Source organism: Leptodactylus fuscus, unplaced genomic scaffold (genome assembly GCF_031893055.1).
Source record: "Leptodactylus fuscus isolate aLepFus1 unplaced genomic scaffold, aLepFus1.hap2 HAP2_SCAFFOLD_298, whole genome shotgun sequence".
NCBI classification, from domain to species: domain Eukaryota; kingdom Metazoa; phylum Chordata; class Amphibia; order Anura; family Leptodactylidae; genus Leptodactylus; species Leptodactylus fuscus.
The window spans coordinates 71240-140333 of record NW_027440321.1 but is presented as its reverse complement, the minus strand read 5'-3'; the positions used below and the strand labels follow the sequence as shown (position 1 = coordinate 140333).

The following is a 69094-nucleotide window of genomic DNA, read 5'->3' as shown; positions in this document are numbered from 1 at the left end:
TGCTCCCTCCCCCACCATGATACCCCCCAACACCAACAACTGTCCCCTCCCCCACCTCGATTCCCCCTCGACACCAACAACTGCTCCCTCCCCCACCATGATACCCCCCAACACCAACAACTGTCCCCTCCCCCACCTCGATTCCCCCCCCGACACCAACAACTGCTCCCTCCCCCACCATGATACCCCCCAACACCAACAACTGTCCCCTCCCCCACCTCGATTCCCCCCCCGACACCAACAACTGCTCCCTCCCCCACCATGATACCCCCCAACACCAACAACTGTCCCCTCCCCCACCTCGATTCCCCCCCGACACCAACAACTGCTCCCTCCCCCACCACGATTCCCCCCAACACCAACAACTGTCCCCTCCCCCACCTCGATACCCCCCAACATGACCCCCGACACCAACAACTGTCCCCTCCCCCACCTCGATTCCCCCCCGACACCAACAACTGCTCCCTCCCCCACCATGATTCCCCCCAACACCAACAACTGTCCCCTCCCCCACCTCGATTCCCCCTCGACACCAACAACTGCTCCCTCCCCCACCATGATACCCCCCAACACCAACAACTGTCCCCTCCCCCACCTCGATTCCCCCCCCCGACACCAACAACTGCTCCCTCCCCCACCATGATACCCCCCAACACCAACAACTGTCCCCTCCCCCACCTCGATTCCCCCTCGACACCAACAACTGCTCCCTCCCCCACCATGATACCCCCAACACCAACAACTGCTCCCTCCCCCACCATGATTCCCCCAACACCAACAACTGTCCCCTCCCCCACCTCGATTCCCCCCCGACACCAACAACTGCTCCCTCCCCCTCCATGATACCCCCCAACACCAACAACTGTCCCCTCCCCCACCTCGATTCCCCCCCCCGACACCAACAACTGCTCCCTCCCCCCTCCATGATACCCCCCAACACCAACAACTGTCCCCTCCCCCACCTCGATTCCCCCCCGACACCAACAACTGTCCCCTCCCCCACCTCGATTCCCCCCCAACACCAACAACTGTCCCCTCCCCCACCTCGATTCCCCCCCAACACCAACAACTGTCCCCTCCCCCACCTCGATTCCCCCCCCGACACCAACAACTGCTCCCTCCCCCACCATGATACCCCCCAACACCAACAACTGTCCCCTCCCCCACCTCGATTCCCCCCCGACACCAACAACTGTCCCCTCCCCCACCTCGATTCCCCCCCAACACCAACAACTGTCCCCTCCCCCACCTCGATACCCCCCAACACCAACAACTGACCCCTCCCCCACCTCGATTCCCCCCCGACACCAACAACTGCTCCCTCCCCCACCATGATACCCCCCGACACCAACAACTGTCCCCTCCCCCACCTCGATTCCCCCCCCCCCGACACCAACAACTGCTCCCTCCCCCTCCATGATACCCCCCAACACCAACAACTGTCCCCTCCCCACCTCGATTCCCCCCCCCCCGACACCAACAACTGCTCCCTCCCCCTCCATGATACCCCCCAACACCAACAACTGTCCCCTCCCCCACCTCGATTCCCCCCCCGACACCAACAACTGCTCCCTCCCCCTCCATGATACCCCCCCAACACCAACAACTGTCCCCTCCCCCACCTCGATACCCCCCAACACCAACAACTGACCCCTCCCCCACCATGATACCCCCCAACACCAACAACTGTCCCCTCCCCCACCTCGATACCCCCCAACACCAACAACTGCTCCCTCCCCCACCATGATACCCCCCCGACACCAACAACTGCTCCCTCCCCCTCCATGATACCCCCCAACACCAACAACTGTCCCCTCCCCCACCTCGATACCCCCCCCGACACCAACAACTGCTCCCTCCCCCTCCATGATACCCCCCAACACCAACAACTGTCCCCTCCCCCACCTCGATACCCCCCAACACCAACAACTGCTCCCTCCCCCACCATGATACCCCCCCGACACCAACAACTGCTCCCTCCCCCTCCATGATACCCCCCAACACCAACAACTGTCCCCTCCCCCACCTCGATTCCCCCCCCGACACCAACAACTGCTCCCTCCCCCTCCATGATACCCCCCAACACCAACAACTGTCCCCTCCCCCACCTCGATACCCCCCAATACCAACAACTGACCCCTCCCCCACCATGATACCCCCCAACACCAACAACTGTCCCCTCCCCCACCTCGATACCCCCCAACACCAACAACTGCTCCCTCCCCCACCATGATACCCCCCCGACACCAACAACTGCTCCCTCCCCCTCCATGATACCCCCCAACACCAACAACTGTCCCCTCCCCCACCTCGATACCCCCCAACACCAACAACTGACCCCTCCCCCACCATGATACCCCCCAACACCAACAACTGTCCCCTCCCCCACCTCGATACCCCCCAACACCAACAACTGCTCCCTCCCCCACCATGATACCCCCCAACACCAACAACTGTCCCCTCCCCCACCTCGATACCCCCAACACCAACAACTGACCCCTCCCCCACCATGATACCCCCCAACACCAACAACTGTCCCCTCCCCCACCTCGATACCCCCCAACACCAACAACTGCTCCCTCCCCCACCATGATACCCCCCAACACCAACAACTGTCCCCTCCCCCACCTCGATACCCCCCAACACCAACAACTGCTCCCTCCCCCACCATGATACCCCCCAACACCAACAACTGCTCCCTCCCCCACCATGATATCCCCCAACACCAACAACTGTCCCCTCCCCCACCTCGATTCCCCCCCCGACACCAACAACTGCTCCCTCCCCCACCATGATACCCCCCAACACCAACAACTGTCCCCTCCCCCACCTCGATTCCCCCCCGACACCAACAACTGCTCCCTCCCCCACCATGATACCCCCCAACACCAACAACTGACCCCTCCCCCACCTCGATTCCCCCCTGACACCAACAACTGCTCCCTCCCCCACCATGATACCCCCCAACACCAACAACTGTCCCCTCCCCCACCTCGATTCCCCCTCGACACCAACAACTGCTCCCTCCCCCACCATGATACCCCCCAACACCAACAACTGTCCCCTCCCCCACCTCGATTCCCCCCCCGACACCAACAACTGCTCCCTCCCCCACCATGATACCCCCCAACACCAACAACTGTCCCCTCCCCCACCTCGATTCCCCCCCCGACACCAACAACTGCTCCCTCCCCCACCATGATACCCCCCAACACCAACAACTGTCCCCTCCCCCACCTCGATTCCCCCCCGACACCAACAACTGCTCCCTCCCCCACCACGATTCCCCCCAACACCAACAACTGTCCCCTCCCCCACCTCGATACCCCCCAACATGACCCCCAACACCAACAACTGTCCCCTCCCCCACCTCGATTCCCCCTCGACACCAACAACTGCTCCCTCCCCCACCATGATACCCCCCAACACCAACAACTGTCCCCTCCCCCACCTCGATTCCCCCCCCCGACACCAACAACTGCTCCCTCCCCCACCATGATACCCCCCAACACCAACAACTGTCCCCTCCCCCACCTCGATTCCCCCTCGACACCAACAACTGCTCCCTCCCCCACCATGATACCCCCAACACCAACAACTGCTCCCTCCCCCACCATGATTCCCCCCAACACCAACAACTGTCCCCTCCCCCACCTCGATTCCCCCCCGACACCAACAACTGCTCCCTCCCCCACCATGATTCCCCCCAACACCAACAACTGTCCCCTCCCCCACCTCGATTCCCCCCCGACACCAACAACTGCTCCCTCCCCCACCATGATACCCCCCAACACCAACAACTGACCCCTCCCCCACCTCGATTCCCCCCCGACACCAACAACTGCTCCCTCCCCCACTTTGATTCCCCCCCGACACCAACAACTGCTCCCTCCCCCACCTTGATTCCCCCCCAACACCAACAACTGTCCCCTCCCCCACCTCGATTCCCCCCCCCGACACCAACAACTGCTCCCTCCCCCACCATGATTCCCCCCAACACCAACAACTGTCCCCTCCCCCACCTCGATTCCCCCCCCCCGACACCAACAACTGACCCCTCCCCCACCATGATTCCCCCCAACACCAACAACTGTCCCCTCCCCCACCTCGATTCCCCCCCGACACCAACAACTGCTCCCTCCCCCACCATGATTCCCCCCAACACCAACAACTGTCCCCTCCCCCACCTCGATTCCCCCCCGACACCAACAACTGCTCCCTCCCCCACCATGATTCCCCCCAACACCAACAACTGACCCCTCCCCCACCTCGATACCCCCCAACATGACCCCCGACACCAACAACTGTCCCCTCCCCCACCTCGATTCCCCCCCGACACCAACAACTGCTCCCTCCCCCACCTTGATTCCCCCCCGACACCAACAACTGTCCCCTCCCCCACCTTGATTCCCCCCCGACACCAACAACTGTCCCCTCCCCCACCTTGATTCCCCCCCAACACCAACAACTGTCCCCTCCCCCACCTCGATTCCCCCCCCGACACCAACAACTGCTCCCTCCCCCACCATGATTCCCCCCAACACCAACAACTGTCCCCTCCCCCACCTCGATTCCCCCCAACACCAACAACTGACCCCTCCCCCACCATGATTCCCCCCAACACCAACAACTGCTCCCTCCCCCACCATGATTCCCCCCAACACCAACAACTGCTCCCTCCCCCACCATGATTCCCCCCAACACCAACAACTGTCCCCTCCCCCACCTCGATTCCCCCCCGACACCAACAACTGCTCCCTCCCCCACCATGATTCCCCCCAACACCAACAACTGTCCCCTCCCCCACCTCGATTCCCCCCCGACACCAACAACTGCTCCCTCCCCCACCATGATTCCCCCCAACACCAACAACTGTCCCCTCTCCCACCTCGATTCCCCCCCGACACCAACAACTGCTCCCTCCCCCACCATGATTCCCCCCAACACCAACAACTGTCCCCTCCCCCACCTCGATTCCCCCCCCCGACACCAACAACTGCTCCCTCCCCCACCATGATTCCCCCCAACACCAACAACTGACCCCTCCCCCACCTCGATTCCCCCCCGACACCAACAACTGCTCCCTCCCCCACCATGATTCCCCCCAACACCAACAACTGTCCCCTCCCCCACCTCGATTCCCCCCCCGACACCAACAACTGCTCCCTCCCCCACCATGATTCCCCCCAACACCAACAACTGTCCCCTCCCCCACCTCGATTCCCCCCCGACACCAACTGCTCCCTCCCCCACCATGATACCCCCCAACACCAACAACTGACCCCTCCCCCACCTCGATTCCCCCCGACACCAACAACTGCTCCCTCCCCCACCATGATTCCCCCCAACACCAACAACTGTCCCCTCCCCCACCTCGATACCCCCCAACATGACCCCCGACACCAACAACTGCTCCCTCCCCCACCATGATTCCCCCCAACACCAACAACTGTCCCCTCCTCCACCTCGATTCCCCCCCGACACCAACAACTGCTCCCTCCCCCACCATGATTCCCCCCAACACCAACAACTGTCCCCTCCCCCACCTCGATTCCCCCCCCGACACCAACAACTGCTCCCTCCCCCACCATGATACCCCCCAACACCAACAACTGACCCCTCCCCCACCTCGATTCCCCCTCGACACCAACAACTGCTCCCTCCCCCACCATGATACCCCCCAACACCAACAACTGTCCCCTCCCCCACCTCGATTCCCCCCCCGACACCAACAACTGCTCCCTCCCCCACCATGATACCCCCCGACACCAACAACTGTCCCCTCCCCCACCTCGATACCCCCCCCGACACCAACAACTGTCCCCTCCCCCACCTCGATTCCCCCCCGACACCAACAACTGCTCCCTCCCCCACCATGATTCCCCCCAACACCAACAACTGTCCCCTCCCCCACCTCGATACCCCCCAACATGACCCCCGACACCAACAACTGTCCCCTCCCCCACCTCGATTCCCCCCCGACACCAACAACTGCTCCCTCCCCCACCATGATTCCCCCCAACACCAACAACTGTCCCCTCCCCCACCTCGATTCCCCCCCAACACCAACAACTGCTCCCTCCCCCACCATGATACCCCCCAACACCAACAACTGACCCCTCCCCCACCTCGATACCCCCCAACATGACCCCCGACACCAACAACTGTCCCCTCCCCCATCTCGATTCCCCCCCGACACCAACAACTGCTCCCTCCCCCACCTTGATTCCCCCCCGACACCAACAACTGCTCCCTCCCCCACCATGATTCCCCCCAACACCAACAACTGACCCCTCCCCCACCTCGATTCCCCCCCGACACCAACAACTGCTCCCTCCCCCACCATGATTCCCCCCAACACCAACAACTGTCCCCTCCCCCACCTCGATTCCCCCCCCCGACACCAACAACTGCTCCCTCCCCCACCATGATTCCCCCCAACACCAACAACTGTCCCCTCCCCCACCTCGATTCCCCCCCGACACCAACAACTGACCCCTCCCCCACCATGATTCCCCCCAACACCAACAACTGCTCCCTCCCCCACCATGATTCCCCCCGACACCAACAACTGCTCCCTCCCCCACCATGATTCCCCCCAACACCAACAACTGTCCCCTCCCCCACCTCGATTCCCCCCCCGACACCAACAACTGCTCCCTCCCCCACCATGATACCCCCCAACACCAACAACTGACCCCTCCCCCACCTCGATTCCCCCTCGACACCAACAACTGCTCCCTCCCCCACCATGATACCCCCCAACACCAACAACTGTCCCCTCCCCCACCTCGATTCCCCCCCCGACACCAACAACTGCTCCCTCCCCCACCATGATACCCCCCGACACCAACAACTGTCCCCTCCCCCACCTCGATTCCCCCCCGACACCAACAACTGCTCCCTCCCCCACCATGATTCCCCCCAACACCAACAACTGTCCCCTCCCCCACCTCGATACCCCCCAACATGACCCCCGACACCAACAACTGTCCCCTCCCCCACCTCGATTCCCCCCCGACACCAACAACTGCTCCCTCCCCCACCATGATTCCCCCCAACACCAACAACTGTCCCCTCCCCCACCTCGATTCCCCCCCGACACCAACAACTGCTCCCTCCCCCACCATGATTCCCCCCAACACCAACAACTGTCCCCTCCCCCACCTCGATACCCCCCAACATGACCCCCGACACCAACAACTGTCCCCTCCCCCACCTCGATTCCCCCCCCCGACACCAACAACTGCTCCCTCCCCCACCATGATACCCCCCGACACCAACAACTGTCCCCTCCCCCACCTTGATTCCCCCCCGACACCAACAACTGCTCCCTCCCCCACCATGATTCCCCCCAACACCAACAACTGTCCCCTCCCCCACCTCGATACCCCCCAACATGACCCCCGACACCAACAACTGTCCCCTCCCCCACCTCGATTCCCCCCTGACACCAACAACTGCTCCCTCCCCCACCATGATACCCCCCAACACCAACAACTGTCCCCTCCCCCACCTCGATTCCCCCCAACACCAACAACTGACCCCTCCCCCACCATGATACCCCCCAACACCAACAACTGTCCCCTCCCCCACCTCGATTCCCCCCAACACCAACAACTGCTCCCTCCCCCACCATGATACCCCCCAACACCAACAACTGACCCCTCCCCCACCTCGATTCCCCCCAACACCAACAACTGTCCCCTCCCCCACCATGATACCCCCCAACACCAACAACTGTCCCCTCCCCCACCATGATACCCCCTAACACCAACAACTGTCCCCTCCCCCACCTCGCTTCCCCCCCCCCCCCGACACCAACAACTGCTCCCTCCCCCACCATGATACCCCCCAACACCAACAACTGTCCCCTCCCCCACCTCGATTCCCCCCAACACCAACAACTGTCTCCTCCCCCACCTCGATTCCCCCCCGACACCAACAACTGCTCCCTCCCCCACCATGATACCCCCCAACACCAACAACTGTCCCCTCCCCCACCTCGATTCCCCCCAACACCAACAACTGTCTCCTCCCCCACCTCGATTCCCCCCCGACACCAACAACTGCTCCCTCCCCCACCATGATACCCCCCGACACCAACAACTGTCCCCTCCCCCACCTCGATTCCCCCCCGACACCAACAACTGCTCCCTCCCCCACCTTGATTCCCCCCCGACACCAACAACTGCTCCCTCCCCCATCATGATTCCCCCTAACACCAACAACTGTCCCCTCCCCCACCTCGATACCCCCCAACATGACCCCCGACACCAACAACTGCTCCCTCCCCCACCATGATTCCCCCCAACACCAACAACTGTCCCCTCCCCCACCTCGATTCCCCCCCGACACCAACAACTGCTCCCTCCCCCACCATGATACCCCCTAACACCAACAACTGTCCCCTCCCCCACCTCGATTCCCCCCCGACACCAACAACTGCTCCCTCCCCCACCATGATTCCCCCCAACACCAACAACTGTCCCCTCCCCCACCTCGATACCCCCCAACATGACCCCCGACACCAACAACTGTCCCCTCCCCCACCTCGATTCCCCCCCCCGACACCAACAACTGCTCCCTCCCCCACCATGATACCCCCCGACACCAACAACTGTCCCCTCCCCCACCTTGATTCCCCCCCGACACCAACAACTGCTCCCTCCCCCACCATGATTCCCCCCAACACCAACAACTGTCCCCTCCCCCACCTCGATACCCCCCAACATGACCCCCGACACCAACAACTGTCCCCTCCCCCACCTCGATTCCCCCCTGACACCAACAACTGCTCCCTCCCCCACCATGATACCCCCCAACACCAACAACTGTCCCCTCCCCCACCTCGATTCCCCCCAACACCAACAACTGACCCCTCCCCCACCATGATACCCCCCAACACCAACAACTGTCCCCTCCCCCACCTCGATTCCCCCCTGACACCAACAACTGCTCCCTCCCCCACCATGATTCCCCCCAACACCAACAACTGTCCCCTCCCCCACCTCGATTCCCCCCAACACCAACAACTGTCCCCTCCCCCACCATGATACCCCCCAACACCAACAACTGTCCCCTCCCCCACTATGATACCCCCTAACACCAACAACTGTCCCCTCCCCCACCTCGCTTCCCCCCCCCCCGACACCAACAACTGCTCCCTCCCCCACCATGATACCCCCCAACACCAACAACTGTCCCCTCCCCCACCTCGATTCCCCCCAACACCAACAACTGTCTCCTCCCCATCCCAACATCCCCCAACATGATCCCCGACACCAACAACTATCCCCACTCCAATACCCCCCCGACACCAAAGACTATCCCCTCCACCACCCAGATACCCTGACACCAACTGCCCCTTCCCCACCCCAATATCCCAAAACACCAACAACTATACCCTCCCCACCCCGATACCCCAACCCCAGACACCAAAAACTGTCCCTTGCCCCACCAACTGTCCCCACCCAAAATGGATACTCGCCAACTTAATCAGTGATATTATACAGGAAGTGACATCATCAGTGCTCTCCAGATACCCCCCACTTCCTACTCTGGTGAATGGCGCCACCAGTCACTGTGGCTGCTGCTTCCTGTGACGTTGTCACTCACTTCCTCCTGCTCCTGCAGCTCTTCCTCTTCCTTTAAATCTCCTTTAACCAATCCTGAAGTGACAGGAAACTTCTGATCCTCCCACTGCGAAACGAGAATGGCGAAACAGTCACAACCACCACCAGGCAGGATAGATACAGGAGCAGTGACATCACCGATCTCCGGATATCAGTGATATTATACAGGAAGTGACATCATCAGATATCAGTGATATTATACAGGAGGTGACATCATCAGATATCAGTGATATTATACAGGCGGTGACATCATCAGATATCAGTGATATTATACAGGAAGTGACATCATCAGATATCAGTGATATTATACAGGAGGTGACATCATCAGATATCAGTGATATTATACAGGAAGTGACATCATCAGATATCAGTGATATTATACAGTAGTGACATCATCAGATATCAGTGATATTATACAGGAAGTGACATCATCAGATATCAGTGATATTATACAGGAAGTGACATCATCAGATATCAGTGATATTATACAGGAAGTGACATCATCAGATATCAGTGATATTATACAGGAGGTGACATCATCAGATATCAGTGATATTATACAGGAAGTGACCATCAGATATCAGTGATATTATACAGGAAGTGACATCATCAGATATCAGTGATATTATACAGGAAGTGACATCATCAGATATCAGTGATATTATACAGGAGGTGACATCAGATATTAGTGATATTATACAGGAGGTGACATCATCAGATATCAGTGATATTATACAGGAGGTGACATCATCAGATATCAGTGATATTATACAGGAAGTGACATCATCAGATATCAGTGATATTATACAGGAGGTGACATCATCAGATATCAGTGATATTATACAGGAGGTGACATCATCAGATAGCAGTGATATTATACAAGAAGTGACATCATCAGATATCAGTGATATTATACAGGAAGTGACATCATCAGATATCAGTGATATTACACAGGAAGTGACATCATCAGATATCAGTGATATTATACAGGAGGTGACATCATCAGATATCAGTGATATTATACAGGAGGTGACATCAGATATCAGTGATATTATACAGGAGGTGACCTCATCAGATATCAGTGATATTATACAGGAGGTGACATCATCAGATATCAGTGATATTATACAGGAGGTGACATCATCAGATATCAGTGATATTATACAGGAGGTGACATCATCGGATATCAGTAATATTATACAGGAGGTGACATCCTCAGATATCAGTGATATTATACAGGAAGTGACATCATCAGATATCAGTGATATTATACAGGAGGTGACATCATCAGATATCAGTGATATTATACAGGAGGTGACATCATCAGATATCAGTGATATTATACAGGAGGTGACATCATCGGATATCAGTAATATTATACAGGAGGTGACATCCTCAGATATCAGTGATATTATACAGGAGGTGACATAATCAGATATCAGTGATATTATACAGGAGGTGACATCATCAGATATCAGTGATATTATACAGGCGGTGACATCATCAGATATCAGTGATATTATACAGGAGGTGACCTCATCAGATATCAGTGATATTATACAGGAGGTGACATCATCAGATATCAGTGATATTATACAGGAGGTGACATCATCGGATATCAGTAATATTATACAGGAGGTGACATCCTCAGATATCAGTGATATTATACAGGAGGTGACATCAGATATCAGTGATATTATACAGAAAGTGACATCATCAGATATCAGTGATATTATACAGGAGGGGACATCATCAGATATCAGTGATATTATACAGGAAGTGACATCATCAGATATCAGTGATATTACACAGGAGGTGACATCATCAGATATCAGTGATATTATACAGGAAGTGACATCATCAGATATCAGTAATATTATACAGGAGGTGACATCATCAGATATCAGTGATATTATACAGGAGGTGACATCATCAGATATCAGTGATATTATACAGAAGTGACATCATCAGATATCAGTGATATTATACAGGAGGTGACATCATCAGATATCAGTGATATTATACAGAAGTGACATCATCAGATATCAGTGATATTATACAGGAGGTGACATCATCAGATATCAGTGATATTATACAGGAGGTGACATCAGATATCAGTGATATTATACAGGAGGTGACATCAGATATCAGTGATATTATACAGGAGGTGACATCATCAGATATCAGTGATATTATACAGGAAGTGACATCATCAGATATCAGTGATATTATACAGGAAGTGACATCATCAGATATCAGTGATATTATACAGGAGGTGACATCAGATATCAGTGATATTATACAGGAGGTGACATCAGATATCAGTGATATTATACAGGAGGTGACATCATCAGATATCAGTGATATTATACAGGACGTGACATCATCAGATATCAGTGATATTATACAGGAAGTGACATCATCAGATATCAGTGATATTATACAGGAGGTGACATCAGATATCAGTGATATTATACAGAAGTGACATCATCGGATATCAGTAATATTATACAGGAGGTGACATCCTCAGATATCAGTGATATTATACAGGAGGTGACATCAGATATCAGTGATATTATACAGGAGGGGACATCAGATATCAGTGATATTATACAGGAGGTGACATAATCAGATATCAGTGATATTATACAGGAGGTGACATCAGATATCAGTGATATTATACAGGAGGTGACATAATCAGATATCAGTGATATTATACAGGAGGTGACATCATCAGATATCAGTGATATTATACAGGAGGTGACATCATCAGATATCAGTGATATTATACAGGAGGTGACATCATCAGATATCAGTGATATTATACAGAAGTGACATCATCAGATATCAGTGATATTATACAGAAGTGACATCATCAGATATCAGTGATATTATACAGGAGGGGACATCATCGGATATCAGTAATATTATACAGGAGGTGACATCCTCAGATATCAGTGATATTATACAGGAGGTGACATCATCAGATATCAGTGATATTATACAGGAGGTGACATCATCAGATATCAGTGATATTATACAGGAGGTGACATCATCAGATATCAGTGATATTATACAGGAGGTGACATCATCAGATATCAGTGATATTATACAGGAGGTGACATCAGATATCAGTGATATTATACAGGCGGTGACATCAGATATCAGTGATATTATACAGGCGGTGACATCAGATATCAGTGATATTATACAGGCGGTGACATCAGATATCAGTGATATTATACAGGAGGTGACATCATCAGATATCAGTGATATTATACAGTAGTGACATCATCAGCACTCTCCAGGTATAAGTTCTATTATCTCGCAGGTATTGGCCGCACCTTCTCCATCTTTCCAGTTTTGCTGACTCCATATCTCCTGTAAAAATTTAGAATATAAGATGTTTGCACAAATTAGAAAAGATGATATAATAAGAGACATCATAATATGGAGCAGATAGCAATCAAGATACAAGTGTGCGGTATCAGATATTACACTGCAATCACCAACACGTGCGGTATCAGATATTACACTGCAATCATCACATATGTGCGGTATCAGATATTACACTGCAATCATCACATATGTGCGGTATCAGATATATACACTGCAATCAAGATACAAGTGTGCGGTATCAGATATCTACACTGCAATCATCACACATGTGCGGTATCAGATATTACACTGCAATCATCTCATATGTGCGGTATCAGATATTACACTGCAATCACCAACACGTGCGGTATCAGATATATACACTGCAATCATACATGTGCGGTATCAGATATTACTCTGCAATCATACATGTGCGGTATCAGATATTACACTGCAATCATCACATATGTGCGGTATCAGATATTACACTGCAATCATCACATATGTGCGGTATCAGATATATACACTGCAATCAAGATACAAGTGTGCGGTATCAGATATTACACTGCAATCATCTCATATGTGCGGTATCAGATATTACACTGCAATCATCTCATATGTGCAGTATCAGATATCTACACTGCAATCATCACATATGTGCGGTATCAGATATTACACTGCAATCACCAACACGTGCGGTATCAGATATATACACTGCAATCATCACATATGTGTATTTAAATGGCCGACATGCAGTGCTCAGGACTCACATCTGGTGGGGGGAGATTCTACAATACAATATAACATGTGAACCCCAAGAGAAAAGGTCATGACCTTTCAGATTGTTCTGCTAATGATAAAGATGCAGTACCTGCCATATTCCAAGAGGGTGGAGTGAACCCGCGACTCCTCGTCTGTCAGCTCTGCTGCATCATCCTGGCGCTTGTATCTCCTGCGGGGTTTGTAGATATCCTATGGAGGGGAGCGAGGTTAGAGTGAGGCCTGGTAAAGTAGTCACCTGCCCTTCTGCTCCTGGAAGAGGTCTCAGTAGTGCAGCCAGGAGGTCTCAGTAGTGCAGCCAGGAGGTCTCAGTAGTGCAGCCAGGAGGTCTCAGTAGTGCAGCCAGGAGGTCTCAGTAGTGCAGCCTCCATGGCATCAGATTTCACAAAATAAAACATTAAAGGATCAAAAGTAGATGAAATGTAAATGAAACGTACCGAGGTCTCCAGAAGGGTCTGCACAGCCTTTTCCCTCCGGCTCAAAAATTCATTGTCCTGTGAAGATAAAGAAGGACTTGTGACATGCTGGAGAGGACGCCCTGTACGGGCCCCACTGAGGGTGTACTGCTGGAGAGGACGCCCTGTACAGTGTTGGTCAAAAGTCTTGTCCCCCCTGCAGTCCTGTCAGATAATCCTCGGTGTCCCCAGATAATGATTACACAGCACAGACTCTTATATAGTATATAAGTGACACAGGGTATATACAGTATAAGTATCGCCCCCTGCAGCCCTGTCAGATAATCCTCGGTGTCCCCCAGATAATGATTACACAGCACAGACTCTGTATATAGTATATAAGTGACACAGGGTATATACAGTATAAGTATCGCCCCCTGCAGTCCTGTCAGATAATCCTCGCTGTCCTCCAGATAATGATTACACAGCACAGACTCTGTATATAGTATATAAGTGACACAGGGTATATACAGTATAAGTATCGCCCCCTGCAGTCCTGTCAGATAATCCTCGGTGTCCCCAGATAATGATTACACAGCACAGACTCTTATATAGTATATAAGTGACACAGGGTATATACAGTATAAGTATCGCCCCCTGCAGTCCTGTCAGATAATCCTCGCTGTCCCCAGATAATGATTACACAGCACAGACTCTTATATAGTATATAAGTGACACAGGGTATATACAGTATAAGTATCGCCCCCTGCAGTCCTGTCAGATAATCCTCGCTGTCCCCAGATAATGATTACACAGCACAGACTCTTATATAGTATATAAGTGACACAGGGTATATACAGTATAAGTATCGCCCCCTGCAGTCCTGTCAGATAATCCTCGCTGTCCCCCAGATAATGTTTACACAGCACAGACTCTTATATAGTATATAAGTGACACAGGGTATATACAGTATAAGTATCGCCCCCTGCAGTCCTGTCAGATAATCCTCGGTGTCCCCCATATAATGATTACACAGCACAGACTCTTATATAGTATATAAGTGACACAGGGTATATACAGTATAAGTATCGCCCCCTACAGTCCTGTCAGATAATCCTCGCTGTCCCCCAGATAATGATTACACAGCACAGACTCTTATATAGTATATAAGTGACACAGGGTATATACAGTATAAGTATCGCCCCCTGCAGTCCTGTCAGATAATCCCCGGTGTCTCCAGATAATGATTACACAGCACAGACTCTTATATAGTATATAAGTGACACAGGGTATATACAGTATAAGTATCGCCCCCTGCAGTCCTGTCAGATAATCCTCGCCGTCCCCCAGATAATGATTACACAGCACAGACTCTTATATAGTATATAAGTGACACAGGGTATATACAGTATAAGTATCGCCCCCTGCAGTCCTGTCAGATAATCCTCGCTGTCCCCCAGATAATGATTACACAGCACAGACTCTTATATAGTATATAAGTGACACAGGGTATATACAGTATAAGTATCGCCCCCTGCAGTCCTGTCAGATAATCCTCGCTGTCTCCCAGATAATGATTACACAGCACAAACTCTTTGGTAATATCTTCAGTTATTTTGCTTGCAATGAAAAAACACAAAAGAGAATGAAAAAAAAAGTCATATCATTGATCATTTTACACAAAAACTCCAGAACTGGTGCGGACAGAAGTATTGGCGCCCTCAGCCTAATACTTGGTAGCACAACCTTTAGACACAATAACTGCGCACAACCGCTTCCGCTAACCAGCAATGAGTTTCTTACAAGGCTCTGCTGGAATCTTAGACCCTTCTTCTTTGGCGCTCTGCTCCAGGTCCCTCCTGAGATGTGAAGGGGGCCTTCTCCAAACTGCCACCAAGAGATCTCTCCTCCCCCTCCCCCACAGGTGTTCTATGGGATTCAGGGCTGGACTCATTGCTGCCACTTTACAAGTTTCCAGGGCTTTCTCTCACCACCATTTTCTAGTGCTGACCTGAAGTGTGTTTTGGGTCCTTGTCCTGCTGGAAGACCCCTGACCTCTGAGGGAGACCCCGCTTTCTCACACTGGGCCCTACATGATGCTGCACAATGTGTTGGTCGTCTTCAGACTTCATAATGCCATGCACACGGTCAAGCAGTCCAGTGCCAGAGGCAGCAAAGCAACCCCAAACCATCAGGGCCCTCCGCCATGTCTGACTGTAGGGGGCGTCTTCTCTTTTTTCCTGTAATCTCTATGTTGAGGCCTTCTCCTACTTTTGTCTCCTCTGACCAGAGAACATTCTTCCAGAACGGTTTTGGCTTTCTCAGGTAAGTTTTGGCAAACTCCAGCCTGGCTTCTGTCTGTGGGTAAGAAGTGGGGTCTTTCTGGGTCTCCTACCATACAGTCCCTTCTCATTCAGACGCTGACGCTGGATAGTACAGGGTGACACTGTTGTACCCTCGGACTGCAGGGCAGCTTGGACTTGTTTGGATGTTAGTCGAGGTTCTTTATCCGCCATCCGCACAATCTTGCGGTGAAATCTCTGGTCAATGTTTCTTTTGCGTCCACATCTAGGGAGGTTAGCCACAGGGCCATGGGCTTTACACTTCTTACTGACACTGCGCACGGTAGACACAGGAACATTCAGGGCTTTGGAGATGGATTTGTAGCCTTGAGATTGCTCAGGCTTCCTCACAATTTTGCTTCTCAAGTCCTCAGACAGTTCTTTGGTCTTCTTTCTTTTCTCCATGCTCAATGTGGTCACACAAGGACACAGGACAGAGGTGGAGTCAACTTTAATCCATTTCACCTGGCTGCAAGTGTGATTTAGTTATTGCCACCACCTGTTAGGTGCCTCAGGTAAGTAACAGGTGCTGGTAATTACACAAATTACAGAAGCATCACATGATATTTCAAACAGTGCCAATACTTTTGTCCACCCCTTTTTATGTTTGCTGTGGAATTAGATCCAATTTGGCTTTTTGACAATTCTTTTTGTGGTTTTCCATTGAAGACAAATTAAATGAAGATAAAAATACCAAAGAATTTGTGATTGCAATCATTATCTGGAAGAACACGAGGATTATCTGACAGAACTGCAGGGGGGCCAATACTTTTGGCCAACACTGTACAGGCCCCCTGAGGGTGTACTGGTGGAGAAGACTCCCTGTATGGTTAGTGTAATATATATGATCTGTTGTATACGTTCCAGGGCAGCTCCGTCCCCCAGTACTCTTTCTATAGGGGGCACCATACACGTAGATTTTTAGTTGGTCCCAAAACACTAGAAAATTCTCCATCCCCAAAATCAGAAGTGGCACCATCCTCTGATCATGTGACCACCGCCCGGACCACCAGGACCCCTCCTCGACACTCACCTCAGGAAGGCTGTGATCTTTCTGGAACTGAGACACGGAATACGAGCGGATGTAATCCCCCATCTCCTGCCGCGTCTCGATGGCGCGTTTCACCAGCCACTGCCAGGAACATGATAAGAGTTAGCCAATACCCGAAGTCGTGACGGGCGGACGCCCGCACTCAGAGCATGCTCACAGCAGCCCCTGCTCCTCGAGTAAAGGCCCAATGACCCCAATACCGACCGCGCTGTTGTCGCCCCCTGCAGCTTGTTACCTGAATGACAGGGAAGATGTGGATGAAGTCCAGACCTTGGATCTGATGCGGCTCCAGACGGTGCGGACATTTCATTTTTGGTAAAACGGACACAATCTTCTCAGTTAACGCTCTGAAATGACAAAAGGTGGAGATTAAGGTACTGCGAAAACATGTAACAGCCGCTCTATCCATCGGCCGTCTGAGATCCTCAAGCAAATCCCTGTGATGTAGAACAAAAGGGGAAGCTCCTGCAGTTACCACCAAAGCAGCTGCAACAGTCACAGGATGGCACTGGCTGAAAGCTCAAAACTCAGAACTGGGTCCGCGTCTCGCCCAGGAACAGCCCAACTATAGGAACACAGGTAGACAGCAACCTCACCATTACCAGTGAGAGGAAGAGACAGACTGGCCGATGCAGGGACTCTCTGGGGTGTACTAGAGCAGGGGTGACAGACCGGCTGGTGCAGGGACTCTCTGGGGTGTACTAGAGCAGAGGTGACAGACCGGACAGTGCAGGGACTCTCTGGGGTGTCCTAGAGCAGAGGTGACAGACCGGACAGTGCAGGGACTCTCTGGAGTGTACTAGAGCAGGGGTGACAGACCGGCTGGTGCAGGGACTCTCTGGGGTGTACTAGAGCAGAGGTGACAGACCGGACAGTGCAGGGACTCTCTGGGGTGTACTAGAGCAGAGGTGACAGACCGGCTGGTGCAGGGACTCTCTGGGGTGTACTAGAGCAGTGGTGACAGACCGGACAGTGCAGGGACTCTCTGGGGTGTCCTAGAGCAGAGGTGACAGACCGGCTGGTGCAGGGACTCTCTGGGGTGTACTAGAGCAGTGGTGACAGACCGGACAGTGCAGGGACTCTCTGGGGTGTACTAGAGCAGAGGTGACAGACCGGCCAGTGCTGGGACTCTCTGGGGTGTACTAGAGCAGGGGTGACAGACCGGCTGGTGCAGGGACTCTCTGGGGTGTACTAGAGCAGAGGTGACAGACCGGACAGTGCAGGGACTCTCTGGGGTGTACTAGAGCAGAGGTGACAGACCGGCTGGTGCAGGGACTCTCTGGGGTGTACTAGAGCAGTGGTGACAGACCGGACAGTGCAGGGACTCTCTGGGGTGTCCTAGAGCAGAGGTGACAGACCGGCTGGTGCAGGGACTCTCTGGGGTGTACTAGAGCAGTGGTGACAGACCGGACAGTGCAGGGACTCTCTGGGGTGTACTAGAGCAGAGGTGACAGACCGGCCAGTGCTGGGACTCTCTGGGGTGTACTAGAGCAGGGGTGACAGACCGGCTGGTGCAGGGACTCTCTGGGGTGTACTAGAGCAGAGGTGACAGACCGGACAGTGCAGGGACTCTCTGGGGTGTACTAGAGCAGAGGTGACAGACCGGCCAGTGCTGGGACTCTCTGGGGTGTACTAGAGCAGAGGTGACAGACCGGACAGTGCAGGGACTCTCTGGGGTGTCCTAGAGCAGAGGTGACAGACCGGACAGTGCTGGGACTCTCTGGGGTGTACTAGAGCAGTGGTGACAGACAGGCTGGTGCAGGGACTCTCTGGGGTGTACTAGAGCAGAGGTGACAGACCGGCCAGTGCTGGGACTCTCTGGGGTGTACTAGAGCAGAGGTGACAGACCGGACAGTGCAGGGACTCTCTGGGGTGTACTAGAGCAGAGGTGACAGACCGGCCAGTGCAGGGACTCTCTGGGGTGTACTAGAGCAGAGGTGACAGACCGGACAGTGCAGGGACTCTCTGGGGTGTACTAGAGCAGAGGTGACAGACCGGCCAGTGCAGGGACTCTCTGGAGTGTACTAGAGCAGAGGTGACAGACCGGACAGTGCAGGGACTCTCTGGGGTGTACTAGAGCAGAGGTGACAGACCGGCCAGTGCAGGGACTCTCTGGAGTGTACTAGAGCAGAGGTGACAGACCGGCCGGTGCAGGGACTCTCTGGGGTGTCCTAGAGCAGAGGTGACAGACCGGCCAGTGCTGGGACTCTCTGGGGTGTCCTAGAGCAGAGGTGACAGACCGGCCGGTGCAGGGACTCTCTGGGGTGTCCTAGAGCAGAGGTGACAGACCGGACAGTGCAGGGACTCTCTGGGGTGTACTAGAGCAGAGGTGACAGACCGGACAGTGCTGGGACTCTCTGGGGTGTCCTAGAGCAGAGGTGACAGACTGGCCGGTGCAGGGACTCTCTGGGGTGTACTAGAGCAGAGGTGACAGACTGGCCGGTGCAGGGACTCTCTGGGGTGTACTAGAGCAGAGGTGACAGACTGGCCGGTGCAGGGACTCTCTGGGGTGTACTAGAGCAGAGGTGACAGACCGGCTGGTGCAGGGACTGTCTGGGGTGTACTAGAGCAGAGGTGACAGACCGGACAGTGCAGGGACTCTCTGGGGTGTACTAGAGCAGAGGTGACAGACCGGCCGGTGCAGGGACTCTCTGGGGTGTACTAGAGCAGAGGTGACAGACCGGCTGGTGCAGGGACTCTCTGGGGTGTACAGAGCAGAGGTGACAGACCGGCCTGATTCCAAAATAATCCCCCTCACAGCAAACTTTACAGCAGGTACAGCCCCACCCCCAGTGATATCATTGGATATACTCACATCTTCTGCCCAATGGTGGAGTTCTCCTGGAAGAGAAGATCCACGTCAATATCAAAGTTACATGTAGTGATGCACCAAGTCATCCCGCCGACTACCTGCAAGAGGGACACAGGAGAAAGGTCAAATTATTACAGGAGAAGGACAGAGGAGAGGACAAGGAGGAGGAGGAGGACAGAGGAGAGGACAAGGAGGAGGAGGACAGAGGAGAGGTCAAGGAGGAGGAGGACAGAGGAGAGGACAAGGAGGAGGAGGACAGAGGAGAGGTCAAGGAAGAGGAGGACAGAGGAGAGGACAAGGAGGAGGAGGACAGAGGAGAGGTCAAGGAGGAGGAGGACAGAGAAGAGGTCAAGGAGGAGGAGGACAGAGAAGAGGTCAAGGAGGAGGAGGACAGAGGAGAGGTCAAGGAGGAGGAGGACAGAGGAGAGGTCAAGGAGGAGGAGGACAGAGGAGAGGACAAGGAGGAGGAGGACAGAGGAGAGGTCAAGGAAGAGGAGGACAGAGGAGAGGACAAGGAGGAGGAGGACAGAGGAGAGGTCAAGGAGGAGGAGGAGGACAGAGAAGAGGTCAAGGAGGAGGAGGACAGAGGAGAGGACAAGGAGGAGGAGGACAGAGGAGAGGACAAGGAGGAGGAGGACAGAGGAGAGGACAAGGAGGAGGAGGACAGAGGAGAGGACAAGGAGGAGGAGGACAGAGGAGAGGTCAAGGAGGAGGAGGAGGACAGAGAAGAGGTCAAGGAGGAGGAGGACAGAGGAGAGGACAAGGAGGAGGAGGACAGAGGAGAGGACAAGGAGGAGGAGGACAGAGGAGAGGACAAGGAGGAGGAGGACAGAGGAGAGGACAAGGAGGAGGAGGACAGAGGAGAGGACAAGGAGGAGGAGGACAGAGGAGAGGACAAGGAGGAGGAGGACAGAGGAGAGGTCAAGGAGGAGGAGGACAGAGGAGAGGACAAGGAGGAGGACAGAGGAGAGGTCAAGGAAGAGGAGGACAGAGGAGAGGACAAGGAGGAGGAGGACAGAGGAGAGGACAAGGAAGAGGAGGACAGAGGAGAGGACAAGGAGGAGGAGGACAGAGGAGAGGTCAAGGAGGAGGAGGACAGAGGAGAGATCAAGGAGGAGGAGGAGGACAGAGGAGAGGTCAAGGAGGAGGAGGACAGAGGAGAGGACAAGGAGGAGGAGGACAGAGGAGAGGACAAGGAGGAGGAGGACAGAGGAGAGGACAAGGAGGAGGAGGACAGAGGAGAGGACAAGGAGGAGGAGGACAGAGGAGAGGTCAAGGAAGAGGAGGACAGAGGAGAGGTCAAGGAGGAGGAGGAGGACAGAGAAGAGGTCAAGGAGGAGGAGGACAGAGGAGAGGTCAAGGAGGAGGAGGACAGAGGAGAGGTCAAGGAGGAGGAGGACAGAGGAGAGGACAAGGAGGAGGAGGACAGAGGAGAGGACAAGGAGGAGGAGGACAGAGGAGAGGACAAGGAGGAGGAGGACAGAGGAGAGGACAAGGAGGAGGAGGACAGAGGAGAGGACAAGGAGGAGGAGGACAGAGGAGAGGTCAAGGAAGAGGAGGACAGAGGAGAGGTCAAGGAGGAGGAGGAGGACAGAGAAGAGGTCAAGGAGGAGGAGGACAGAGGAGAGGACAAGGAGGAGGAGGACAGAGGAGAGGACAAGGAGGAGGAGGACAGAGGAGAGGACAAGGAGGAGGAGGACAGAGGAGAGGACGAGGAGGAGGACAGAGGAGAGGTCGAGGAGGAGGACAGAGGAGAGGACAAGGAGGAGGAGGACAGAGGAGAGGTCAAGGAAGAGGAGGACAGAGGAGAGGACAAGGAGGAGGAGAACAGAGGAGAGATCAAGGAGGAGGAGGAGGACAGAGGAGAGATCAAGGAGGAGGAGGAGGACAGAGGAGAGGTCAAGGAGGAGGAGGAGGACAGAGAAGAGGTCAAGGAGGAGGAGGACAGAGGAGAGGACAAGGAGGAGGAGGACAGAGGAGAGGACAAGGAGGAGGAGGACAGAGGAGAGGACAAGGAGGAGGAGGACAGAGGAGAGGACAAGGAGGAGGAGGACAGAGGAGAGGTCAAGGAGGAGGAGGAGGACAGAGAAGAGGTCAAGGAGGAGGAGGACAGAGGAGAGGACAAGGAGGAGGACAGAGGAGAGGTCAAGGAGGAGGAGGACAGAGGAGAGGTCAAGGAGGAGGAGGACAGAGGAGAGGACAAGGAGGAGGAGGACAGAGGAGAGGACAAGGAGGAGGAGGACAGAGGAGAGGTCAAGGAGGAGGAGGAGGACAGAGGAGAGGTCAAGGAGGAGGAGGACAGAGGAGAGGACAAGGAGGAGGACAGAGGAGAGGTCAAGGAGGAGGAGGACAGAGGAGAGGTCAAGGAGGAGGAGGACAGAGGAGAGGACAAGGAGGAGGACAGAGGAGAGGTCAAGGAGGAGGAGGACAGAGGAGAGGTCAGGGAGGAGGAGGAGGACAGAGAAGAGGACAAGGAGGAGGAGGACAGAGGAGAGGTCAGGGAGGAGGAGGAGGACAGAGAAGAGGACAAGGAGGAGGACAGAGGAGAGGACAAGGAGGAGGAGGAGGACAGAGGAGAGGACAAGGAGGAGGAGGAGGACAGAGGAGAGGTCAGGGAGGAGGAGGAGGAGGACAGAGGAGAGGTCAAGGAGGAGGAGGACAGAGGAGAGGACAAGGAGGAGGAGGACAGAGGAGAGGTCAAGGAGGAGGAGGAGGACAGAGGAGAGGACAAGGAGGAGGAGGACAGAGGAGAGGACAAGGAGGAGGAGGACAGAGGAGAGGACAAGGAGGAGGAGGACAGAGGAGAGGTCAAGGAGGAGGAGGACAGAGGAGAGGACAAGGAGGAGGACAGAGGAGAGGTCAAGGAGGAGGAGGACAGAGGAGAGGTCAGGGAGGAGGAGGAGGACAGAGAAGAGGACAAGGAGGAGGAGGAGGACAGAGGAGAGGTCAAGGAGGAGGAGAAGGACAGAGGAGAGGTCAGGGAGGAGGAGGAGGACAGAGAAGAGGACAAGGAGGAGGAGGAGGACAGAGGAGAGGTCGAGGAGGAGGAGGACAGAGTAATGGCGCTTGGCTTTGGCAGTTAGCAGGTCATTGGTGACTTTTGTTAGGGCAGTGTCAGTGGAGTGCCGGGGTCTGAAGCCTGACTGAAGTCTGTCACAGAGCAGGTTGGAGGAGAGATAGGAGGAGAGTTCGGAGAGGACGTGCTGCTCAAGAAGTTTTGAGGCGAACGGGAGCAGTGAGATGGGACGATAGTTGGCTGGAGAGGACGGGTCCAGGGACGGTTTCTTAAGTATAGGAGTGACAGTGGTGTGTTTGAAGGCTGAGGGGAAGGATCCATTGGTTAGGGATAGGTTGAAGAGATGAGTTAGGGCTGGAGTAATGACTTCAGCGAGTTTGGGGATGAAATGTGATTGAATCGGGTCGAGCGCGCAGGAGGTGAGGTGGGATTTAGAGATTAGGGAGGAGAGTTTTTCGTCAGTGACGGTGGAGAAATAGGTCAGGGATGGGGAGCAGCGAGTAGTTGGGTAGAGGGGTTGTCGGGGGTAGAGCAGTTGGGTAGAGGGGTGAATATGAGGTCTAGTGTGCCCCCCTTATGTGGGGAGCAGAGGAGGACCATTAGGAGAGGCCAGAGGAGGCAGTGAGGGACAGGAGGTGGGGGGGTCTGTGTAAATGGGGATGTTGAAATCCCCCATGATGATGGCGGGGGTGTCTGTGGATAGGAAGTGTGTGAGCCAGGTGGTGAGGTGGTCGGTATATGATGGCCAGTTGGAGGCAGGGGTGACTCTAGCTTCATTACTGCCTGAGGTGGACTGCACAAAGACGCCCCACCCCCAAAAAATAAAAACTGAGGTTACATTCTACTAGTGTCACACAATCAAACCAACAAAAAGTGACTGGAGAGCCCAAAGTAGATAAAGGTACAAGATACCGGGAGGCTGGAGGCCAAGATACCGGGAGGCTGGAGGCCAAGATACCGGGAGGCTGGAGGCCAAGATACCGGGAGGCTGGAGGCCAAGATACCGGGAGGCTGGAGGCCGAGATACCGGGAGGCTGGAGGCCGAGATACCGGGAGGCTGGAGGACAAGATACTGGGAGGTTTATATGATCTGTACTTTGGGCTCTCCAGTTATTTTTTCTTGCTTTATTTGTATTGATGATATTTTTGGACCTTCATTGAGGGAATGACTATGTGCATTCATCTCCTGTATGTGCAATCATCTTCTGTATGTGCAATCATCTCCTGTATGTGGAATCATCTCCTGTATGTGCAATCATCTCCTGTATGTGCAATCATCTCCTGTATGTGCAATCATCTCCTGTATGTGGAATCATCTCCTGTATGTGCAATCATCTCCTGTATGTGCAATCATCTCCTGTATGTGCAATCATCTCCTGTATCTGCAATCATCTCCTGTATGTGCAATCATCTCCTGTATGTGCAATCATCTCCTGTATGTGCAATCATCTCCTGTATGTGCAATTATCTCCTGTATGTGGAATCATCTCCTGTATCTGCAATCATCTCCTGTATGTGCAATCATCTCCTGTATGTGCAATCATCTTCTGTATCTGCAATCATCTCCTGTATGTGCAATCATCTCCTGTATCTGCAATCATCTCCTGTATGTGCAATCATCTCCTGTATGTGCAATTATCTCCTGTATGTGGAATCATCTCCTGTATCTGCAATCATCTCCTGTATCTGCAATCATCTTCTGTATCTGCAATCATCTCCTGTATGTGCAATCATCTCCTGTATGTGCAATCATCTCCTGTATGTGCAATCATCTTCTGTATCTGCAATCATCTCCTGTATCTGCAATCATCTCCTGTATGTGCAATCATCTCCTGTATGTGCAATCATCTTCTGTATGTGCAATCATCTCCTGTATGTGCAATCATCTCCTGTATGTGCAATCATCTCCTGTATGTGCAATCAATCATCTTCTGTATGTGGAATCATCTCCTGTATGTGCAATCATCTTCTGTATCTGCAATCATCTCCTGTATGTGCAATCATCTCCTGTATGTGCAATCATCTTCTGTATGTGCAATCATCTCCTGTATGTGCAATCATCTCCTGTATGTGGAATCATCTCCTGTATGTGCAATCATCTCCTGTATGTGCAATCATCTCCTGTATGTGCAATCATCTCCTGTGTGTGCAATCATCTTCTGTATGTGCAATCAATCATCTCCTGTATGTGCAATCATCTCCTGTATGTGCAATCATCTTCTGTATGTGCAATCATCTTCTGTATGTGCAATCATCTCCTGTATGTGCAATCATCTTCTATATGTGCAATCATCTCCTGTATGTGCAATCAATCATCTTCTGTATGTGCAATCATCTCCTGTATGTGCAATCATCTTATGTATGTGGAATCATCTCCTGTATGTGCAATTATCTTCTGTATGTGCAATCATCTTCTGTATCTGCAATCATCTCCTGTATGTGCAATCATCTCCTGTATGTGCAATCATCTCCTGTATGTGCAATCATCTCCTGTATGTGCAATCATCTCCTGTATGTGCAATCATCTCCTGTATGTGCAATCATCTTCTGTATGTGCAATCATCTCCTGTATGTGCAATCATCTCCTGTATGTGCAATCAATCATCTTCTGTATGTGGAATCATCTCCTGTATGTGCAATCATCTTCTGTATCTGCAATCATCTCCTGTATGTGCAATCATCTCCTGTATGTGCAATCATCTTCTGTATGTGCAATCATCTCCTGTATGTGGAATCATCTCCTGTATGTGCAATCATCTCCTGTATGTGCAATCATCTCCTGTATGTGCAATCATCTCCTGTATGTGCAATCATCTTCTGTATGTGCAATCATCTCCTGTATGTGCAATCAATCATCTCCTGTATGTGCAATCATCTCCTGTATGTGCAATCATCTTCTGTATGTGCAATCATCTTCTGTATGTGCAATCATCTCCTGTATGTGCAATCATCTCCTGTATGTGCAATCATCTTCTATATGTGCAATCATCTCCTGTATGTGCAATCAATCATCTTCTGTATGTGCAATCATCTCCTGTATGTGCAATCATCTTATGTATGTGGAATCATCTCCTGTATGTGCAATTATCTTCTGTATGTGCAATCATCTTCTGTATCTGCAATCATCTCCTGTATGTGGAATCATCTCCTGTATGTGCAATTATCTTCTGTATGTGCAATCATCTCCTGTATGTGCAATCATCTCCTGTATGTGCAATCATCTCCTGTATGTGCAATCATCTCCTGTATGTGCAATCATCTCCTGTATGTGCAATCATCTTCTGTATGTGCAATCATCTTCTGTATGTGCAATCATCTTCTGTATGTGCAATCATCTTCTGTATGTGCAATCATCTCCTGTATGTGCAATCATCTCCTGTATGTGCAATCATCTCCTGTATGTGCAATCATCTTCTGTATGTGCAATCATCTTCTGTATGTGCAATCATCTCCTGTATGTGCAATCATCTCCTGTATGTGCAATCATCTCCTGTATGTGGAATCATCTTCTGGTCTCTCTTTGTACCGCGGGTGTTGTGTTCGTGTCACACAATGTCTCGCAGCAGACGCCGGAGGACCAGACTTCGTCCATCTTTGTCACTTCTATGGAAGAGAATGAGAGCCCTGAGCAGCCCCCCAATTCTCAGCACGCTCCCTCCCCCGAGGCTCCGATTATGATACTCCAGGGACCCCCATGTATAATGATAGTGGTATTTGTTGGGGTTCCTGGGCCCGCTCCCCCCTTCTGGGTCCTGGTAGGAGGGTGAGTAGATAGGAGCAGAGGGGTGAGGAGCGGGGGGATTGGGGTGAAGGAGTAATTGTCAGACAGGAGGGGCCTACACTTCCTCCAGGGTTATTGTTGGGGTGGGGGTGAGAAATGCAGACCCCCATAGGAGAGGGCAGCGGGGAAGGGGGTGTCTGAGAGGTCAGCCATGTGTCTGTGATACCAAGAAATGTAAATTCATTAGAAATGAAGAGGTGGTGGATGGAGAGAAGTCTACGGTGTGCGGAGCGGCGTTCCATACTGCACCGGAGAGGGCAGCAGCGGGTGAGAGGGGTGGAAGATTTAGGGGGTCTGTGCGCTGACACCCCTTGTGTGGGTAGAGCTGACAGTAGGGATTTGCTGGGTGGTCCCGGATTAGGAGATGTCACCAGGAGAGGGGCAGCAGGGGTAAGTAGGGAGGGGCAGATAGCCTGCAGGTCTGTGCAGAAAGGGGCAGCAGGGGTAAGTAGGGAGGGGCAGATAGCCTGCAGGTCTGTGCAGAGAGGGGCAGCAGGGGTAAGTAGGGAGGGGCAGATAGCCTGCAGGTCTGTGCAGAAAGGGGCAGCAGGGGTAAGTAGGGAGCAGCCTGCAGCACAGGACAGGTCACATGACTGGATGACATCATAACTCCTGCAGCACAGGACAGGTCACATGACAGGATGACATCATTAGGGCTAATTCACACGGGGACATGGACGCTGATTTTGACAGCAGATTTTGCGGCCAAATCAGCGTCCATATAATGTCCACACTATGTGAACTGCTCCCGCCGCGACCATCGTGGTCGCGGCTTTCACCTCCGCTCTCGGCTCAAATGAATGAGCCGACATGGAGGGCGCTGCGGCTGGGCGGAAGCCGCGGCTCATCGCGAGCGGCTTCCGCCCGAAAGATAGGTCATGTCGCTTCTTTTTCTGCTAGCGAGCTAGCAGAAAAAAAAAAAGCGAGCAGTTCACATAGGGATACATTGTATGGACGCTGATTTGGCCGCGAAATCCGCTGTCAAAATCAGCGTCCATGTCCCCGTGTGAACTAGCCCTACAGGACAGGTCACATGACAGGATGACATCATAACTCCTACAGGACAGGACACATGACAGGATGACATCATAACTCCTACAGGACAGGACAGGTCACATGACAGGATGACATCATAACTCCTGCAGCACAGGTCACATGACAGGATGACATCATAACTCCTACAGGACAGGACACATGACAGGATGACATCATAACTCCTACAGGACAGGTCAGATGATAGGATGACATCATAACTCCTGCAGGACAGGACAGGTCACATGACAGGATGACATCATAACTCCTGCAGCACAGGTCACATGACAGGATGACATCATAACTCCTACAGGACAGGACACATGACAGGATGACATCATAACTCCTACAGGACAGGTCAGATGATAGGATGACATCATAACTCCTGCAGGACAGGACAGGTCACATGACAGGATGACATCATAACTCCTACAGGACAGGTCACATGACAGGATGACATCATAACTCCTACAGCACAGGTCACATGACAGGATGACATCATAACTCCTACAGGACAGGTCACATGACAGGATGACATCATAACTCCTACAGCACAGGTCACATGACAGGATGACATCATAACTCCTACAGGACAGGTCACATGACAGGATGACATCATAACTCCTACAGGACAGGTCACATGACAGGATGACATCATAACTCCTACAGGACAGGTCACATGACAGGATGAGATCATAACTCCTACAGGACAGGTCACATGACAGGATGACATCATAACTCCTACAGCACAGGTCACATGACAGGATGACATCATAACTCCTGCAGGACAGGTCACATGACAGGATGACATCATAACTCCTACAGGACAGGTCACATGACAGGATGACATCATAACTCCTACAGGACAGGACAGGTCACATGACAGGATGACATCATAACTCCTGCAGGACACGTCACATGACAGGATGACATCATAACTCCTACAGGACAGGTCACATGACAGAATGACATCATAACTCCTACAGGACAGGTCACATGACAGGATGACATCATAACTCCTACAGGACAGGTCACATGACAGAATGACATCATAACTCCTACAGGACAGGTCACATGACAGGATGACATCATAACTCCTGCAGCAAAGGACAGGTCACATGACAGGATGACATCATAACTCCTACAGGACAGGTCACATGACTGGATGACATCATAACTCCTACAGGACAGGTCACATGACAGGATGACATCATAACTCCTACAGCACAGGTCACATGACAGGATGACATCATAACTCCTGCAGCAAAGGACAGGTCACATGACAGGATGACATCATAACTCCTGCAGCAAAGGACAGGTCACATGACAGGATGACATCATAACTCCTGCAGCAAAGGACAGGTCACATGACAGGATGACATCATAACTCCTACAGGACAGGTCACATGACAGGATGACATCATAACTCCTACAGGACAGGACACATGACAGGATGACATCATAACTCCTACAGGACACGTCACATGACAGGATGACATCATAACTCCTACAGGACAGGTCACATGACAGGATGACATCATAACTCCTACAGGACAGGTCACATGACAGGATGACATCATAACTCCTGCAGCACAGGACAGGTCACATGACAGGATGACATCATAACTCCTGCAGCACAGGACAGGTCACATGACTGGATGACATCATAACTCCTACAGGACAGGTCACATGACAGGATGACATCATAACTCCTACAGGACAGGTCACATGACAGGATGACATCATAACTCCTACAGGACAGGACACATGACAGGATGACATCATAACTCCTACAGGACAGGTCACATGACAGGATGACATCATAACTCCTACAGGACAGGACAGGTCACATGACTGGATGACATCATAACTCCTGCAGCAAAGGACACATGACAGGATGACATCATAACTCCTACAGCAAAGGACAGGTCACATGACAGGATGACATCATAACTCCTACAGCAAAGGACACATGACAGGATGACATCATAACTCCTGCAGCACAGGACAGGACACATGACAGGATGACATCATAACTCCTACAGGACAGGTCACATGACAGGATGACATCATAACTCCTACAGCACAGGACAGGTCACATGACAGGATGACATCATAACTCCTACAGGACAGGTCACATGACAGGATGACATCATAACTCCTACAGCAAAGGACAGGTCACATGACAGGATGACATCATAACTCCTACAGGACAGGTCACATGACAGGATGACATCATAACTCCTACAGGACAGGACACATGACAGGATGACATCATAACTCCTACAGGACAGGTCACATGACAGGATGATATCATAACTCCTGCAGGACAGGTCACATGACAGGATGACATCATAACTCCTGCAGCAAAGGACAGGTCACATGACAGGATGACATCATAACTCCTACAGGACAGGTCACATGACAGGATGACATCATAACTCCTACAGCACAGGACAGGTCACATGACAGGATGACATCATAACTCCTACAGGACAGGACAGGTCACATGACAGGATGACATCATAACTCCTACAGGACAGGTCACATGACAGGATGACATCATAACTCCTGCAGGACAGGTCACATGACAGGATGACATCATAACTCCTACAGGACAGGTCACATGACAGGATGACATCATAACTCCTACAGCACAGGACAGGTCACATGACAGGATGACATCATAACTCCTACAGGACAGGTCACATGACAGGATGACATCATAACTCCTGCAGGACAGGTCACATGACAGGATGACATCATAACTCCTACAGGACAGGTCACATGACAGGATGACATCATAACTCCTACAGCACAGGACAGGTCACATGACAGGATGACATCATAACTCCTACAGGACAGGTCACATGACAGGATGACATCATAACTCCTACAGCACAGGACAGGTCACATGACAGGATGACATCATAACTCCTACAGGACAGGACAGGTCACATGACTGGATGACATCATAACTCCTACAGCACAGGTCACATGACAGGATGACATCATAACTCCTACAGGACAGGTCACATGACAGGATGACATCATAACTCCTACAGCACAGGACAGGTCACATGACAGGATGACATCATAACTCCTACAGGACAGCACAGGTCACATGACAGGATGACATCATAACTCCTACAGGACAGGTCACATGACAGCATGACATCATAACTCCTGCAGCACAGGACAGGTCACATGACAGGATGACATCATAACTCCTGCAGCACAGGACAGGTCACATGACAGGATGACATCATAACTCCTACAGGACAGGTCACATGACAGGATGACATCATAACTCCTACAGGACAGGTCACATGACAGGATGACATCATAACTCCTACAGCACAGGTCACATGACAGGATGACATCATAACTCCTACAGGACAGGTCACATGACAGGATGACATCATAACTCCTACAGCACAGGACAGGTCACATGACAGGATGACATCATAACTCCTACAGCACAGCACAGGTCACATGACAGGATGACATCATAACTCCTACAGGACAGGTCACATGACTGGATGACATCATAACTCCTACAGGACAGGACAGGTCACATGACAGGATGACATCATAACTCCTACAGCACAGGACAGGTCACATGACTGGATGACATCATAACTCCTACAGGACAGGTCACATGACAGGATGACATCATAACTCCTACAGGACAGGTCACATGACAGGATGACATCATAACTCCTACAGGACAGGTCACATGACAGGATGACATCATAACTCCTACAGGACAGGTCACATGACAGGATGACATCATAACTCCTACAGCACAGGACAGGTCACATGACAGGATGACATCATAACTCCTACAGGACAGGTCACATGACAGGATGACATCATAACTCCTACAGGACAGGTCACATGACAGGATGACATCATAACTCCTACAGGACAGGTCACATGACAGGATGACATCATAACTCCTGCAGCAAAGGACAGGTCACATGACAGGATGACATCATAACTCCTGCAGCACAGGACAGGTCACATGACAGGATGACATCATAACTCCTACAGGACAGGTCACATGACTGGATGACATCATAACTCCTACAGGACAGGTCACATGACTGGATGACATCATAACTCCTACAGGACAGGTCACATGACAGGATGACATCATAACTCCTACAGCAAAGGACAGGTCACATGACTGGATGACATCATAACTCCTGCAGCAAAGGACAGGTCACATGACTGGATGACATCATAACTCCTACAGGACAGCACAGGTCACATGACAGGATGACATCATAACTCCTGCAGCAAAGGATAGGTCACATGACAGGATGACATCATAACTCCTACAGGACAGGTCACATGACAGGATGACATCATAACTCCTACAGCACAGGTCACATGACAGGATGACATCATAACTCCTACAGGACAGGTCACATGACAGGATGACATCATAACTCCTGCAGCACAGGACAGGTCACATGACAGGATGACATCATAACTCCTACAGGACAGGTCACATGACAGGATGACATCATAACTCCTACAGGACAGGTCACATGACAGGATGACATCATAACTCCTGCAGCACAGGACACATGACAGGATGACATCATAACTCCTACAGGACAGGTCACATGACTGGATGACATCATAACTCCTACAGCACAGGACAGGTCACATGACAGGATGACATCATAACTCCTACAGCACAGGACAGGTCACATGACAGGATGACATCATAACTCCTGCAGCACAGGACAGGTCACATGACAGGATGACATCATAACTCCTACAGCACAGGACAGGTCACATGACAGGATGACATCATAACTCCTACAGGACAGGTCACATGACAGGATGACATCATAACTCCTACAGGACAGGACAGGTCACATGACAGGATGACATCATAACTCCTACAGGACAGGACAGGTCACATGACAGGATGACATCATAACTCCTACAGCAAAGGACAGGTCACATGACAGGATGACATCATAACTCCTGCAGGACACGTCACATGACTGGATGACATCATAACTCCTACAGCACAGGACAGGTCACATGACTGGATGACATCATAACTCCTGCAGCACAGGACAGGACACATGACAGGATGACATCATAACTCCTACAGGACAGGTCACATGACTGGATGACATCATAACTCCTACAGGACAGGTCACATGACAGGATGACATCATAACTCCTACAGCACAGGACAGGTCACATGACAGGATGACATCATAACTCCTACAGCACAGGACAGGTCACATGACAGGATGACATCATAACTCCTACAGGACAGGACAGGTCACATGACTGGATGACATCATAACTCCTACAGCACAGGACAGGTCACATGACAGGATGACATCATAACTCCTACAGCACAGCACAGGTCACATGACTGGATGACATCATAACTCCTGCAGCACAGGACAGGTCACATGACAGGATGACATCATAACTCCTACAGCACAGGACAGGTCACATGACTGGATGACATCATAACTCCTACAGCACAGGACAGGTCACATGACAGGATGACATCATAACTCCTACAGGACAGGTCACATGACAGGATGACATCATAACTCCTACAGCACAGGACAGGTCACATGACAGGATGACATCATAACTCCTACAGGACAGGTCACATGATAGCATGACATCATAACTCCTACAGGACAGGTCACATGACAGGATGACATCATAACTCCTAAAGCACAGGACAGGTCACATGACTGGATGACATCATAACTCCTACAGCACAGGACAGGTCACATGACAGGATGACATCATAACTCCTACAGGACAGGTCACATGACAGGATGACATCATAACTCCTACAGCACAGGACAGGTCACATGACAGGATGACATCATAACTCCTACAGGACAGGTCACATGATAGCATGACATCATAACTCCTACAGCACAGCACAGGTCACATGACTGGATGACATCATAACTCCTACAGGACAGGTCACATGACTGGATGACATCATAATTCCTACAGCACAGGACAGGTCACATGACAGGATGACATCATAACTCCTACAGCACAGGACAGGTCACATGACAGGATGACATCATAACTCCTACAGCACAGGACAGGTCACATGACTGGATGACATCATAACTCCTACAGGACAGGTCACATGACTGGATGACATAACTCCTACAGGACAGGTCACATGACTGGATGACATCATAACTCCTACAGCACAGGACAGGTCACATGACAGGATGACATCATAACTCCTACAGGACAGGTCACATGACAGGATGACATCATAACTCCTGCAGCACAGGACAGGTCACATGACAGGATGACATCATAACTCCTACAGGACAGGTCACATGACAGGATGACATCATAACTCCTACAGGACAGGTCACATGATAGCATGACATCATAACTCCTACAGCACAGGACAGGTCACATGACAGGATGACATCATAACTCCTACAGGACAGGTCACATGACAGGATGACATCATAACTCCTACAGGACAGGTCACATGACAGGATGAGATCATAACTCCTACAGGACAGGTCACATGACAGGATGACATCATAACTCCTACAGCACAGGTCACATGACAGGATGACATCATAACTCCTGCAGGACAGGTCACATGACAGGATGACATCATAACTCCTACAGCACAGGTCACATGACAGGATGACATCATAACTCCTACAGCACAGGTCACATGACAGGATGACATCATAACTCCTACAGGACAGGTCACATGACAGGATGACATCATAACTCCTACAGCACAGGTCACATGACAGGATGACATCATAACTCCTACAGGACAGGTCACATGACAGGATGACATCATAACTCCTACAGGACAGGACAGGTCACATGACAGGATGACATCATAACTCCTGCAGGACACGTCACATGACAGGATGACATCATAACTCCTACAGGACAGGTCACATGACAGAATGACATCATAACTCCTACAGGACAGGTCACATGACAGGATGACATCATAACTCCTACAGGACAGGTCACATGACAGAATGACATCATAACTCCTACAGCACAGGTCACATGACAGGATGACATCATAACTCCTGCAGCAAAGGACAGGTCACATGACAGGATGACATCATAACTCCTGCAGCAAAGGACAGGTCACATGACAGGATGACATCATAACTCCTACAGGACAGGTCACATGACAGGATAACATCATAACTCCTACAGGACAGGTCACATGACAGGATGACATCATAACTCCTACAGGACAGGTCACATGACAGGATGACATCATAACTCCTGCAGCACAGGACAGGTCACATGACAGGATGACATCATAACTCCTGCAGCACAGGACAGGTCACATGATAGGATGACATCATAACTCCTGCAGCAAAGGACAGGTCACATGACTGGATGACATCATAACTCCTACAGGACAGGTCACATGACAGGATGACATCATAACTCCTACAGGACAGGTCACATGACAGGATGACATCATAACTCCTACAGGACAGGACACATGACAGGATGACATCATAACTCCTACAGGACAGGACAGGTCACATGACTGGATGACATCATAACTCCTGCAGCAAAGGACACATGACAGGATGACATCATAACTCCTACAGCAAAGGACAGGTCACATGACAGGATGACATCATAACTCCTACAGCAAAGGACAGGTCACATGACAGGATGACATCATAACTCCTACAGGACAGGTCACATGACAGGATGACATCATAACTCCTACAGGACAGGACAGGTCACATGACAGGATGACATCATAACTCCTACAGGACAGGTCACATGACAGGATGACATCATAACTCCTGCAGGACAGGTCACATGACAGGATGACATCATAACTCCTACAGGACAGGTCACATGACAGGATGACATCATAACTCCTACAGCACAGGACAGGTCACATGACAGGATGACATCATAACTCCTACAGGACAGGACAGGTCACATGACTGGATGACATCATAACTCCTACAGCACAGGTCACATGACAGGATGACATCATAACTCCTACAGGACAGGTCACATGACAGGATGACATCATAACTCCTACAGCACAGGACAGGTCACATGACAGGATGACATCATAACTCCTACAGCACAGGACAGGTCACATGACAGGATGACATCATAACTCCTACAAGACAGGTCACATGACAGCATGACATCATAACTCCTGCAGCACAGGACAGGTCACATGACAGGATGACATCATAACTCCTGCAGCACAGGACAGGTCACATGACAGGATGACATCATAACTCCTACAGCACAGGACAGGTCACATGACAGGATGACATCATAACTCCTACAGGACAGGACAGGTCACATGACTGGATGACATCATAACTCCTACAGCACAGGTCACATGACAGGATGACATCATAACTCCTACAGGACAGGTCACATGACAGGATGACATCATAACTCCTACAGCACAGGACAGGTCACATGACAGGATGACATCATAACTCCTACAGCACAGGACAGGTCACATGACAGGATGACATCATAACTCCTACAAGACAGGTCACATGACAGCATGACATCATAACTCCTGCAGCACAGGACAGGTCACATGACAGGATGACATCATAACTCCTGCAGCACAGGACAGGTCACATGACAGGATGACATCATAACTCCTACAGGACAGGTCACATGACAGGATGACATCATAACTCCTACAGCACAGGTCACATGACAGGATGACATCATAACTCCTACAGGACAGGTCACATGACTGGATGACATCATAACTCCTACAGCACAGGACAGGTCACATGACAGGATGACATCATAACTCCTACAGCACAGCACAGGTCACATGACAGGATGACATCATAACTCCTACAGGACAGGTCACATGACTGGATGACATCATAACTCCTACAGGACAGGACAGGTCACATGACTGGATGACATCATAACTCCTACAGGACAGGTCACATGACAGGATGACATCATAACTCCTACAGGACAGGTCACATGACAGGATGACATCATAACTCCTACAGGACAGGTCACATGACAGGATGACATCATAACTCCTACAGCACAGGACAGGTCACATGACAGGATGACATCATAACTCCTACAGCACAGGACAGGTCACATGACAGGATGACATCATAACTCCTACAGCACAGGACAGGTCACATGACAGGATGACATCATAACTCCTACAGCACAGGACAGGTCACATGACAGGATGACATCATAACTCCTACAGCACAGGACAGGTCACATGACAGGATGACATCATAACTCCTGCAGCACAGGTCACATGACAGGATGACATCATAACTCCTACAGGACAGGTCACATGACAGGATGACATCATAACTCCTACAGGACAGGTCACATGACAGGATGACATCATAACTCCTACAGGACAGGTCACATGACAGGATGACATAACTCCTACAGCACAGGACAGGTCACATGACAGGATGACATAACTCCTGCAGCAAAGGACAGGTCACATGACAGGATGACATCATAACTCCTACAGGACAGGTCACATGACAGGATGACATCATAACTCCTACAGGACAGGTCACATGACAGGATGACATCATAACTCCTGCAGCAAAGGACAGGTCACATGACAGGATGACATCATAACTCCTACAGGACAGGTCACATGACAGGATGACATCATAACTCCTACAGGACAGGTCACATGACTGGATGACATCATAACTCCTACAGGACAGGTCACATGACAGGATGACATCATAACTCCTACAGGACAGGTCACATGACAGGATGACATCATAACTCCTACAGGACAGGTCACATGACAGGATGACATCATAACTCCTACAGCACAGGACAGGTCACATGACAGGATGACATCATAACTCCTACAGCACAGGACAGGTCACATGACAGGATGACATCATAACTCCTACAGGACAGGACAGGTCACATGACTGGATGACATCATAACTCCTACAGGACAGGTCACATGATAGCATGACATCATAACTCCTACAGGACAGGTCACATGACAGGATGACATCATAACTCCTACAGGACAGGTCACATGATAGCATGACATCATAACTCCTACAGCACAGGACAGGTCACATGACAGGATGACATCATAACTCCTACAGGACAGGTCACATGACAGGATGACATCATAACTCCTACAGGACAGGTCACATGACTGGATGACATCATAACTCCTACAGCACAGGACAGGTCACATGACTGGATGACATCATAACTCCTACAGCACAGGACAGGTCACATGACTGGATGACATCATAACTCCTACAGCACAGGACAGGTCACATGACTGGATGACATAACTCCTACAGGACAGGTCACATGACAGGATGACATCATAACTCCTACAGGACAGGACAGGTCACATGACAGGATGACATCATAACTCCTACAGCACAGGACAGGTCACATGACTGGATGACATCATAACTCCTACAGCACAGGACAGGTCACATGACTGGATGACATCATAACTCCTACAGGACAGGTCACATGACAGGATGACATCATAACTCCTACAGCACAGGACAGGTCACATGACAGGATGACATCATAACTCCTACAGCACAGGACAGGTCACATGACTGGATGACATCATAACTCCTACAGCACAGGACAGGTCACATGACTGGATGACATCATAACTCCTACAGCACAGGACAGGTCACATGACTGGATGACATCATAACTCCTACAGCACAGGACAGGTCACATGACAGGATGACATCATAACTCCTACAGGACAGGTCACATGACAGGATGACATCATAACTCCTACAGGACAGGTCACATGACAGGATGACATCATAACTCCTACAGGACAGGTCACATGATAGCATGACATCATAACTCCTACAGCACAGGACAGGTCACATGACAGGATGACATCATAACTCCTACAGGACAGGTCACATGACAGCATGACATCATAACTCCTACAGGACAGGTCACATGATAGCATGACATCATAACTCCTACAGCACAGCACAGGTCACATGACTGGATGACATCATAACTCCTACAGGACAGGTCACATGACTGGATGACATAACTCCTACAGCACAGGACAGGTCACATGACTGGATGACATCATAACTCCTACAGCACAGGACAGGTCACATGACAGGATGACATCATAACTCCTACAGCACAGGACAGGTCACATGACAGGATGACATCATAACTCCTACAGCACAGGACAGGTCACATGACAGGATGACATAACTCCTACAGCACAGGACAGGTCACATGACAGGATGACATCATAACTCCTACAGGACAGGACAGGTCACATGACAGGATGACATCATAACTCCTACAGGACAGGACAGGTCACATGACAGGATGACATCATAACTCCTACAGGACAGGTCACATGACTGGATGACATCATAACTCCTACAGGACAGGTCACATGACAGGATGACATCATAACTCCTACAGCACAGGACAGGTCACATGACAGGATGACATCATAACTCCTACAGCACAGGACAGGTCACATGACAGGATGACATCATAACTCCTACAGGACAGCACAGGTCACATGACAGGATGACATCATAACTCCTACAGCACAGCACAGGTCACATGACAGGATGACATCATAACTCCTACAGCACAGGACAGGTCACATGACAGGATGACATCATAACTCCTACAGGACAGGACACATGACAGGATGACATCATAACTCCTACAGCACAGGACAGGTCACATGACTGGATGACATCATAACTCCTACAGCACAGGACAGGTCACATGACAGGATGACATCATAACTCCTACAGGACAGGTCACATGACTGGATGACATCATAACTCCTACAGCACAGGACAGGTCACATGACAGGATGACATCATAACTCCTACAGGACAGGTCACATGACAGGATGACATCATAACTCCTACAGGACAGGTCACATGACTGGATGACATCATAACTCCTACAGGACAGGTCACATGACAGGATGACATCATAACTCCTACAGCACAAGACAGGTCACATGACAGGATGACATCATAACTCCTACAGGACAGGTCACATGACAGGATGACATCATAACTCCTACAGGACAGGTCACATGACTGGATGACATCATAACTCCTACAGGACAGGTCACATGACAGGATGACATAACTCCTACAGCACAAGACAGGTCACATGACAGGATGACATCATAACTCCTACAGCACAGGACAGGTCACATGACAGGATGACATCATAACTCCTGCAGGACAGGTCACATGACTGGATGACATCATAACTCCTACAGCACAGGACAGGTCACATGACAGGATGACATCATAACTCCTACAGGACACGTCACCTTATCAAACGGAGAGAGGCCCTTGATCCTGGCTCTGAAGTATCCGGCGGCCACCAGCAGCTCCAGGATCTCCAGAAGCTTCACCTGCTGCTCCTCGTCCTCCCGGGTCTCCACCTGATGGACAGAACAGTCAGACCCTAGAGCGCCTCCTATAGCCTGCACTGGGGGCTCTATGCACACAGATACACATGGCGGTACCGCTCCGTTACCTCGGGCTCTCGCTCTCCCCGGTTTCCGATCATCTTTCCCACAACCGGCAGCGCCGCGGACTGACAGCACACGTGACCGGTCACATGATCACTGAAGGGCGAAGTCACGTGAGATGTACCGGAAGTGATAGGGCGAGTCTGTGTGACGTAATCAATTCAAGCCGGAGAGCGCAACGGCCACCAGGGGGAGCCAAGTGTAACCTCTAATAACATGTATGGAGAGGAGAGGAGATTACATGTATGGAGAGGAGATTACATGTATGGAGAGGAGAGGAGATTACATGTATGGAGAGGAGATTACATGTATGGAGAGGAGATTACATGTATGGAGAGGAGATTACATGTATGGAGAGGAGAGGAGATTACATGTATGGAGAGGAGATTACATGTATGGAGAGGAGAGGGGATTACATGTATGGAGAGGAGAGGAGATTACATGTATGGAGAGGAGATTACATGTATGGAGAGGAGATTACATGTATGGAGAGGAGATTACATGTATGGAGAGGAGAGGAGATTACATGTATGGAGAGGAGATTACATGTATGGAGAGGAGAGGAGATTACATGTATGGAGAGGAGATTACATGTATGGAGAGGAGAGGAGATTACATGTATGGAGAGGAGAGGAGATTACATGTATGGAGAGGAGAGGGGATTACATGTATGGAGAGGAGAGGGGATTACATGTATGGAGAGAGGAGGAGATTACATGTATGGAGAGGAGATTACATGTATGGAGAGGAGATTACATGTATGGAGAGGAGAGGAGATTACATGTATGGAGAGGAGATTACATGTATGGAGAGGAGAGGAGATTACATGTATGGAGAGGAGAGGAGATTACATGTATGGAGAGATTACATGTATGGAGAGGAGATTACATGTATGGAGAGGAGATTACATGTATGGAGAGGAGAGGAGATTAGGACATGTATGGAGAGGAGATTAGGACATGTATGGAGAGGACAGGAGATTACATGTATGGAGAGGACAGGAGATTACATGTATGGAGAGGACAGGAGATTAGGTCATGTATGGAGAGGACAGGAGATTACATGTATGGAGAGGACAGGAGATTAGGACATGTATGGAGAGGACAGGAGATTAGGACATGTATGGAGAGGACAGGAGATTAGGTCATGTATGGAGAGGACAGGAGATTAGGTCATGTATGGAGAGGACAGGAGATTAGGACATGTATGGAGAGGACAGGAGATTAGGTCATGTATGGAGAGGACAGGAGAATAGGTCATGTATGGAGAGGACAGGAGATTAGGACATGTATGGAGAGGACAGGAGATTAGGTCATGTATGGAGAGGACAGGAGATTAGGACATGTATGGAGAGGACAGGAGATTAGGACATGTATGGAGAGGACAGGAGATTAGGTCATGTATGGAGAGGACAGGAGATTAGGACATGTATGGAGAGGACAGGGGATTAGGTCATGTATGGAGAGGACAGGAGATTAGGACATGTATGGAGAGGACAGGGGATTAGGTCATGTATGGAGAGGACAGGAGATTAGGACATGTATGGAGAGGACAGGAGATTAGGTCATGTATGTAGAGGACAGGAGATTAGGTCATGTATGGAAAGGACAGGAGATTAGGACATGTATGGAGAGGACAGGAGATTAGGACATGTATGGAGAGGACAGGAGATTAGGACATGTATGGAGAGGACAGGAGATTAGGACATGTATGGAGAGGACAGGAGATTAGGTCATGTATGGAGAGGACAGGAGATTAGGACATGTATGGAGAGGACAGGAGATTAGGACATGTATGAAGAGGACAGGAGATTAGGTCATGCATGGAGAGGACAGGAGATTATGCGGGGGCATCTCATCTGCAGCATGCATCTTAACCAAATTGCATCTTAACCGAAGTGCAGATTAACCAAAGTGTACTTATACATGGCACTTAAACAGGGCACGAAACAGGCTAACCATGGCAGAACACCAGGTAAATTTCAACCTAAAACAACAAGTTTTACCTCATGGTATCTTGTAGCTGCACTGTCTCTTACTATCTTAGCCATTGTCTCACTGCAGACCTCTCCTCCACCTCTACCACCAGTATACACTATACATATCAGTCCTCTCCTCCATCTCTACCACCAGTATACACTATACATATCAGTCCTCTCCTCCATCTCTACCACCAGTATACACTATACATATCAGTCCTCTCCTCCATCTCTACCACCAGTACACTATACATATCAGACCTCTCCTCCATCTCTACCACCAGTATACACTATACATATCAGTCCTCTCCTCCATCTCTACCACCAGTATACACTATACATATCAGTCCTCTCCTCCATCTCTACCACCAGTATACACTATACATATCAGTCCTCTCCTCCATCTCTACCACCAGTATACACTATACATATCAGTCCTCTCCTCCATCTCTACCACCAGTATACACTATACATATCAGTCCTCTCCTCCATCTCTACCACCAGTACACTATACATATCAGACCTCTCCTCCATCTCTACCACCAGTATACACTATACATATCAGTCCTCTCCTCCATCTCTACCACCAGTATACACTATACATATCAGTCCTCTCCTCCATCTCTACCACCAGTATACACTATACATATCAGTCCTCTCCTCCATCTCTACCACCAGTATACACTATACATATCAGTCCTCTCCTCCATCTCTACCACCAGTATACACTATACATATCAGACCTCTCCTCCATCTCTACCACCAGTATACACTATACATATCAGACCTCTCCTCCATCTCTACCACCAGTATACACTATACATATCAGTCCTCTCCTCCATCTCTACCACCAGTATACACTATACATATCAGACCTCTCCTCCATCTCTACCACCAGTACACTATACATATCAGACCTCTCCTCCATCTCTACCACCAGTATACACTATACATATCAGACCTCTCCTCCATCTCTACCACCAGTATACACTATACATATCAGTCCTCTCCTCCATCTCTACCACCAGTATACACTATACATATCAGACCTCTCCTCCATCTCTACCACCAGTATACACTATACATATCAGACCTCTCCTCCATCTCTACCACCAGTATACACTATACATATCAGACCTCTCCTCCATCTCTACCACCAGTATACACTATACATATCAGACCTCTCCTCCATCTCTACCACCAGTACACTATACATATCAGACCTCTCCTCCATCTCTACCACCAGTATACACTATACATATCAGTCCTCTCCTCCATCTCTACCACCAGTATACACTATACATATCAGTCCTCTCCTCCATCTCTACCACCAGTACACTATACATATCAGTCCTCTCCTCCATCTCTACCACCAGTATACACTATACATATCAGACCTCTCCTCCATCTCTACCACCAGTATACACTATACATATCAGTCCTCTCCTCCATCTCTACCACCAGTATACACTATACATATCAGTCCTCTCCTCCATCTCTACCACCAGTATACACTATACATATCAGACCTCTCCTCCATCTCTACCACCAGTATACACTATACATATCAGACCTCTCCTCCATCTCTACCACCAGTATACACTATACATATCAGACCTCTCCTCCATCTCTACCACCAGTATACACTATACATATCAGACCTCTCCTCCATCTCTACCACCAGTATACACTATACATATCAGACCTCTCCTCCATCTCTACCACCAGTATACACTATACATATCAGTCCTCTCCTCCATCTCTACCACCAGTATACACTATACATATCAGTCCTCTCCTCCATCTCTACCACCAGTACACTATACATATCAGACCTCTCCTCCATCTCTACCACCAGTATACACTATACATATCAGACCTCTCCTCCATCTCTACCACCAGTATACACTATACATATCAGACCTCTCCTCCATCTCTACCACCAGTATACACTATACATATCAGACCTCTCCTCCATCTCTACCACCAGTATACACTATACATATCAGACCTCTCCTCCATCTCTACCACCAGTATACACTATACATATCAGACCTCTCCTCCATCTCTACCACCAGTATACACTATACATATCAGTCCTCTCCTCCATCTCTACCACCAGTACACTATACATATCAGTCCTCTCCTCCATCTCTACCACCAGTATACACTATACATATCAGTCCTCTCCTCCATCTCTACCACCAGTACACTATACATATCAGACCTCTCCTCCATCTCTACCACCAGTATACACTATACATATCAGTCCCTCTTTTCTTCCTTCTCCCATGTACAGCTCTCACACACTTTTCACACTCTGTAATCGCCCCTTTATTTCTTTTAGCAGTGACACTAAACAGAAGCGCCCCCATAAATCCCTGAACCCCCTTCTCTCTCTGTCCATGTTACTCCTCCTCGCTGCTGGGGACATCTCTCCTAATCCCGGCCCTCCTTCCTTCACTAACTCTTCTCCCTGCACACATAGAAGGCCTACAAACCTCATCAATATTCACCGCGTTCATTCCCCTCATCTCTCCCCCGTCTCTTACCTGCTCTCTCTGGAACGCCCGCTCAGTGTGTAACAAACTAGAATATATTAATGACTTATTCCTTAGTAAATCCCTCGGCCTGCTCGCCTTTACTGAAACTTGGATCCAGCAGGCAGATACGGCCTCCCCTGCTGCTCTGTCTCATGGTGGCCTACAATTCGCACACACCTCTAGGCCTGATAATAGGCAGGGTGGTGGGGTAGGCTTACTTCTGTCACCGCAGTGCATTTTTCAGGCCATTCCCCCGGTCCCCTCACTCACATTCTCCTCATTTGCAGTCCATGCTATCAGACTTTTCCAGCCACTCTCCTTACGTGTAGCTGTGATCTACCGTCCACCTGGCTCACCCTACCAATTTTTGGACCACTTTGCTTCTTGGCTTCCCCACTTACTATCCTGGTCTATTCCTACCCTCATCATGGGTGACTTTAACATCCCTATTGCCCCCCCTCACTCCCCGGCTGCCTCACAGTTTCTCTCATTAACCACTTCTCTTGGTCTCTCACAATGTTCTTCTTCCGCCACACATATAGACGGTAACACGATTGATCTAGTCTTCCATCGACTCCTCACAGTCTCTAAATTTTCTAACTCTTCTCTGCCGCTCTCTGACCATAACCTTCTATCTCTCACCATCAGTGCCCTCTCCCCTTCACAAGACGCCCCTACCCATCACACATATAGGAACTTACATACTATCGACACCCAGCACCTCTCAGATACTCTACAGTCCTCTCTGTCCCCCATCTCCTCAATCTCCTGTCCCAATCTGGCCACCAGTCACTATAATGAAACCCTTAATAATGCATTGGATGAGGCTGCTCCCCCCTCCACTCGTAAAGCCCCACATAGGAGGCAGCAGCCCTGGCACACGCCACAGACACGATTTCTTCAGCGCTGCTCTAGGTGTGCCGAACGTCTCTGGAGAAAATCACGCTCACCTGCAGACTTCCTCCACTTCAAGTTTATGCTTAAAACACATAGTTCTGCCCTTTACCTCGCCAAGCAAGACTATTTCACCGCCCTCATCTCTTCTCTCTCCAGCAACCCTAAAAGGCTTTTTGAAACCTTTCACTCCTTACTCACACCCAAGGTGCAGACGCCATTCACAGACCTTAGTGCTGATGACCTGGCCATGTATTTCCATGATAAAATTGATAAGATCCGTCAGGAAATTACTGCCCAAGCCCCAGGTGGCATTGATTCCCACACCTACGATAGTACTGATCCCCTCACCAGCCGCACTTTAGACTGTCCATTCTCATCTTTTGAACCTGCCACAGAAGAGGAAGTTTCCCAGCTACTTTCTTCATCTCGCCCCACAACCTGCAGTAGTGACCCCTTCCCCTCACACCTTCTCCAATCTCTGTCCCCTGCTGTCACTACTTACCTTACTAAAATATTTAACCTCTCTCTCTCTTCTGGAATCTTCCCATCCTCCTTCAAGCATGCTGTTATAATCCCGCTACTGAAAAAACCCTCCCTGGACCCATCCTGTGCTGCTAACTATCGACCCGTCTCTAACCTCCCCTTCATCTCTAAACTTTTGGAACGCCTGGTCTATTCTCGGTTAATCCGTTATCTCTCTGCTAACTCTCTGCTTGACCCCTTACAATCTGGTTTCCGCGCTCTGCACTCTACTGAAACGGCTCTCACAAAAGTCTCTAATGATCTACTAAAGGCTAAATCCAATGGTGACTTCTCTCTTCTTATTCTTCTGGACCTCTCTGCAGCTTTTGACACTGTTGACCATCAACTTCTCCTCACTATTCTCCGCTCAGTTGGCCTCAATGACACTGCGCTCTCCTGGTTCTCCTCTTATCTCTCAGATCGCACCTTCAGTGTATCATTTGCGGGCTCTGTTTCTTCCCCTCTTTCCCTTGCCGTTGGGGTTCCTCAGGGCTCGGTCCTCGGCCCCCTGCTCTTTTCTCTCTACACAGCCCCCATTGGACAAACCATCGCCAGATTTGGCTTCAGGTATCATCTTTATGCTGATGACACCCAATTATACACATCTTCCCGTGACATCACCCCTGCACTCATACAGAACACCAGTGACTGTCTCTCTGCTGTCTCTAATATCATGTCCTCGCTCTATCTGAAACTAAATCTCTCTAAGACTGAACTACTACTGTTTCCACCATCTAACAGATCTGTCCCTGATATATCCATTGCAGTCTCAGGCCTTACTATATGACCCCAAGGCAGCATGCCCGCTGCCTTGGGGTCATATTTGACGCAGACCTTTCCTTCACCCCTCATATTGAATCACTTGCATGCTCATGTCACCTCCACCTCAAAAACATCTCCAGAATACACCCTTTCCTTACCAGAGATACACTAAAGACACTTATTGTCTCTGATTCATTCTCGCCTTGACTACTGTAACTCCTTACTAATCCGTCTTCCCCTCACTAAACTCTCTCCTCTACAATCTATTCTGAATGCAGCGGCCAGGCTCATCTATCAGGCTAGACGCTACAGCGAGGCCTCCGGTCTGTGCCGGTCACTACAGCGAGGCCTCCGGTCTGTGCCGGTCACTACAGCGAGGCCTCCGGTCTGTGCCGGTCACTACAGCGAGGCCTCCGGCCTGTGCCGGTCACTACAGCGAGGCCTCCGGTCTGTGCCGGTCCCTACAGCGAGGCCTCCGGCCTGTGCCGGTCACTACAGCGAGGCCTCCGGTCTGTGCTGGTCACTACAGCGAGGCCTCCGGTCTGTGCCGGTCACTACAGCGAGGCCTCCGGTCTGTGCCGGTCACTACAGCGAGGCCTCCGGTCTGTGCCGGTCACTACAGCGAGGCCTCCGGTCTGTGCCGGTCACTACAGCGAGGCCTCCGGTCTGTGCCGGTCACTACAGCGAGGCCTCCGGTCTGTGCTGGTCACTACAGCGAGGCCTCCGGTCTGTGCCGGTCCCTACAGCGAGGCCTCCGGCCTGTGCTGGTCACTACATTGGCTGCCTATTCATTATAGAATAAAATATAAAGTTCTCCCCCTCCCCCACAAGGCTCTCCATAATGCCGCACCTCCCTACATTTCTTCCCTCATCTCTGTCTACCGCCCAACCCGTGCTCTCCGCTCACTCAATGACCTAACACTTCCATCCTCTATTATCAGAACCTCCCATGCTCGTATACAAGACTTCTCCCGAGCTGCACCACTTCTCTGGAATGCTCTACCCCGGACAATCAGATTAACTCCCAACTTCTACAGTTTCAAACGCAAACTAAAGACGCATCTTTTCAGACAAGCCTATCACAATTCCTAATGCACAAAATTGTCTGAACACTGTATAAGCAATGCCGCCCCTGCTACCTCTTGTGTCACCCCCTCTACCTCATAGATTGTAAGCTCTTTTGAGCAGGGCCCTCAGTCCCATTGTGTGAAATGACGTTCTTTGTTATGTATGTCTGTATCTGAACCCTATAAATTGTACAGCGCTGCGGAATATGTTGGCGCTATATAAATAAAATGTATTATTATTATTATTATTATAGGGATTAGATACTAGCTGACTGCCTACTGCAGGATGACACTCAGGGATTATAGGGATTAGATACTAGCTGACCGCCTACTGCAGGATGACACTATAGGATTATAGGGATTAGATACTAGCTGACTGCCTACTGCAGGATGACACTCAGGGATTATAGGGATTAGATACTAGCTGACCGCCTACTGCAGGATGACACACAGGGATTATAGGGATTAGATACTAGCTGACGGCCTACTGCAGGATGACACTATAGGATTATAGGGATTAGATACTAGCTGACCGCCTACTGCAGGATGACACTATAGGATTATAGGGATTAGATACTAGCTGACCGCCTACTGCAGGATGACACTATAGGATTATAGGGATTAGATACTAGCTGACCGCCTACTGCAGGATGACACTATAGGATTATAGGGATTAGATACTAGCTGACCGCCTACTGCAGGATGACACTCAGGGATTATAGGGATTAGATACTAGCTGACCGCCTACTGCAGGATGACACTATAGGATTATAGGGATTAGATACTAGCTGACCGCCTACTGCAGGATGACACTCAGGGATTATAGGGATTAGATACTAGCTGACCGCCTACTGCAGGATGACACTATAGGATTATAGGGATTAGATACTAGCTGACTGCCTACTGCAGGATGACACTCAGGGATTATAGGGATTAGATACTAGCTGACCGCCTACTGCAGGATGACACACAGGGATTATAGGGATTAGATACTAGCTGACGGCCTACTGCAGGATGACACTATAGGATTATAGGGATTAGATACTAGCTGACCGCCTACTGCAGGATGACACTATAGGATTATAGGGATTAGATACTAGCTGACCGCCTACTGCAGGATGACACTATAGGATTATAGGGATTAGATACTAGCTGACCGCCTACTGCAGGATAACACTATAGGATTATAGGGATTAGATACTAGCTGACCGCCTACTGCAGGATGACACTCAGGGATTATAGGGATTAGATACTAGCTGACCGCCTACTGCAGGATGACACTATAGGATTATAGGGATTAGATACTAGCTGACCGCCTACTGCAGGATGACACTCAGGGATTATAGGGATTAGATACTAGCTGACCGCCTACTGCAGGATGACACTATAGGATTATAGGGATTAGATACTAGCTGACGGCCTACTGCAGGATGGCACTATAGGATTATAAGGATTAGATACTAGCTGACCGCCTACTGCAGGATGACACTCAGGGATTATAGGGATTAGATACTAGCTGACCGCCTACTGCAGGATAACACTATAGGATTATAGGGATTAGATACTAGCTGACCGCCTACTACAGGATAACACTCAGGGATTATAGGGATTAGATACTAGCTGACCGCCTACTGCAGGATGACACTATAGGATTATAGGGATTAGATACTAGCTGACCGCCTACTGCAGGATGGCACTATAGGATTATAGGGATTAGATACTAGCTGACCGCCTACTGCAGGATAACACTATAGGATTATAGGGATTAGATACTAGCTGACCGCCTACTGCAGGATGACACTATAGGATTATAGGGATTAGATACTAGCTGACCGCCTACTGCAGGATGGCACTATAGGATTATAGGGATTAGATACTAGCTGACCGCCTACTATAGGATAACACTCAGGGATTATAGGGATTAGATACTAGCTGACCGCCTACTGCAGGATGACACTCAGGGATTACAGGGATTAGATACTAGCTCACCGCCTACTGCAGGATGACACACAGGGATTATAGGGATTAGATTCTAGCTGACCGCCTACTGCAGGATGACACTATAGGATTATAGGGATTAGATACTAGCTGACCGCCTACTGCAGGATGACACTCAGGGATTATAGGGATTAGATACTAGCTGACCGCCTACTGCAGGATGACACTATAGGATTATAGGGATTAGATACTAGCTGACCGCCTACTGCAGGATAACACTCAGGGATTATAGGGATTAGATACTAGCTGACCGCCTACTGCAGGATGACACTATAGGATTATAGGGATTAGATACTAGCTGACCGCCTACTGCAGGATGACACTCAGGGATTATAGGGATTAGATACTAGCTGACAGCCTACTGCAGGATGACACTATAGGATTATAGGGTTTAGATACTAGCTGACCGCCTACTGTAGGATAACACTATAGGATTATAGGGATTAGATACTAGCTGACCACCTACTGCAGGATAACACTCAGGGATTATAGGGATTAGATACTAGCTGACCGCCTACTGCAGGATGACACTCAGGGATTATAGGGATTAGATACTAGCTGACCGCCTACTGCAGGATGACACTATAGGATTATAGGGATTAGATACTAGCTGACCACCTACTGCAGGATGACACTCAGGGATTATAGGGATTAGATACTAGCTGACCACCTACTGCAGGATAACACTATAGGATTATAGGGATTAGATACTAGTTGACCGCCTACTGCAGGATAACACTATAGGATTATAGGGATTAGATACTAGCTGACCACCTACTGCAGGATGACACTATAGGATTATAGGGATTAGATACTAGCTGACCACCTACTGCAGGATGACACTATAGGATTATAGGGATTAGATACTAGCTGACCGCCTACTGCAGGATGACACTCAGGGATTATAGGGATTAGATACTAGCTCACCGCCTACTGCAGGATGACACTCAGGGATTATAGGGATTAGATACTAGCTGACCACCTACTGCAGGATGACACTCAGGGATTATAGGGATTAGATACTAGCTCACCGCCTACTGCAGGATAACACTATAGGATTATAGGGATTAGATACTAGTTGACCGCCTACTGCAGGATAACACTCAGGGATTATAGGGATTAGATACTAGCTGACCGCCTACTGCAGGATGACACACAGGGATTATAGGGATTAGATTCTAGCTGACCGCCTACTGCAGGATGACACTATAGGATTATAGGGATTAGATACTAGCTGACCGCCTACTGCAGGATGACACTCAGGGATTATAGGGATTAGATACTAGATGACAGCCTACTGCAGGATGACACTATAGGATTATAGGGATTAGATACTAGCTGACCGCCTACTGCAGGATGACACTCAGGGATTATAGGGATTAGATACTAGCTGACCGCCTACTGCAGGATGACACTATAGGATTAAAGGGATTAGATTCTAGCTGACCGCCTACTGCAGGATAACACTATAGGATTATAGGGATTAGATACTAGCTGACCGCCTACTGCAGGATGACACTATAGGATTATAGGGATTAGATACTAGCTGACCGCCTACTGCAGGATGACACTATAGGATTATAGGGATTAGATACTAGCTGACCGCCTACTGCAGGATAACACTATAGGATTATAGGGATTAGATACTAGCTGACCGCCTACTGCAGGATGACACTCAGGGATTATAGGGATTAGATACTAGATGACAGCCTACTGCAGGATAACACTCAGGGATTATAGGGATTAGATACTAGCTGACTGCCTACTGCAGGATAACACTATAGGATTATAGGGATTAGATACTAGCTGACCGCCTACTATAGGATAACACTCAGGGATTATAGGGATTAGATACTAGCTGACCGCCTACTGCAGGATGACACTCAGGGATTATAGGGATTAGATACTAGCTGACCGCCTACTGCAGGATGACACTATAGGATTATAGGGATTAGATACTAGCTGACCGCCTACTGCAGGATGACACTCAGGGATTATAGGGATTAGATACTAGCTGACCGCCTACTGCAGGATGACACTATAGGATTATAGGGATTAGATACTAGCTGACCACCTACTGCAGGATGACACTCAGGGATTATAGGGATTAGATACTAGCTGACCACCTACTGCAGGATAACACTATAGGATTATAGGGATTAGATACTAGCTGACCGCCTACTGCAGGATAACACTATAGGATTATAGGGATTAGATACTAGCTGACCGCCTACTGCAGGATGACACTCAGGGATTATAGGGATTAGATACTAGCTGACTGCCTACTGCAGGATGACACTATAGGATTATAGGGATTAGATACTAGCTGACCGCCTACTGCAGGATGACACTCAGGGATTATAGGGATTAGATACTAGCTGACCACCTACTGCAGGATGACACTATAGGATTATAGGGATTAGATACTAGCTGACCGCCTACTGCAGGATGACACTATAGGATTATAGGGATTAGATACTAGCTGACCGCCTACTGCAGGATGACACTCAGGGATTATAGGGATTAGATACTAGCTGACTGCCTACTGCAGGATGACACTCAGGGATTATAGGGATTAGATACTAGCTGACCGCCTACTGCAGGATAACACTATAGGATTATAGGGATTAGATACTAGCTCACCGCCTACTGCAGGATAACACTATAGGATTATAGGGATTAGATACTAGTTGACCGCCTACTGCAGGATAACACTCAGGGATTATAGGGATTAGATACTAGCTGACCGCCTACTACAGGATGACACTATAGGATTATAGGGATTAGATTCTAGCTGACCGCCTACTGCAGGATAACACTATAGGATTATAGGGATTAGATACTAGCTGACCGCCTACTGCAGGATGACACTCAGGGATTATAGGGATTAGATACTAGATGACAGCCTACTGCAGGATAACACTCAGGGATTATAGGGATTAGATACTAGCTGACTGCCTACTGCAGGATAACACTCAGAGATTATAGGGATTAGATACTAGCTGACCGCCTACTGCAGGATGACACTCAGGGATTATAGGGATTAGATACTAGCTGACCGCCTACTGCAGGATAACACTATAGGATTATAGGGATTAGATACTAGCTGACCGCCTACTATAGGATAACACTCAGGGATTATAGGGATTAGATACTAGCTCACCGCCTACTGCAGGATGACACTATAGGATTATAGGGATTAGATACTAGCTGACCGCCTACTGCAGGATGACACACAGGGATTATAGGGATTAGATTCTAGCTGACCGCCTACTGCAGGATGACACTATAGGATTATAGGGATTAGATACTAGCTGACCGCCTACTGCAGGATGACACTCAGGGATTATAGGGATTAGATACTAGCTGACCGCCTACTGCAGGATGACACTATAGGATTATAGGGATTAGATACTAGCTGACCGCCTACTGCAGGATGACACTCAGGGATTATAGGGATTAGATACTAGCTGACCGCCTACTGCAGGATGACACTATAGGATTATAGGGATTAGATACTAGCTGACCGCCTACTGCAGGATGACACTATAGGATTATAGGGATTAGATACTAGCTGACCACCTACTGCAGGATAACACTCAGGGATTATAGGGATTAGATACTAGCTGACTGCCTACTGCAGGATAACACTATAGGATTATAGGGATTAGATACTAGCTGACCACCTACTGCAGGATGACACTCAGGGATTATAGGGATTAGATACTAGCTGACTGCCTACTGCAGGATAACACTATAGGATTATAGGGATTAGATACTAGCTGACCACCTACTGCAGGATAACACTCAGGGATTATAGGGATTAGATACTAGCTGACGGCCTACTGCAGGATGACACTATAGGATTATAGGGATTAGATACTAGCTGACCACCTACTGCAGGATAACACTATAGGATTATAGGGATTAGATACTAGCTGACCGCCTACTGCAGGATAACACTATAGGATTATAGGGATTAGATACTAGCTGACCGCCTACTGTAGGATAACACTATAGGATTATAGGGATTAGATACTAGCTGACCACCTACTGCAGGATGACACTCAGGGATTATAGGGATTAGATACTAGCTGACTGCCTACTGCAGGATAACACTATAGGATTATAGGGATTAGATACTAGCTGACGGCCTACTGCAGGATGACACTATAGGATTATAGGGATTAGATACTAGCTGACCGCCTACTGCAGGATGACACTATAGGATTATAGGGATTAGATACTAGCTGACCGCCTACTGCAGGATAACACTATAGGATTATAGGGATTAGATACTAGCTGACCGCCTACTGCAGGATGACACTATAGGATTATAGGGATTAGATACTAGCTGACCGCCTACTGCAGGATGACACTATAGGATTATAGGGATTAGATACTAGCTGACGGCCTACTGCAGGATGACACTATAGGATTATAGGGATTAGATACTAGCTGACCGCCTACTGCAGGATGACACTATAGGATTATAGGGATTAGATACTAGCTGACCGCCTACTGCAGGATGACACTATAGGATTATAGGGATTAGATACTAGCTGACCGCCTACTGCAGGATGACACTATAGGATTATAGGGATTAGATACTAGCTGACCGCCTACTGCAGGATGACACTATAGGATTATAGGGATTAGATACTAGCTGACTGCCTACTGCAGGATAACACTATAGGATTATAGGGATTAGATACTAGCTGACCGCCTACTGCAGGATGACACTCAGGGATTATAGGGATTAGATACTAGCTGACCGCCTACTGTAGGATAACACTATAGGATTATAGGGATTAGATACTAGCTGACGGCCTACTGCAGGATGACACTCAGGGATTATAGGGATTAGATACTAGCTGACTGCCTACTGCAGGATAACACTCAGGGATTATAGGGATTAGATACTAGCTGACCACCTACTGCAGGATAACACTATAGGATTATAGGGATTAGATACTAGCTGACCGCCTACTGCAGGATGACACTCAGGGATTATAGGGATTAGATACTAGCTGACCGCCTACTGTAGGATAACACTATAGGATTATAGGGATTAGATACTAGCTGACGGCCTACTGCAGGATGACACTCAGGGATTATAGGGATTAGATACTAGCTGACTGCCTACTGCAGGATAACACTCAGGGATTATAGGGATTAGATACTAGCTGACAGCCTACTGCAGGATGACACTCAGGGATTATAGGGATTAGATACTAGCTGACCGCCTACTGCAGGATGGCACTATAGGATTATAGGGATTAGATACTAGCTGACCGCCTACTGCAGGATGACACTCAGGGATTATAGGGATTAGATACTAGCTGACCGCCTACTGCAGGATGACACTATAGGATTATAGGGATTAGATACTAGCTGACCGCCTACTGCAGGATGACACTCAGGGATTATAGGGATTAGATACTAGCTGACTGCCTACTGCAGGATAACACTCAGGGATTATAGGGATTAGATACTAGCTGACGGCCTACTGCAGGATGACACTATAGGATTATAGGGATTAGATACTAGCTGACCGCCTACTGCAGGATGACACTCAGGGATTATAGGGATTAGATACTAGCTGACCGCCTACTGCAGGATGACACTATAGGATTATAGGGATTAGATACTAGCTGACCGCCTACTGCAGGATGACACTCAGGGATTATAGGGATTAGATACTAGCTGACTGCCTACTGCAGGATAACACTCAGGGATTATAGGGATTAGATACTAGCTGACCGCCTACTGCAGGATGACACTATAGGATTATAGGGATTAGATACTAGCTGACCGCCTACTGCAGGATGACACTATAGGATTATAGGGATTAGATACTAGCTGACCGCCTACTGCAGGATGACACTCAGGGATTATAGGGATTAGATACTAGCTGACCGCCTACTGTAGGATAACACTATAGGATTATAGGGATTAGATACTAGCTGACGGCCTACTGCAGGATGACACTCAGGGATTATAGGGATTAGATACTAGCTGACTGCCTACTGCAGGATAACACTCAGGGATTATAGGGATTAGATACTAGCTGACCACCTACTGCAGGATAACACTATAGGATTATAGGGATTAGATACTAGCTGACCGCCTACTGCAGGATGACACTATAGGATTATAGGGATTAGATACTAGCTGACCGCCTACTGCAGGATGACACTCAGGGATTATAGGGATTAGATACTAGCTGACTGCCTACTGCAGGATAACACTCAGGGATTATAGGGATTAGATACTAGCTGACCGCCTACTGCAGGATGACACTATAGGATTATAGGGATTAGATACTAGCTGACTGCCTACTGCAGGATAACACTATAGGATTATAGGGATTAGATACTAGCTGACCGCCTACTGCAGGATGACACTCAGGGATTATAGGGATTAGATACTAGCTGACTGCCTACTGCAGGATAACACTCAGGGATTATAGGGATTAGATACTAGCTGACGGCCTACTGCAGGATGACACTATAGGATTATAGGGATTAGATACTAGCTGACCGCCTACTGCAGGATGACACTCAGGGATTATAGGGATTAGATACTAGCTGACCGCCTACTGCAGGATGACACTATAGGATTATAGGGATTAGATACTAGCTGACCGCCTACTGCAGGATGACACTCAGGGATTATAGGGATTAGATACTAGCTGACTGCCTACTGCAGGATAACACTCAGGGATTATAGGGATTAGATACTAGCTGACCGCCTACTGCAGGATGACACTATAGGATTATAGGGATTAGATACTAGCTGACCGCCTACTGCAGGATGACACTATAGGATTATAGGGATTAGATACTAGCTGACCGCCTACTGCAGGATGACACTCAGGGATTATAGGGATTAGATACTAGCTGACCGCCTACTGTAGGATAACACTATAGGATTATAGGGATTAGATACTAGCTGACGGCCTACTGCAGGATGACACTCAGGGATTATAGGGATTAGATACTAGCTGACTGCCTACTGCAGGATAACACTCAGGGATTATAGGGATTAGATACTAGCTGACCACCTACTGCAGGATAACACTATAGGATTATAGGGATTAGATACTAGCTGACCGCCTACTGCAGGATGACACTCAGGGATTATAGGGATTAGATACTAGCTGACCGCCTACTGTAGGATAACACTATAGGATTATAGGGATTAGATACTAGCTGACGGCCTACTGCAGGATGACACTCAGGGATTATAGGGATTAGATACTAGCTGACTGCCTACTGCAGGATAACACTCAGGGATTATAGGGATTAGATACTAGCTGACAGCCTACTGCAGGATGACACTCAGGGATTATAGGGATTAGATACTAGCTGACCGCCTACTGCAGGATGGCACTATAGGATTATAGGGATTAGATACTAGCTGACCACCTACTGCAGGATGACACTATAGGATTATAGGGATTAGATACTAGCTGACTGCCTACTGCAGGATGACACTCAGGGATTATAGGGATTAGATACTAGCTGACCGCCTACTGCAGGATGACACTCAGGGATTATAGGGATTAGATACTAGCTGACCGCCTACTGCAGGATGACACTATAGGATTATAGGGATTAGATACTAGCTGACCGCCTACTGCAGGATGACACTCAGGGATTATAGGGATTAGATACTAGCTGACTGCCTACTGCAGGATAACACTCAGGGATTATAGGGATTAGATACTAGCTGACGGCCTACTGCAGGATGACACTATAGGATTATAGGGATTAGATACTAGCTGACCGCCTACTGCAGGATGACACTCAGGGATTATAGGGATTAGATACTAGCTGACCGCCTACTGCAGGATGACACTATAGGATTATAGGGATTAGATACTAGCTGACCGCCTACTGCAGGATGACACTCAGGGATTATAGGGATTAGATACTAGCTGACTGCCTACTGCAGGATAACACTCAGGGATTATAGGGATTAGATACTAGCTGACTGCCTACTGCAGGATAACACTCAGGGATTATAGGGATTAGATACTAGCTGACCGCCTACTGCAGGATAACACTCAGGGATTATAGGGATTAGATACTAGCTGACTGCCTACTGCAGGATGACACTATAGGATTATAGGGATTAGATACTAGCTGACCGCCTACTGCAGGATGACACTCAGGGATTATAGGGATTAGATACTAGCTGACTACCTACTGCAGGATGACACTATAGGATTATAGGGATTAGATACTAGCTGACCGTTTACGAGAGCTCCCATTGAAGTGAATGGGAAGTGTTCGGCAGCCTGCCGTAGCGCCGGCGTGTACGGCTGTAATACACGCCTGGCGTTACTCCGTGTGAATGCCCCCTTAGACGTCAACATGGCTATCGCCGCTGCACCTGGGCCCAGGCATGTTTGTCGTGTGTGATAACGGCCGTAACCTGGTAGCGGCTCTGGAGCTCGCCAACCTCCGACACGTTCCATGCCTGGCCCATGTGTTCAATTTAGTTGTGCAATGTTTCTTAACCGGTTAAGGACCAGGCCCAAAAGTATGTTAAAGACCAGGCCTTTTTTTTTTCAAAACTGACATGTGTCACTTTAAATGGCAATAACTTTGAGACGCTTTAACTTACACAAGTGGTTTTGAGACTGTTTTTTTCGTAACACATTATACTTCATGTTAGTGGTAAATATTAATCAATATTTTTGTATTTATTTATAAAAAAAACTAGGAAATTTGATGGAAATTTGGAAAAAATTGCAATTTTCAAAATGTGAAATTCTCTGCTTTTCAGGCAGATAGTCATACCATCCAAATACATGAATAAATATTATCTCCCATATCTCTGCTTTATATCGGCATCATCTTTTGATTGTCTTTTAATTTATTTTGGACGTTACAAGGCTTACAAGTGTAACAGCGATTTTCTAGATTTGCAAGAAAATTCCCCAAACCAATTTTTTAGGGACCGCTTCAGTTCTGTAAGGAATTATAAAGGCCTGTATAATAGAAACCCCCATAAATTACCCCATTTTCAAAACTACACCCCTCAAATTATTCAAAACAGCATTTGGGATGTTTGTTAACCCTTTAAGTTTTTCATAAGAATAAAAATAATATGGCAGTGAAATTTAGACATTTCATTTTTTTTCATTAATACATTCATTTAGACCTAAAATTAACACATTCACAAAGGGTTAAAGGAGAAAATGCATCTCACATTTTGTTATACAATTTCTCCCGTGCACAGAAATACCCCACATGTGGGCGTAAACTGATTTTTGGGCACACGGCAGTGCATGGAAGGGAAGGAGCGACACTGGGTGTGTGAACAGCAGATTTTGCTGGAATAATTTTCAGGCACCATGCCTCATTTGCAGAGCCCCTAGAGTACCAAAACAATGGAAACCCCCCAAAAGTGACCCCATTTTAGAATCCACACCCCTCACAGAATTCATCAAGGGGTATAGTCAGCATTTAGACCCTACAGTTGTTTCACAGATTTTACTAACATTGGAATGTGTAAATGAAAAATTACTAAAATGTCACTTTATCTCCAAAGTTTTAATTTTCACAACGGGTTAAAGGAGTAAAAGCCCCCCACAGTTTGTTAAACAATTTCTCCTGAACACGGCAATACCCCATATGTGGCTATAATCTGCTGTATGGGAACATGGCGGGGCTTGGAATGGAAGGAGCGCTATTTGGCTTTTGGATGGCAGATTTTGCTGGAATAATTTTAGGTGCCATGTCGCATTAGCAGAGCCCCTAGAGTACCAATACAGTGGAAACCCCCTAAAAGTGACCCCATTTTGGAATCTACACCCCCCAAAGAACATATGAAAGGGTATAGTGAGCATTTTGACCCTATAGCTGTTTCACAGATTTTATTAACATTGGGGCATGAAAATGAAAAATTACTTTTTTTCCAATAAACTGTCAATTTAGCCCCAAATTTTTCATTTTCACAAGAGGATAAAGGAGAAAAAGCTCCATAAAGTTCATTACACAATTTCTCCTGAACACAGAAATGCCCCATATGTGGCCATAATCTGCTGTATGGGAACATGGCGGGGCTCAGAATGGAAAGAGGGCTATTTGGCTTTTGAAGGGCAGATTTTGCTGGAATATTTTTCAAGTCCCATGTCGCATTTGCAGAGCCCCTAAATTATCAATATAGTGGAAACCCCCTAAAAGTGACCCCATTTTGGAAACTACACCCCTCATAGAATTCATCTAGGGGTAGAGTGAGTATTTTGGCCTCACAGCTGTTTCACAGATTTTATTAACATTGGGACGTAAAAATGAAAAATTACTTTTTTTCCCAATAAATCGTCCATTTAGCGCCATATTTTTAATTTTGCAAGTAGTTAAAGAATTAAAAGCCCCCCACAGTTTGTTACAAAATTTCTCCTGAACACGGCAATACCCCATATGTGGCCATAATCTGCTGTATGGGTACATGGTGGGACTCAGAATGGAAAGAGAGCTATTTGGATTTTGGAGGGCAGATGTGGCTGGAATAGTTTTCAGGTGCCATGTCACATTTGCTGAGCCCCTAAAGTACCAATACAATGGAAACCCCTCAAAAGTGACCCCATTTTATAAACTACACCTGTCAAGGAATGAATCAAGGGGTATTATCATTTTGTGCCTAAAATGCTTCCAAAAAATGAATGTCCAAAATGAAAATTGAAATTTTGAAAGAAATCTGCCATTTCGGTGCCCAATACGTTGCACCCACTTTGTGTTGTCAGAGACCTGCACTCCTAAAACTATTAAGGGGCCATCCCGAGGGGCAAAAAATATATATGTGGGTGTAAACTGCTGCTTGGGCACACAGCAGGGCTCAGAAGGGAAGGAGCACTGCGCTTTTTAGCTTTTGGGGTACAGATTTAGAGGGACTTTCTGGGGGCCATGTTCCTTTTGGAGAGACCTGGAGGTAACTGTAAACCCCATTTTGTAGGGGCAAGTTTAGGGTCTCTGCAAAAGTGTCATGGCATCCAAAAACCAAACCATCTGTGCTCCAAAAACCCAATAACCCTTCTGTGTCCGTCTGTGCCCTAATATCAGTTTATACCCACATATGACATTATGTCCGTTATCCCGGGTACACCAGTGTCATACATGTGTCATAAACTGTAGTTTGGGTACACAGCAGGGCGCAGAAGGGAAGGAGCGCTATTTTGGTTTCTGGAGCACAGTTTGGTTTTTGGACGTCACTTTTGCAAAGCCCCTGAATTGTCAATAAAATGGAATCTGCAGACATGTCACCCCATTTTGGACACTAGCCCACTGATGGGATTTATGAAGTGTTGTAACGAGCATTTTTCACCTGAGTGTTGCATTTATTTAGTTTCCAGAAATGAAATCACAACTGATAATGAGAAGTTAAAAATGAAAATTTTCCAGAGATTCGCCATTTCAGTACCCGATATGTTGTGCCCAACTTATGTCAGCAGAGACACTCCAAAAACTGGTAAGCGGGTATCCCGGGCACAACAGCTTTTAGAGCGTTCATCTCTGATACAAGTCAGGCACAACATATTACGCACTGAAATGACGTATTCCTGGAAAAATGGTCATTTTCACCTCTCACAATCAGCTTCGTATTCATTTATGGATAATAAGTTATAGCAACACTTGGGGGTTAAAATGCTCTCTGTACCCTTGGAGAAATCCTTCAGGGGTGTAGTTTCCAAAATAAGGTCTCATATCAGGGGATTCCACTTTACTGGCGTTTCAGCTCTACAAAAGTGTCATGGCATCCAAAAACCAAACCGTCTGTGCTCCAAAAACCAAATGACCCTTCTTCCCTTCTGTGTCCGGCTGTGCCCTAATATCAGTTTATTCCCACATATGACATTACGTCCGTTATCCTGGGTACACCAGTGTCATACATGTGGCATAAACTGCAGTTTGGGCGCACAGCAGGGCGCAGAAGGGAAGGAGCGCGATGAGGCTTTTGGAGTACAGATTCAGATGTTTGGTATCTGGACGCCATGTCATGTTTGTAGAGCCTGTAAGGTACCAGAAAAGTGGATTCCCCAAAGGAGTGACCCCATTTTGAAAACTGCACCCCTCAAAGAATTTATCAGGCGATGTAGTGAGTATTAGTATCCCAGACGTGACTGCACAGCGGATGGCGAAAAGGGAATATATAAGCTGTGCGGAGAACATTGCAAACACCAAATTCCCTACTATGTCCCCGTAGCTCCTATGATTGGGGGAGTCACTCTGGGGGTCACTTTGAGGGTCACTTCTGGTGTCTGTTCCCTCATAAGCTGTAAATCTGGGGTGTCCCCTGATATTCGCTCACACTGCTTATACATTCCCTTCCTGACGCCGCCAGTTGTATTCTAATAATTTGGCGATTTGGGTTTTTTTTGTCTTCACATTGGTAGATGCTATATTTTCTTTATTCTTCTGGTGACGCGGTCATATAAGGGCTTGTTGTTTGCGGGATGAGATGTATTTTGTAATGACACCATTTTTGGGGTGCCTACAACATACTGAATACATTTTATTAACTCTTTCTTGCTGGATTTAAAAAAAAAATAAAAAAAAAAATAAATCCTGGCATTGAGTTGTACCCTTTAAATTTTGCGCCATGCAGCGTACAGTATAAGTAACATGTTCCCTTTATTCTGCAGGTCGGTACGGTTACGGCGATACCTCATTTATAGTATTTTTTTATGCGATACTAATTCTGCAGAACAAAAACACATTTGGGGACATAAATCAGTGATTTTTGCATCGCCATCTTCTGAGAGGCGTAACATTTTTATTTTTCGGTTGACAGTGTTGGTTGAGGGCTTATTTTTTGCGGGACAACCTGCGCTTTTTATTGGTACTGTTGTGGGGTGCATATGATTTTTTGATCACTTTTTATAGCATATTTTGTAAGGTGATATGGTGAAAAATCATTACTTCCGGCGGGTTTTTTCGTTTTTTTTTTTCAGATGTACACCGTATACATTAAATATTATTTCAGTTTTATTGTACAGGTTGTTACGGACGTGACGATACCAAATATGCATTGTTTTTATTAATTTTTAGTACTTTTTTTATATAATTCATTTTGTATAGAGAAAAAGGGATTTTTGGGCTTTATAACTTTATTACTTTTTTCATACACTTTATTTTTTTTTTAAACTTTTTTTTTAACTTTTTCATGTGTCCCTTTAGGACACTTGAATCAGTTGATGCTTTGATGAAAGCATCAACTGATTCTGTATAGTAGCTTGCAGGACACAAGCCTGCTCGTGTCCTGCAAGCTGCAGAGGAAGTGAGACACATCGCTCACTTCCTCCATCGGTCGGCAGGATCAACCAGGTATGTGGGGGCTCCGGTAGTCTGGGGTCACTGGCCAGACCCCAGACTACCTTTTACTGACATCGGCACCCCCCGAACTCGCCGCGGGGGGTGCCGATCACCTTCAATTGCCGGCGGATCCCTTTCGATCGCGCCGTGATGTTTCACGGCACGATCGAAAGGGTTAAAACGTTCAGTCGAAACTGAGTCCGACTGAACGTTGTTGAGGGGGTGGTTAGGTGTCAGTAACACCTAATCCCTGCCCTCCCCCCGCCCCACCCCCTGCCTAGTGAGTCTCTGAAGACCGGCCGTAAACTTACAATCGGCTGGTCTTAGAGACCAGGACTGCTGGCCGTAAATTTACGGCCAGCGGTCCTTAACCGGTTAAAAATGTACCCGAGTTCCTGGTGAAAGTGCGGCCACTGCTAGCCTCCGAAGCCTCCAGCAACGCCTCCATGTGCCAGAACACCGGCTGATGTGCGACGTCCCCACACGCTGGAACGCGACGTACCACATGTTGTAGAGTGTGTGAGCAGCAGAGACCTGATGGAGAACCATCTCCAAAACCCAAGGGCTCCTCAGAGTCAGCTCCCGCAGTTTCTGCACCATGAGTTTCCAGGGGTGGCAGACTTATGCGAGATCTTGCGTGTCTTTGAGGAGTCAACCATGAGGGTCAGTTGTGATGATGCAATTGTGAGTGTCACAATCCCCCTCCTGTGTGTGATGCCAGAATCCCTCATCGCCATCAGGTGGAAGGAAGCCACATGCCCTTGGTGATGAGCCATAAAACGCTTGGAGGCACCCGCTACGTTTCATTCCATTGCCTTGTTGCAATCCGTAAGGTGTTCAGAAATGCGCACCTTTAGGCGGCGTGTAGTGCACCCGATGTCATATCAATCACAACTACAACACCAAATAACAGAAATGACATTTTTAGACCCGCAATTTAAAAAATCACAAATTTGGTAATAAGTTTCTTGTGTCTTTCTGTTCTGGAATGTTGAAGTTACTTTAGCATGTTGTCATGTATGACATCTGGGAACGCCACGCCCTATAGAATCGCCTCGTATTCGGCCAGGTTCTCTGTCTGACATGCTGGCGTGTGTAAAGACTGGGAGATGACATGTTACTTAGTGTATTGCCCCGACGTGCAATGAATTGGCAGCCATCTCTCAGGATCTCAGCCATAATCTCATCTTGAAAGAGTAACGGTAAGAGCTCACGTAGGCAGCTCCCTCCTATGTCGGCTCATTCATGAGGGGAAAGCCGCGACAACAAATGTGATCACCTTCCACACGCTAAGCCCTCTTCCCCTAACCTGTCAGAGCTACAGATAATGCGTGGGTAACTTACTCTAACATGACCCCAGAGGCGGACACAACACCAGTGACCTCTCTGCCAGGACCATACCTTTATACTATTGTCCCTGATCTTGACCTCTCCACATGGGAAGACAAAAGAGTTCGGAATATGGCTGATATACTGGATTGTGGTTCTCTGGTTCCATTTGAAACCCTAACATCAAAGTTTCATATAGCAAACAGAGACTTCTTCAAATACCTACAAATCCGTCACGCCCTGACATCCCATCATCTCACCACCTTCCCTAGAACGGCTTATCTTCACTTTATAAACTCTAGGAAATCTTCTGGGGATCTCGCTCTTCTATGGAAGTCTCACTACGCCCTCCAGCGATGCCAAACCTAAGAAGATTGTACATTGGGAAACTGACCTGGAGCAAGTATTGGATCTCTCACTATGGCGCAAAGCCTTCATGTGGACGAACCGCATATCGAGGAGCACAGACCACACTGAACTGTCCCGTAAGATTCTTAGATTCTTCTGCGTTGGCTCCTCACTCCGGCTAAGCTGTCCAAAATGGATCTAAACTATCCTGAATTATGCTGGAGAGGCTGCGGTGACAAGGCTACTGATTCCCACGCCTGCTGGTCTTGTCCTGTAGTCCATGCTTTTCAGTTTACTGTATTCTCAGCCCTTAACAAATCCCTTAAACTTCACTTGACAAGAGAGACTGCACAGGACGCTCCGGGGTCACCGTGACAAGAGAGACTGCACAGGACGCTCCGGGGTCACAGTGACAAGAGAGACTGCACAGGACGCTCCGGGGTCACCGTGACAAGAGAGACTGCACAGGACGCTCCGGGGTCACCGTGACAAGAGAGACTGCACAGGACGCTCCGGGGTCACCGTGACAAGAGAGACTGCACAGGACGCTCCGGGGTCACCGTGACAAGAGAGACTGCACAGGACGCTCCGGGGTCACCGTGACAAGAGAGACTGCACAGGACGCTCCGGGGTCACAGTGACAAGAGAGACTGCACAGGACGCTCCGGGGTCACTGTGACAAGAGAGACTGCACAGGACGCTCCGGGGTCACCGTGACAAGAGAGACTGCACAGGACGCTCCGGGGTCACCGTGACAAGAGAGACTGCACAGGACGCTCCGGGGTCACCGTGACAAGAGAGACTGCACAGGACGCTCCGGGGTCACCGTGACAAGAGAGACTGCACAGGACGCTCCGGGGTCACCGTGACAAGAGAGACTGCACAGGACGCTCTGGGGTCACCGTGACAAGAGAGACTGCACAGGACGCTCCGGGGTCACTGTGACAAGAGAGACTGCACAGGACGCTCCGGGGTCACCGTGACAAGAGAGACTGCACAGGACGCTCCGGGGTCACCGTGACAAGAGAGACTGCACAGGACGCTCCAGGGTCACCGTGACAAGAGAGACTGCACAGGATGCTCCAGGGTCACCGTGACAAGAGAGACTGCGCAGGACGCTCCGGGGTCACCGTGACAAGAGAGACTGCACAGGACGCTCCGGGGTCACCGTGACAAGAGAGACTGCACAGGACGCTCCGGGGTCACCGTGACAAGAGAGACTGCACAGGACGCTCCGGGGTCACAGTGACAAGAGAGACTGCACAGGACACTCCGGGGTCACCGTGACAAGAGAGACTGCACAGGACGCTCCGGGGTCACCATGATAAGAAAGACTGCACAGGACGCTCTGGGGTCACCGTGACAAGAGAGACTGCACAGGACGCTCCGGGGTCACAGTGACAAGAGAGACTGCACAGGACGCTCCGGGGTCACAGTGACAAGAGAGACTGCACAGGACACTCCGGGGTCACCGTGACAAGAGAGACTGCACAGGACGCTCCGGGGTCACCATGATAAGAAAGACTGCACAGGACGCTCCGGGGTCACCGTGACAAGAGAGACTGCACAGGACGCTCCAGGGTCACCGTGACAAGAGAGACTGCACAGGATGCTCCAGGGTCACCGTGACAAGAGAGACTGCGCAGGACGCTCCGGGGTCACCGTGACAAGAGAGACTGCACAGGACGCTCCGGGGTCACCGTGACAAGAGAGACTGCACAGGACGCTCTGGGGTCACCGTGACAAGAGAGACTGCACAGGACGCTCCGGAGTCACCGTGACAAGAGAGACTACACAGGACACTCCGGGGTCACAGTGACAAGAGAGACTGCACAGGACGCTCCGGGGTCACCGTGACAAGAGAGACTGCACAGGACGCTCCGGGGTCACCGTGACAAGAGAGACTGCACAGGACACTCCGGGGTCACAGTGACAAGAGAGACTGCACAGGACGCTCCGGGGTCACCGTGACAAGAGAGACTGCACAGGACGCTCCGGGGTCACAGTGACAAGAGAGACTGCACAGGACGCTCCGGGGTCACCATGATAAGAAAGACTGCACAGGACGCTCCGGGGTCACCGTGACAAGAGAGACTGCACAGGACGCTCCAGGGTCACCGTGACAAGAGAGACTGCACAGGACGCTCCAGGGTCACCGTGACAAGAGAGACTGCGCAGGACGCTCCGGGGTCACCGTGACAAGAGAGACTGCACAGGACGCTCCGGGGTCACAGTGACAAGAGAGACTGCACAGGACGCTCCGGGGTCACCGTGACAAGAGAGACTGCACAGGACGCTCCGGGGTCACAGTGACAAGAGAGACTGCACAGGACGCTCCGGGGTCACCATGATAAGAAAGACTGCACAGGACGCTCTGGGGTCACCGTGACAAGAGAGACTGCGCAGGACGCTCCGGGGTCACCGTGACAAGAGAGACTGCACAGGACGCTCCGGGGTCACCGTGACAAGAGAGACTGCACAGGACGCTCCGGGGTCACCGTGACAAGAGAGACTGCACAGGACGCTCCGGGGTCACCGTGACAAGAGAGACTGCACAGGACGCTCCGGGGTCACAGTGACAAGAGAGACTGCACAGGACGCTCCGGGGTCACCGTGACAAGAGAGACTGCACAGGACGCTCCGGGGTCACCGTGACAAGAGAGACTGCACAGGACGCTCCGGGGTCACTGTGACAAGAGAGACTGCACAGGACGCTCCGGGGTCACCGTGACAAGAGAGACTGCACAGGACGCTCCGGGGTCACCGTGACAAGAGAGACTGCACAGGACGCTCCAAGGTCACCATGATAAGAAAGACTGCACAGGACGCTCTGGGGTCACCGTGACAAGAGAGACTGCGCAGGACGCTCCGGGGTCACCGTGACAAGAGAGACTGCACAGGACGCTCCGGGGTCACCATGATAAGAAAGACTGCACAGGACGCTCTGGGGTCACCGTGACAAGAGAGACTGCACAGGACGCTCCGGGGTCACCGTGACAAGAGAGACTGCACAGGACGCTCCGGGGTCACCGTGACAAGAGAGACTGCACAGGACGCTCCGGGGTCACCGTGACAAGAGAGACTGCGCAGGACGCTCCGGGGTCACCGTGACAAGAGAGACTGCACAGGACGCTCCGGGGTCACCGTGACAAGACTTCCCAATAAGTTCTTACAACTCCGAAGGGCAGGTTATGTCCGTTAGCGACCATCATCTATGGATTCATGAATAGAATGCTAGAAGTAGAGTGAAGACTGCCAGAGTAGGGGTGGCTGATATATAGAGAGTATATATAGAGAGTATATATAGAGTCAGGCTAGGGCAGAGTTAACCCCTTCAGGGAGCGGCCTCAGGCCTTGGTCAGTGCCGTAGTCACCCGGATGTCTCCAGGCGCCATTAAATAGATTCCTCCAGGCCGCTACTTGTCACCGCTCTTCGGGGAATAAAACTAATGTTAGCCGGAGCCGGCGGTTATTACACAGGGCGATCATATCTCTCCATCGCCTA

At 49.4% G+C, this 69094-nt stretch overlaps 1 protein-coding gene across 1 annotated transcript; it reads right to left on the bottom strand.

Annotated features, from left to right (window-relative positions):
- Nucleotides 1-9555: 9555 nt before the first annotated feature.
- On the bottom strand, nucleotides 9556-40911 carry CCDC93 (CCC complex scaffolding subunit CCDC93). Its single transcript, XM_075261704.1, has 10 exons — nucleotides 40826-40911; nucleotides 40617-40730; nucleotides 20397-20491; nucleotides 17817-17928; nucleotides 17564-17662; nucleotides 14231-14287; nucleotides 13885-13985; nucleotides 13784-13801; nucleotides 12980-13016; nucleotides 9556-9702 (listed from the first exon to the last, which is right to left on the bottom strand). Exons 1-10 carry the CDS (start codon nucleotides 40856-40858, stop codon nucleotides 9556-9558), a joined length of 813 nt encoding a protein of 270 aa, XP_075117805.1. The 5' UTR covers nucleotides 40859-40911.
- Nucleotides 40912-69094: the final 28183 nt, after the last annotated feature.

What these genes read in the sequence shown, in the direction of transcription:
- CCDC93 (XM_075261704.1), bottom strand. Translation starts at nt 40,858, where the DNA reads ATGATCGGAAACCGGGGAGAGCGAGAGCCCGAG. An exon ending in GGGGAGAGCGAGAGCCCGAG is followed by an intron (nt 40,731 to 40,825) that starts GTAACGGAGCGG and finishes TCTGTCCATCAG; the next exon opens with GTGGAGACCCGGGAGGACGA. An exon ending in ACATCTTCCCTGTCATTCAG is followed by an intron (nt 17,663 to 17,816) that starts GTAACAAGCTGC and finishes TGTTCCTGGCAG; the next exon opens with TGGCTGGTGAAACGCGCCAT.